General features: G+C 40.7%; 3 protein-coding genes across 3 annotated transcripts in view; 2 read left to right on the plus strand and 1 right to left on the minus strand.

Annotated features, from left to right (window-relative positions):
• Positions 1-994: 994 nt before the first annotated feature.
• On the plus strand, positions 995-26813 carry LOC149303297 (atlastin-2-like). The gene is made up of 16 exons (XM_089481425.1): positions 995-1096; positions 3088-3198; positions 4586-4728; positions 15142-15436; positions 17870-18001; positions 19309-19413; positions 19521-19571; positions 20448-20504; positions 21131-21223; positions 21770-21908; positions 22128-22255; positions 23211-23267; positions 23350-23421; positions 23704-24135; positions 26605-26619; positions 26706-26813. The coding sequence occupies exons 1-16, from the start codon at positions 995-997 to the stop codon at positions 26811-26813; spliced, it is 2040 nt and encodes a 679-aa protein (XP_089337551.1).
• Positions 26814-35985: 9172 nt separating this feature from the next.
• Positions 35986-39776, minus strand: LOC149303298 (eukaryotic initiation factor 4A-III). Its single transcript, XM_089481487.1, has 12 exons — positions 39596-39776; positions 38993-39065; positions 38607-38673; positions 38386-38448; positions 38162-38294; positions 37944-38024; positions 37643-37784; positions 37382-37520; positions 37156-37271; positions 36497-36604; positions 36266-36393; positions 35986-36009 (listed from the first exon to the last, which is right to left on the minus strand). Exons 1-12 carry the CDS (start codon positions 39774-39776, stop codon positions 35993-35995), a joined length of 1248 nt encoding a protein of 415 aa, XP_089337613.1. The 3' UTR covers positions 35986-35992.
• A 15407-nt stretch (positions 39777-55183) lies between these two features.
• The window catches only part of LOC149303299 (ninein-like protein), a 28847-nt gene continuing 11941 nt past the window's right edge, over positions 55184-72089 (plus strand). Inside the window, exons 1-16 of the mRNA XM_089481426.1 lie at positions 55184-55366; positions 56760-56856; positions 57591-57769; positions 59108-59171; positions 59645-59835; positions 60855-61001; positions 61257-61424; positions 62157-62293; positions 62643-62783; positions 63528-63702; positions 64471-64581; positions 65045-65131; positions 67237-67387; positions 67661-67744; positions 68950-69050; positions 69573-69919. Of these exons, the coding sequence (XP_089337552.1) occupies positions 55184-55366; positions 56760-56856; positions 57591-57769; positions 59108-59171; positions 59645-59835; positions 60855-61001; positions 61257-61424; positions 62157-62293; positions 62643-62783; positions 63528-63702; positions 64471-64581; positions 65045-65131; positions 67237-67387; positions 67661-67744; positions 68950-69050; positions 69573-69919 (2363 nt within the window). The remainder of the gene's footprint in view (positions 55367-56759; positions 56857-57590; positions 57770-59107; positions 59172-59644; positions 59836-60854; positions 61002-61256; positions 61425-62156; positions 62294-62642; positions 62784-63527; positions 63703-64470; positions 64582-65044; positions 65132-67236; positions 67388-67660; positions 67745-68949; positions 69051-69572; positions 69920-72089) is intronic.

Consider the following 72089-nt stretch of genomic DNA (forward strand, 5'->3'; position numbering starts at 1 on the left):
GTCATCAACATATCTGTTGAAACTGTAAAGGGACGCTCCCTAAAGCTGACACCCTGCTCCAGCATCCTGATATTCCTGGTATGAGGATTGTGTAGGCTATCCTCTCCTTGACCTGTATTTTAAACCACCTATATATATATATATATATATATATATATATCACATATTTTCTTAATTAGTTTTATGTGACAATAGCTTGTCTGCACAACCCAATCATATCCATTATTCAGGATCGCATAGACTTAGATGTCCTGCTTTACCACTGGTGGAACAGAATACATTCAATAGGAGCCAAACGCTCGTCGTCTGTTTGTATAGGTCACATTTCAACGACTCTTCCGTACAATGTCCTAAAGTAGTAATTATATTATAATAGTATTATTAAACGTATGTCAGATACACACGTGCTTTCTGTTTCATGTTTGTGGCACCATACCAGCTGTGATAAGCTCACCCCTCTCAATTAAGGGTTACATGTCTTCAGCTCTTGACTAATACTGACATGCTTTCTAAAACAGGGGTTAATAAGGGCCCCGGGAGAGTTAGCATGTACTGCATGGGCCTGCAGCATTTACTCTAGCTCAGGTACAGATTTTTTATTTTATGTGGTAGATTTGCTGCAGCAGCAGCACCTCACAGCACATAACACGATGCCCTTCAAATAAGGGCATATACTGTGTGTCCCAACACAGACGCCAACGCCATATTGTCAGCACCGCGCCACCTCTGACGGAGAGCTTCCAAGTCCCCGCGTTATGGAACAGCCGTTGCAGAAGGAACAATGGATGCCAACGGCCGGTATATCCGCCTGCAACACAACAGACCCTTACCGCTTTAGCTCATAGCGCCGTTGTCAAGGTTTGCTCATTTACGCATGCGCAGTCTTAAATGGCAAAATCACTGGTTCGAACTGAGGACCCGGGAGTTCTCTCCTAGTAGGACTGTCGTGACGTAAGGCGAGGGGGCGGGGCGACTTTCAAAACCAAGAGCCAAGATGGCGGAGAGAGGATCGCTGAGGGATCGGACGCGGCTTGAATCTAGGAGGAGCCGGGAAATGAATCACGTTGACGGCCCAGGTACGATTCCTCGGGAGGGGGTATAAAGCGAGCGAGAGGGGGGTTAGAGCCGGAACCGGCGGCAGGTAACGGGGGGGGAATAGATGTAGTGCCGGGCTTCTGTTCATGTGACGTTGCTCTTGACACTTCGCTCCTGCAGGCACTGAACGGGTTAAAGAGAATGCGCGGATTTCTGTCATTTGAAACGTTCTCTGGGTCCCCGGTTCTTTAAAAATACTCCCGCGCGCTCTCCGGACCGTTACCCCAGCACCCCCTTAATTACCACCCTTTCTCCCCCGCTACCCCTTACCCCCCCGCTACCCCTTACCACAACCCCCCCCCCTTCACACATACTCTTACATTACCCTATACCGTTCCCCTCGGGTTTACCGGCTGGGGCCGGTAACGGTTGGACACGTGACCCGTTTCGGTCTGACACCTGTATTTCCCGGCTCCCTCTCAGGGGCGTACGCTGTATACCAGAGGGTATGGAGGGTGGACTTGTGGTACGAGGGGGGCCATACCAGGAATATAAATCACCCTAACAGGCCGCCGTATATCCGCTGACATGTGTTCGGCCAGAATTGGCCCCGGAGTTCAGTGTTACCGGGAAATGGCCTGCTGACTGCAGCGAACAGCTGTCACGGAGCCCGGCGCTCCTCTGCAGCCTTTACTCGTCCGTTTGTGGAGCCTTTCCAAGGAGGTTGCTGATTACTGTGCCCGCCGAATGCCGCCTTTATACCTTTACTTCATTATCAGGGTGGCGATGAGGAATACACCGCAGGAAACATGGCAGCCGGCCTTGGAGTGATCGGTTGACCCTGTATGAATTCTGTCACCATGTGCATGGCCACTAATCTGTCTCAATAAACATTTGTTATTCTGAAACATCATTGTGGTCTCAAGATGTCTTCTATCGCAGTCGCAGGGACATCTGCCGTTGGGTCGGTTCTGTAGCAAGAACGCGCTGTTAAGTCATTAGCTCCCTTATACAGTCCTCGGCGTCTGTGATTAGAAGCCGGCATCGTCTGATGGGCTCTATGTATCTGGGCCTTTCCCCCCCCCCCCTCGGTATTCTCTGTATTTTTGGGTTTGTACTATCTGAGATTTCGTGTTCATAGACTTCGTGAAGCAGCATGTCATTTTAGTTGTGTTGCTGATGGCGCCAAGTCTCCTGGTGGAGGTGCCACATCCTACGTGTTAACTTCCAGAACTAATTTTAGACGCCAGCGCTGTGATAACGCTCTCGTCCTGTGCCGGCACCCATACAGGTGTAAGCAGATGCGCGGCAGCATTATACTGCGTTATAAGACGGTTCGTTCTATACATGCCTCAAGCGCGATCCTTAGCCTGCCAGATCTAATATGTTTTCATAATAAATTTGGGCTGCTGCATATTATCCATTTGTATGCGTTCTATCTCTGATATCTCCGATCTACTAGACAAACATCCTTATCATACAGCCTGTAATAAACAGTAGAATGCATCATCCAGCCGCTCTCATTAATGACTACATTAGCTCTGCCGTAAAGCGCCATCTCTGTGTGGTGGTGTAAACTATCGCATGACTGATGGCAATGGCAGCCTCCACGCCTGCAGTTACAGGAAGTTTCTTTGAATAAAAGGAGGTGAAGCCACATTCTGGCAATTCTCCCCTACGTTATTGTATGCGGCTTTGTGTTTTATACATTCGTTTTTTCTGTTAAACATAAATTTAAGGTTTTTCATTAAGTTGGGCCTGTTGCTTTAGGCAATTTTATGTCTAACAAAACAATTTTATTCACCTTTAAGTGCCTTTTACTGCCCTTTTGCTCTTTGCATCTGCTTTAAAGGGAAAACTGTATTGAACTTTGCACTGTGGGAATGTTTATCAATGAACGAGATGCTGATTGGTAAGAAGCGTAATAGACGAAGAATATTCATGAACTCGAAGCCAAAGGAATGCGTTCGCTTATGTTATCTCTGTATTATCACAAGGCTGCGTGTTGAGCTTCTATGGCAATGTGCTAAATGTGCCCTGTGTGATGCATAGTTAATGAGAGAAGACTTGAAAGGCTCGTGTATAATGCTGGTGCGCTTGCCGGGGCTGGTGCGCTTGCCGGGGCTGGTGCGCTTGCCGGGGCTGGTGCGCTTGCCGGGGCTGGTGCGCTTGCCGGGATTCCTAACATGCTTCATAGTTTGCTTGCTGTTTAAAGGTACCAGGAGGAAACCTTATTCTCGTAACCACATAAACCTTTTGTTTAGAAGATCCAGGCCGGCAGGTGTTTTCCTGACGTGTGGTTGGGCATCACCAAATAGCTTTATAGATATGTTCTGTCCATACAAATATATGGAAATCTTCTTTTGCGATATAACGGTATATTCTGTATGGAAGAGTACCTTAATAAAAAAAAAAACAACTGATCACTATAATTTAATGTGCATGTAAGATTTCTCATTAAGTCGTGTATTTATTTTGAAGTGTTTAGTTTTGCCTTTGATTATCTACTTGCAAAGGTCACAACTTGCATCAGCTGTTCCTGGTGCGAGATTTCTCTATTAACTTCATCTTCTAGTTAACTTTTTTTTTTATGCGATTAACACAGGGCTTGACAAATTTGTTGTGAATCTAGGTGCCAGCTAAAAAAGTTAGGAGCCAGGATTTTTTTTTAAACTAACAGTTGGTTAGGAGTGATCTGATCATCATCAGCCCGCTTACTAAACTCACAGCATTTGACCTGGAAGCACCCTGGACTTTCAGGTCAGTGCTGTTTTTTGGGGTTTTTTTGTTATATATATATATATATATATATATATATATATATATATATATTTTATTTATTTTTTTAACGCTTTCAATGCTGATGTTCCATTGGAGCACAGCATTGACTTATATTTAGTCACGAATGTGTTATACACAATTGTGGAATTGAAGGGGTTAATGCTGCACTGTCACTCTCATGGAGCGATCAGGCAGCAGGGGGGTGTTGGGGCTGGCGAATCCTCTCCCCCTGGCCCTGAAGCTGCCTCTGGCAGCTGGGACGCAATCTATAGACCAGCCATTGCTGGGGGAGTCTCTGATGACTGCTGTAGGCTTTTAAAATGATCTGTAAACCCTTTTCGATTGCTTGTAAGTGACAAGATTAGGCCACTGGCATTGATCACGCAATATCCAGGCACCGGTTGGTAATTGGTTATGTAATAAAAATTAAAAATGTATTTCCGTAAAACCTGGATACCCCCCCCCCACTCCATTATGAAGTGACTGTGCAGCATGGAGTGGTCAGGGCTGTCCGCACATTCATGGCCAAAGTTACCCTGCATTTAAGCCGTTAAGCCGCCTACGGCAGCTGAGATGTGATTTTGAAAAATGCACTCCTTTTGGGGACTCGTACTTCATCATAAAGGTCATAGTTACAGTGCTGTGAAAAAGCATTTGCCCCTTCCCGATTTTCTTTTTTTGCATATTTCTCACAGCTAATTTTAATGTTAGACTGAGATAACCGGAGTAAACATACTGTGCCGTTTTTAAATGGTGGTTTCATGTATAGAAGGAAAAAGCTATCCGACCCTACCTGGCCCTGTGTGAAAAAGTGATTGGTGGACTTTCCTACGAGCGGCTGGCCTACCGAAATTCCTCCGAGATCGCGCTGAGGACTCGTCTAGGAAGTCACAGAATAACCCAGACTGACGCGTAAAGAACTGCAGGCCTCTCTTGCCTCAGTTAAGGTCAGTGTTGACGATTCTTCAATAAGAAAGAGGCAAAAATGGCATCTCCTATGAGGTGCAAGGCCAAAGCCGATGCTGACCAAAAAGAACATAGACTTGTCTCACATTTCCCAACAACATCTTGATGACCCCTGAGAGTTTTGGGGTAATCTCTGCGCTGATGAGTATAAAGTAGCTTTTTTTGGAAGGCATGGGGGCCCTGTTACATCTGGCATAAAGCTAACATAGCATTCCAGAATAAGAACATCAGATAAACACAGTGCCGGTAGTGTGATGCTCCGGAGCTGCTTTAAGACCTGGATGATTTTGGTCCCAATTAATGGAATCGGGAATTTTATACCTGAAGGAGGATGTCTGGCCCTCAGTTTGTGACCTAAAGCTCAAGGGCAGTTGGACAAAGATCCGAATCACACACCATCTGAATGGCTCAAAGGAAACAAAATCAAGGTTTTGGCCTAGTCCTCACTTAAATCCAATTGAGACCCTGTGGCATCACCTTAAAAAGGCAGTTCATGTTAGAAAAACCTCAAATGGGGGTGAATTAAAACAGTTCTGCCTAGAAGAGGTGGCCGAAATTCTTTTTACAGTAATGTAAAAGACTCATTGCCAGTTATAGCAAACGTTTGATTGCAGTTGTTGCTGCTGAGGATGGATACAAAATTGCAAAACCAGGTTTGGGGGACAATGACTTTTTCACATGGGTGATATAGCTTTTACCATCAATAAATGGGGATCATTAAAGAGCCATGTTTTTGTGTTTACTCACCTTGTGTTTAACATTAGTTGGATGATCTGAAACATTTAAATAATAAATAAGCAAAAATAGAAGAAATTGGGAAAAGTACTTTTTACACAACTGTAGGGAGGAATTTAGTACATGGGTCATGATTTCGCCAGCTTTCCAGTCTGACTGGAATTAGTTTCCCACATGCTGATGATATGACTCGGATGCTTTCGATTACGTGTGTGTGTGTATATAATTATTTAAGTTGAATAAATGGGATGTAATCATTTCTAGAGAATGGAGACTTTTTTTTTTTTTTTGTCAGGATAGTTTATTGAGCTGGTACTAGATTTAACAGGAGAGGTCATCGTTTCTTTAAAGGGACAGTTTAATGTCCCAGGCAGCTTCAACAAACTGCTCTGCATGTTAACGTGCTCGGTGGTTTAATACGCCTTATTCAAAGGTTTAACACAGAAAAAAAACTTGAAGCAGCCAGTCGGTGGCTGGACAGATCTACTGTTGAAATAAATGAGATTTGATTTCAACATAAGGAACTATCCTTTCCATAAAGCTCAGTTCAAGGTCAAAGCTAGAATATATTGTCTAGTATGCATATCAAAATGAGGGCAGCGAAGTACATGATCATACGGGGAATCGGCTTCCTTCGTTTATTTAACACTACTGGATGCTTTTCTGATAGAGTAGAGTGTAAGCTATGTGGGCCAGGAATGCGGCGGTATCGCCTTGTGCCCAGCTGACGGGATTGGCTTTATTGTGCCGATGCCCCAAATTTACAGTCTCCCTTTTGTTTCCAGCTTTGCGTTCGCCATCTCTGGAGTAACTGAACGCTGCTCAACTCTGCAAGCCTGGCTCTCACGGCGGCTGCGGGCATCTAGTTCACTCTTCAGCCTTCTCCTTACTCGACTCTTTGAACTCCACGAAGCTGTGTTATTTCCATTCTCTTTACAGGGCTATAGGCTCGTGAAACAGTCCGTTTTATGTTTGTGTGGAAATCTGACTGATAAACATACTCCAGCCTTTCTCCAGTTGACATGGTTGGGTCTACTCACCATGGGGAGAGCAGACAGGAGAATTGTAGTGTTGCCTTACCTTGCTATTCATTATGAAGTTTCTCCAGTGTACAGGGCTGCGCTCGCCCCGTATTACACATAATTGAAGTAGTAAACATGGCCTCCTCTGGATGGGCAGAGTGGTTCTTCTCAGCTGTCGGAATCTGTTTCTGTGCTTCTTAGTGAAGTAATCTGTACGTTGAATGAAGAAAATGTGTTTTCTGTGCGAATAAAACAGATGGCAGATGTGTCCCCGTTCTTCCGGCTTCCCCGGCGGTCTTGGTCTCTGTCACACTGCAGTAGTTACGTTGCCGCTCCTTTGAAAGCATGTCACATCTCTAGTGCGTTTAGCATCACTTATTTATGATGTGTGTTTCTAACCCGGCGCGGCACAAACACACAGGATTATTTCTAGTATCTCACGAGGGGCCTGGATCTCGGCCAGACGGTTCATTCAACCATAACCACCTTTGGACAACCGGTCGTCTTGTATGCTTTACTGCTCGACGCGCTGTAACACAACAAGCCGCGTCTAACCAGAACCCGCTGAAATCCCCTGTGTATGATTTACACACAACCCGGGATAACACAGCTCTCTATTACCCCCAACAGCAGCCATTCATCATACCTCCCTTTAAAACAGGCCTGGACTGTGCCTTATTGTAAAAATGTTGTGTACAATGCAGTTTGTGAAGAAGTGTTCCGGGATTTGTGTTCTCCCTGCACATTTGTACGATAATCCGGTGATGTGTGCTCAGCTTTATAACCCAGCTATTTAAAACGGGTTAATAATGCACAGTGTTAAACGGCAAGCCATTTAAGAGCAGGCCTGCATTCGCTTATTAAGGAGAAGGGGGATCAGACCAAGGCATGAAAGAAGCTCTGAATGCAGATTTCTCGCAGGTGTCGGCTCGTCAGACGTATGTAACTGCCGGATTCATCTGCATTCCGACTAGTGATGATTAGGAACCGTTATGTAGCTTTTTGGGTTTTTTTTACATTTCTGCTTCTGCCCATTAACAACTTTAATGTCCAACGTTTGACGCATTGGTTTATTTCGAGATTGTTTCCTATCGGCGTTGCGTACTATAACGTCACTTTGGATTATTCCTTTGCATTGGAAACAAAGCTGTCAAATGCAAACAAAAGGTGCTGTGCAAGAAAAAAATCACGCAAAAGATCGTCGGCACTCAAGGATTCAACGCAGTGTTAGAGAAATGGCAAAGAGTGCAGTTAACCAGGCGCTGCCTGAATTCCGTGGCAATTTTTGGAATGTGGCAATAGGAGTAGTGTTTTCCAAAACATATTCTAAACTTCATACTCTTAACTTTTTTTCTCAGGTTTATTAGCTGGATTTTCTTCCATAATCCCCCATTGTGTGTAATCTGCTTGCATTTTAATCATCTTACATATTGGAGAACTTTGTACCATAGCCTGATCTGATTACAATCTTCTAGAAGGAGACTGTTTGTTTTAAAGGGGCATCCATCACCCATAAAAAGCAGCGTGGCCGTCAGAGGCTTCCCATGCGTGTTTCCAGGCTGATGGTGTGTTGGTGATTCCATTTCACTTTGAACGATACATATGCTTGAATATAGCGCATCCGGTCACATGAACCGTTATCTCCGATGGCATGAACAGGACTATTGGAGTGGAGATAAAAAATATCAACGTAAATTGCATTTCTGTAGTAATTCCTCAGACATTGCAGCGGTAAATGGAATATGCAGTAACTTTCCATAATTCATCTATTTTTTTTTTTATATTTTTTATCTACACTGTCCATGTACTGTTGAGGTTGTAAATAGTGTGTCGGTGCCTTAAGTGATTTTCTTCTCCCGGTTATGCGGAGAATTCCTTGGCTTTTATGATAAATCAACATCTGAACAAGGAATATTTCCAGGAAACGACAAAGTGCTTTCATGAAACGCAGGAAAAGGTTAAGCCTCCTAGGGATAAAAAGTGCATTCTGCAAATTCCTCTAGGTATTAACTATTTTATGTATTTTTTGCTTCATTTTTGATCTCCTTCCGACAACCTTTCCCCTTTTTGCCTCTAATTTAGAATGTCAAAGAAAAAATATTTGGTTATTGGAAGTAGGTAATTAGTATATAATATGGTGTAGTATTTTGGCACATACAAGAAAGTTTTTTGTGTTTTTTTTTATTATTGTATTCATTTATGATCTTTTGCTCAGGTCCACCCCTCTAAACACTGGGATGCTTATAGCCTGTCCCCTTACAATCCGGGAAGTTTGTTCAGCCATGATTTATTCACTGCTTTCATTATTCATTATTAAAGCTTTACGCTGGCAAATGTCTCCCAGTGAAGTGCTGAGCTAGCCATGTATAATGGATAGATCAATTGATGGGGAGACGGAAGAAATCTTAGTGATTTAACTATACATTGCACAGGGCCCGCCAAACTCTTCCTGCAGCAGACAATGGGGTCGTAGCCTCATAACGTATAGTCAGGGAGTTACGAGCAGAACTCTTGCAAGCTCTCTCTATAGTGAATAAGCCCCAGAGCCATCTACTTGGCCATCGCTAGGCTTGCACCATCATTGTCAAAGCAGTGGATTAGATATTTGTTTTTATTAAATAACTAAACATCTTGATGACCACAGTTAAGACGAAATCACAGCTTCTATTATTGTGTATTTTATTGTTGGACCAAATTAGTATACACCCAGCACCACTTAATGACAGATGGCAGTAAGACGATGGGGCTTGGGCGCTGTAGGCTCTGTGAGAAGATGGCGGAGAAAGAGACCCATCTAAACGTACGTTTTTACACTCGATTACGTGATCTGTCAGGGTATGGCGCGTACCACATATGGGCAATAATATTCCTAGTCCTGTTGGACCATTCATGTAATATTGAAGCATTCCTAGGAAGTCCTTCTAGCAGTTATGTCACGGGATCCACACATGTTCCTAGCACTCATGGGAGTATATGTATAGGGAACAAAGGAAGCAAGGATTTCTTACACGGCTCTCATCCTCGGAATGTATGTTAAAAGACCAAAGCCGACATCACCTGTACCAGCATGTCTTATGTTTATTTCTGGCCAGGTTAAGTCGGTATTTCCTCTATAATTCTGCCGTGGGATTTGGTGGGACTTCCTGAATGAAGTATATAATTCTCGGGTCATGCTAATCTTGTGCGTAGACTGTATGTGAGCCCCAAATCTCGTTGAGATACGAACGTCTCTACGGAACAGGTACCGCTGCATATTAATACCCCTCTGTATTGTTCGGCACTTTGGCACTATCATCCCATGAGGAATATCTGTTCTTTACTTGGGTAGCTTCATGGTAGTCGGAGGAATCTCTAAAAGCTATGATTAATCTGTTTTTGTGCCAGAGAGTTCATTATTCCAGTGTTCTCAAGAGCTGGAATCCTCTTTGTAAAAGGACACACTTTCCCTTCAGTCGATGGACCTTTTTAATTGTCAATCCTCTTTAAACAGCACCCCGGATCTATTGAATTAAATTCCACTGCAGGATTTTTGCCTTAATCCCCGTAGGCTCATTAATCCTCCTAATTGTAATACCTTGCTAGTTTTTTGTTCTTTGGCTTCACATCTCATTTCGCTTAGATCCTCTCCTTAAATATATCAGGCAATCTGACTTAAAGCTGCGTGGTTTGCTTTCTTGGATGATTACTTTGTCGTGTCTTGTTTTCGTTTGGTTACTTAACCCCTTAACGACCTTTGCCGGTTCAGGACCGTCATGGAAAAACGGTCACGTAATGACCTTTGACGGTCCCGAACCGTCAAAAAATTAAATAAGCTTAATAAGTGATCAACGATCACTTTCTTCGCTTAAACGGCGTTACTGTAATGCCTCGATGTCAAGGCATTCAGCAAGGCCGAGATCGGCATTGGGGGCCATGTCTGGCCCCTCCCCGAGGCGTCAACAGCCGCCATACATTGTATGGCGGCGGACGCCCGTTTTAAAAGCGTTTAGGAGGCGATCAACAATCGCCTCCTAAACTTAAATGGTGTCGCTGGAATGCCTCGATCAGGAGGCATCCAGCAACACCAAACCTTTACCTTTGGATGGACTCCGGAGAGCAGTCACAGCCGCAGCTACCGGTGATCTTCGCCATCAGCAAGATGGCGGCGGCCCGGGAAAAAAAACAATAAAGATGAAAGAGTTCGCTAGATGGTCTCCAGACCCTCTAGAGAACTATGGCTCCACTTGCAGGTACTGCATTCAACCATGCAAGTCAATGGAGCCCAGCTTTCTAATCACAATGTGATTAGTAAAATATTCAAAAAATAATAAAAAAAAAAAAAATGTGCTAACATTTAAAAATAATTATGCAGTGATGTCACTAGATGAACCATCCAGTACCAGCAAAATGTGTAAAAAAAAATATAAAAAAAAAAGTATTATTTTGAGCAAGTGCTAAAATTTCTCAAAAATCTCAACAAAAAGTTAAAATAAAAGCACTTCAAATACCCAAGGGGGGTCTAATATAAAAAAAAAATGGCTGATGGGGTAAATTGGAGTGGCAGAGCTCAAAGATAGGGCATAGGTACAGACTGACCAAAATGGAGAAAAAAAGCGCACTTCCCAAATGTGGCATTTTAAATCTCAAACAACACGACAAACCCATGCATGTCGGGTATCACTGCACTCAAGAGATGTTCCTGAACACACATTGGGGTGTTGTTTGACAGTGACATAAACCAGAACCTGTATATCTATAACTAAAATATCTCGCCTAAAATAAAACAAATTACTATTACAAAGTTTGACAAAGTGTAGTTGTATAATTGGTGCATGGAAAGGGTTAAAATAACAGCATTTGGAATACCCTGGGGTGTCTAGTTTTCAAAAATATATGGTTTGAATGGGTTAAATTGAGTTAACCGGCTTCAAAGATATTCCAAAGAGGAGATGGAGGCAGACTGACCAGATTTGTTAAAAAAGGTTTGGAAATCATAAAACGCTGCTTGTACTTATTGCCCTATAACTTACAAAAAACAGCAAAAAAACATAAAAACATTGGGTATTTCTAAACTCAGGACAAGTAGTAGAATCTATTTAGCTAGTTTTTTTACTTGCTTTTTTAGGTGAGCAAAAGATTTTTCAAATAACTCATAAAATGTGGGGTTTTTTTCAATTTGTCACCATGTTTTTTTTAATTTTTTTATAGTAAATAAGATGATACGATCAAAATAATGGTATCTGAAGAAAGTCCATCATGTCCTGAAAAAAAACAATATATAACTTATGTGGGTACACTACATGGGTGAGGAGAAAATTACAGCTGAACACAAGCACCACAAAAGTATTAAAACCGCCTCGGTCCCACAGGGTACAAAAAGAAAAAACGAGCCCAGTCCTTAAGGGGTTAAAGTGGAACTTTTGTACGTCTAGAAAATGTAGTACATTAAAAATAAAAGGTGTGTTAAAATGCCCTCGTGCACACTAGCAGTCATAAAAGGTAAATAAAAAGGTATAAAAGCAATACTATTTTACTGGATGAGCTGCTGCTGAGGATGCCAGTCATGTTGGCCCCGAAGCCTCCCGTGTTCATCATGGTTCCTGTAGAGATGCTGATGCCATCCTTCTGTTGTAGTGAGATATATTTCTGGGATTCACTTTACTGGGTATGACAGCTTCAATATGTCAGAAGAGGGGCGCATAACCATGTGGACAAAAAATAGTGCAAAACAGTAGTGTAATAAATTCAAACGTAAATTAAATGTGTTAAGTGCACTCACAAAAGTGACTTTGAAAAGAGGCTCATCAGAAAGAACTTTCTCCTTAAGGCCTGCAATATAGGTGAGAAACCACAGATGGTGAAGTCATTTCTTGCAAATGTTTAATAAAGAAAAAGCAGAACAACTTACAGACAAGTTGGCATAACGGCTGTGTTACGCATATAAACGATGGGAAGAAGAGACCAGAGAATTAAAAACGTCCGTACTGAAGAATTTGTGGGTTTCTTGCACAAATAAAACTTGATGATATTGCTTTCTATTATATGCGAGAAAATGTAATTAGCTATTCTAATTCAGGATGGTGAGGAGATGGATCTTTACTGTCTAACCTGACTTGTGATTTTAGGACTGCTTCGTGGGCCAGTATATAACTCCAGCGACCTTCTCAAGCTTTTAAAGGGCCACTCCAGCCATCATATGCACTTTAATGCATGTTCTAGCTCTGTCCCTTTGCAACTGCGTGGGAGAATTCTGCAGACCCCCCCCCCCCCCCCAAGAAAAATACTGGCCCTGTGTATATGCTACGCTATTGGGTGGTGTAACGTGTTTGTTCCTATGTGTTCACCATTGGATTAGCCAATCAGCGGCAAGCATTGTTGGACCACGGCTGTATGTTGAAATATATAAAAAATGCCAGGTGCGCTCACAAGTGTTGTGACAGCTGGATGGCGTCCCAGCAGAGGATATGGGGGTCTAAGGCAAGCGGGCAACTGGGGCCCATTCATTTTGTTGATCTTTCCAATGATGCAACCCGTTTTTACCTGGCCGGTTGCATTAAGGTTTATCAGGCCACCTTATCACCTGGTGTCTGATGGTGTAAGTTTCCTATGAACTTTTACCTGTGGGATTATGTGTATCCCGCTGGCCTGTAAGCTGCACATTAGTTTTACTAGGCAAAGCATGTGGCCGTGCGCTATATACCAGGGCATCTGCAGTAAGAAAAAGACCCGGGTTCCTCCTATGGATTGCAGTTGAAATGGGAAACGTGTGCCTGGACTGCATCGCCTATGGCTGCAAATCCGCACTCTTCCAAATCAGAGGTGAGTTCTGCGCTGCCTCCGAAAACCCAAAGCGTTAGCCTGGCCTGGACCAAATGTTCTCAATCAAGCTGAACGTCGGGAGTATTTTTACCTCTGCTGTACATGTCTGCGTTCATAAGGCTGTGCAACATTATATATATATATATATATATATATATATATTTTTAGATTTTCTTGCTGTTCTCAAATCGGCATGTTTGTGTCTAAAGTATTAGTTTAGAAAATGTTACCTTTGAGGAATTCTCTTCCGTTAGATTACATGTTGTAGATCATTTACAATTACAGTAACGGCAGACTGGATCCTATGCGGCTGTCCAGTAAGATTAATGATCTGGTGCTTTAGCTGCTTCTTCTTACAATTCCTTGGTGTTTTCCTGACACTGGAATTGGGTTAGCAGCACTTGCAGGGAAATTGCTCTCTTCTACAGCTCCCAGTTATAATCAAATTGACTGTTTGCATATTGCCGTAGCGGCGTATCCTCCTCGGAATGCAAAGTCTTCGGCGTAGCCGGGGCTATTTTGGGCTCAGCGATAGAAATAGTAATGCTGCTTGTAAGGAGTAGCCCCAGAAGTGCCTGCGATCATCTCGGATCCTGCCCGTAGGAATGCATATTTTTATAAATGTATTTAGATGGCTGGCTGTATGAACGTATACTGAATTTATTAGGCCTCCAGTCTGTAAGCTGTATTCACCAGGACTTACACCGTGCATGAAAAAAGATTAAGCACTCTGGGTATTTTAATGTGCGTTCTTTGAAAGGTTTGCAGAAAAGCTTGTCCTAGACGGATGCTGCAGCTTCTGCCGAAGATGAGCGTTTCTTCAATAATAAACATTCGAAGGCAGCGGCAGCAGCAGCAGCGTGTAAATGTAAAGGGATGCCAGCGCTGTCTGTCTCATGCGTTAACGTGCCTCTGGGCTGGAGTTACTTTAGGGAAATCTGAGGCTTAAACTCCAACAAACAATTGAGCAAAACTTGTTTATGGCGTTCATAGTCTGCTGGTGACCATCCACAGCCGTGGCCGGGGTTATGTATTTAAAATAACGGCCTCTTACTGGCTTCAGCTGTAACTGTTTCATCAAGTATACATTGTCCAGGTCTGTAACTCTTTGTATAGCTGTTTACACATTAAAGTACATCTCTTACTTAAGGCATTTTGGGGTTAGTGTCACAATTTTCCCTTCCCAGGTAGATTTTAGTTTATTAGTTTAATGATGGTCCCCTCTCAATCGGGGAGGAATATATAGTGGCTTGTTGCTTATGGGCGCAGGGGCAGCACTTTAAGCCGGCTTCTCCTCTGCTTTCTGAGCAGCATAACTTACTATATCGGTCTCGAGACCCGCTCACAGGCAGAGTTGGCCGTGTTTATTTCAAGGCCGCCTAGTCTATTTATACAGCGATGTGCTTTGTTTGCGTGTTTGAGGCCGGTTAATGGTTTACGTTGGTGTTCGGAGTGGGAAATTGTGCATCTTTACACACAGCCTCTGAGTGAAATTCTGCCCCGCGCATGTTCGGTAGCGCTGCCCGTCATTTGTTATTCCTTATAAACGATATTAAACTTCTCCTCGGCTTTGTGCCGTCTGGCTTCTCAATTCCCACAAGAGCCGAAGGTGGTGAGATCAGCGTTTTATTTTATCCCTGGCGAGGGACGTGTATTGCCTGCGGGGTCACGGGCTCTACGTTATTTTACCGGTTACGTTATCCGATTACCGACAGGCGACGTACGTGTTGACATAAGAGAACATTGTAACTGGAAACGGGTGGCACCGTGATGCTGGCCGGGGTGTAATATTTGTTAATATTAGATGTCTGTCCGTGTGCCTTCTTCTGATGTCTTCTACTATTGTTCTAGATGAAGACCACGTGGAAGAGATCCAGCTTAACGGTGATGCCGAAGTCGTGGACAAGCCCCGTCCGATACAGATAGTCCTCGCTCACGAGGATGACCATAACTTTGAGCTGGATGAGAAGGCCCTGGAGAGCATTCTGATGCAGGAGCACATACGCGATCTGAATGTTGTCGTTGTTTCTGTGGCTGGCGCTTTTCGGAAAGGCAAATCTTTTCTGCTTGATTTCATGCTGCGATTCATGTATAGCCAGGTAAGCGTGACTTTTATTTCTTTATTTCCTTCGCTCTCCTGTCTTGGTCATAGCTATGAATGAAGTAGTGATGTTGATCGTCTGTCTTCTTCATTCATTCTACGGCTTCTCTGCATATTGAAGTTTGCCCTTAGAGTTCTCTTTTTAACAAATCTTCCGGGCTTCACGCAAACCATTTGTAGACTCTGGGCATGCGTACTTCTTAAATATGTAGAGTTGCCTAATGTGGCTTCTTCAAAAGAAACCAGATGGCCCCCCAAAGTTTTGAGAAGTCGGCTTGTGTTTTAGAAGATCGCTTCATTCATTGGCACCTGGCCTCGGCTGATTGGCTAAGACATAATGCGACGTAATGTGCGCATCCGCAACATCTACAAACGTACTGGCGCTTTAAGCATTATGTATATTCTCTATCAGCTTTTCACCTTCCGCTCTATACACAAGGTGTTAACTCTTTCAGTGCCAACCATTTATGTGGGGGGCTGCCATCTTCTTAGCACCAGACACCCCGACCCAAAAGGTCATCGACAGTATAATAAAACAAGAAAAAAGTCAACCACAAACCCAATCCCTGCTTCTAGGCAGCAGCTTGTCTATGAATCGTTGGCTTTCTATCATGGTAGCCTATGGTTGACTAGCATGCAGGAACAAATGGCTTCTAACAGTTAAAGCCGTCAAAAGCAGATACACCAGAGGGGCAAAAGGTTTAACCTAAGTTTGTTTGTTTAGCAATTGTGGAGATATAAAAATGTTTTTTTAATGTATTTTGTTACCGTTGTATGATGCACACTCTGTGAATAGCTTAACATGTCCTGGATAAGCAACATTATGTTTCCCAAGGCAAAATCAACACCTTTTTTTCTTCTTCTCTAAGCTTGTTACCAAAATCTAACAATTTATGTCCGACCTACTGGTACTCAAAGGGTTTAACGTTGGACTTAAGGTGGCATTTAACCACATCTGCATTTTAGCTCTGCGGAGTCTTGGACTATGGCTCGTGTCTCGTTTCCTCCTGCCGAGGACCCCATACGGCTCTTGAACCGAGGAGAAAACTGCATATTTGGGAACTTCTCCAACCTTTCCATTCTATAATAATCATATCTTGTAGTAAAAGTAGCATAGTCTCATCTATCGTACCGTTCCATATAATAGAGCTTGATTGGCAGGACATCAGATGCTTCACTTGGTGCAGTTCGATAAGTTAAGATAAAGTCATTTTAATGTTTTGCCGTTATTGAACCGTTTGTATTAAAGTTCATTTCAGGAGACGGGTATTCTAGCGCTGCTGTTGTCTTGATGTTGCAATACAGAGGCGTATGGGCAGTAGTCCTACCGCTATAAAATACTTAGGGAATTATTTATGATCTTTGTCTTGCTTTCTTCATCGACCAATTTATTTTAAGAAGGAAGGGGGGGGGGGGGGCAAAGTGCAAGGACGGTTATGGTTTTATTTCCTTTTTACATCTCTGCTATTGTAGAAGCATATGCACCGCTCATAGAAACAGTATTTGAAGGCAGATAACAACTGTCTGCCTTTTTTGCTGATGTAAGGTCTTTGGTCGGGTTCCATAGTCAGGATAGCGTTATGTATCCTATGCACATTCAAATTTACTCACTGTATTCGCCTCCACCACTTCTGCTGGGAGACTGATACATTTATCGACTACTCTCTCTGTAAAGTAGAACGTCTTCACATTACCTCTAAGACTCTGACCCTCTAGTTTTAAACTATGATCTCTTGTTCTCTTGTCAGCAACTTGGTGAACTTAAGCTGGATTATGTCCCTTTTGTCACCGGTCTGTACACTTAAACCAATGTAGTGGTTACAGTTTCCAGTAACTGTGTGTAATATGTATTGGGAGTCCACCTTATTTTACGACAGCATTATTATTTCTTATGAAGCTGTAAGGAGACGGATACTGGTGTAACTGGACCAAACCCCTCTGTCTTCAGTGTTACGTTCCCCACTTTTATTAAGTGCTGCAGGGCGCTGACAGCCCATGAGGTTTAACATGCTGTCTGATGAAGACGGGTCATCTAAAGTCACATGACTGTGCATTAGTGTAAGTGTGCTGGGCCATATGTCGTCACATGACCCGTTTCCAAGCACATGCTTCTTTTCAGGTGGCTGATAAAGCTTGGGGGCCCCCACCATAAGTCTTGCAATGAGGACCTGGCTTTTCTGTTCTACTAGAGAAGGGAGAGAAGCTGGTATGGTAATGCTGGTTGTGCCACATAAAGCACAGTCCTCTGCTTACACGAGGTGGGCTCTTAATACTGAAAACATTAAACTCGGCCGTAGACAATACTGACAATAGCGTTAAGAGAAACCAAAGAAGAGGGTTCTGCTCTTGCAAGCTTACAATCTTTTCTAAACGATAAATTCTTTATGTGCTCATCTCGGAGTGATCGGTCTCTTTACTTTTCTCCCCCCAGAAATCAAGTTGGATAGGTGGGGACTGCGAGCCGTTAACTGGCTTCACGTGGCGAGGAGGATGTGAGCGAGAAACCACAGGCATACAGATCTGGAGTGAAGTGTTTGTTATTGACAAACCTGATGGATCCAAGGTAAAGAGAAGGTGAAAAAGACCACACATCTTAGACTTCGGGGGCATTAGTGTCCTATCATTCCAAGTGTACAGCTAGCGCCATATGATGGACATCTCTGCCGGTTCGCCGGCTTGGTGGTGGTCACTGACCAATATATATATTTAAGTTCCTGTACATGGTATGAACAGTCTGCATTTCTCTATTTTTTCCAAAATACACTCCAGGCTCACTGGATGTCTTAGTTACCCAATATTACTCTTTCCTGGTGTCCACAGGGGCCAGATTTTTATTTCCAAATTTTTTATTTTTCTCGTGATTTGAGATGGCAGCATGACTCTTGCAAGTAGTTATGAGGAAACCGTATGTTTCGAAAGAGGGGGAGAAGCTAACCAATAGAAATGTATCCGTGTGTCTGACCCTCTTCTATCGGCAGACCCACGGCTGCCATAACTTATCTGCCTTTCTCCTTTAAAAAAAAAAAAAAAAAAAATACTGCGACCTTCAGGGTCACATCAAGGGCACTTGGCTTAAATATCAGAAAGCTGTAGAGCTGCCAGAAGTTGGCTTTGCACAAGACTGCCACGTTGTGGACAGCATGGTAACCAATCCAGGAATTTCAAGAGATCTACACAATGCTTCCATGCCCTTTCATTGCCTTAACCCTGTCATTTTAAAAGGGGTAAACTTCATTTGGTGAATCCTTGTTATGATCGTAACAACATGACTTCGGACAGCAAGCATATCTTCCATTATGTTTATTCATGATGCCTGAAATGTGTTCTTAGAATAAAAACAAATATCTACACACAACTAAAAGGGCCTCTTTTAATTGTCCAAACACAATAGATACCCAATGCAGGTTATATAGTGAACTCCAGACCCTTTTTCTGTCCGTACACCAGTAGCGCGGACTATTTATTGTCTCGTGGCTTTTCCTCCTGCCGCTTATTACGCTTAACTGCTGCCTCTTTATTTCTTTACCTGCGGCAGTGATTATTTTATAGAATGGTTATACTTCTTGTGAAAATAAAGCCTCAAGGTAAATTAACAAGGAGATAGCTTGTGATAATTGCCTGTTTAATTAAAGAGTGTTTGGAAAATTACAAAAAAACGTTACTTTCATTTTACCTGTAGATTTAAAGTTGTGCCGTTGACCCCAATTCAGCTAGAAAAAATCTGCTGGTCTTTAGTCCCCATACCACATCCTAAAGCATAAACAGAAACTTAGTTTGATGAGCGCCTGTTCTGCACATGTTCTGTGGAATTGACACCATAAATCTATCCTCGCTTACGCTCTGTAACGATCTGCTTCTGGCTTTTTGCAGGTTGCCGTCATCCTCATGGACACTCAGGGAGCTTTTGATAGCCAGTCGACAATCAAAGACTGCGCGACCGTGTTCGCTTTGAGCACGATGACCAGCTCTGTTCAGGTTAGTTATAGCAGACAATGCTTGGACTCTGTTTGCTGGAGCAATACCTTATTTATGGTTATGTTTTGTTTCAGTCCATTATTTTATATTCTTTGTTTGGCTTATAGGTTTATAATTTATCCCAGAACGTTCAAGAGGATGATCTCCAGCATTTGCAGGTAAGCAGCATGTCCTCGTGGAATTGCAGGCCTTACTTGTGCACGCCATTATCATGGACTTCTCGTCAGATTATACGTTTGTTTTTGTTTTTTTAACATTTTATTATGAATTGGACTTTTATAAAAGTTTTTGATGTTTCAATAGACTGTAGTGTGAATGCATAAAAAAATATCAACAGAAAAATAGCAAAAAGGTACATAACAAGAGAGACCGTTCGATACTGCCCACCAGCGCCCATAGATCTTCCTCTAACGCGTGTAGACTGCTGCGATGCGTGAGATTCTGAAGGGACTCTCCAAAAAAATACATTTTAAAAGATGGGGGAGAGAAGGGAAGTGGTGAAAAAGGGACAGGAAAAGAAAGGGAGAGGAACCGATACAACATTTTATAGTTATATATAGTTGTTATATACCATCCTCTGCCTCTGCTGACTTCTGGTGCATTCGTTGACTGGAGATGTGGCAATATAATAGCAAAGTGATTTTAGATAGATATTGCAATTTTCAGTGTTTTAATAAAAGATAATAATTAGCACACATCTCATCTCTATACCTCCATAGTAGTTTTTTGGGGTGTGTTTTCTTTCTTTTATTGCTATAATGGGAACCATATTATGAAAGGTTAATATTGGGATGACTTTAGCAAAAGAAAATATCTTAGAGGTATTAGAAAAACACTTCTATAAGGTGTCCTTTGTTAATAGCAGTTGATTTAAATGACTGGGTCTAAATCAAAGGACGGTATAAATATTAAATGCAGCGCCTGTCACTTCGCTTTGAAGTTATATCTGGTTGCGGCGGATCTCGCTTGGCTTCATGTTGAGAGATTTGCATCGTCTGATCTCTTGAGTGCTGCTAATTGTTTGCTTTTCGTAGCTTTTTACAGAGTACGGACGTCTTGCAATGGAGGAAATTTACAAAAAGCCCTTTCAGGTAAAGCACCGAATACAAGTGATTGGAAATGTTTTTAATACCTTGACTGTCACAGGACACTCTATCTTCTAGAACAGGGGTTCTCAAACTGCGGCCCTCCAGCTGCTGCAGGACTACATCTCCCATACTCCTCAGCCAGACCCTTAGCTGAAGGAGCATTATGGGAGATGTAGTCCTGCAGCAGCTGGAGGGCCGCAGTTTGAGAACCCCTGTTCTAGAACAAGCGCCAATGCATTTTGAAGTGATGTTTGTAGTCCGAGCAGGTTGATTACATAGATCTTGGAAACAAGAATTTGCTCTACGATACAAATCTTCATACTCCATCTCTTCCCTTGAAATAGTCTAATCAGGTATTTCATTCCTACCACCTGCCCTTTTGGGGGATCTTTTTGCACCATATTAAAACCTATTCTATTAAAATGAAAGTAGCTACTTTTTTTCCCTTTCTTTCTATAGTCTGCATTTTTTGCTGATAAACACGTGCATTTATGTATGACATCAGTAGCAGTAGGGCTTCAACCTGTCCTCTCTCGTTACTAATTTAGAGCAGTGAGAGGCAAATTAGTTTCCAGTGATCTTATTCCAGTTTAACCTGACACTGTGTTGGCTTTTGCTTTTCTTTATAGACACTCATGTTTTTAATTAGAGATTGGAGCTATCCCTATGAACATCGCTACGGGTTGGAAGGTGGCAAAAAGTTCCTGGAGAAGAGGCTACAGGTAAAGTCATGGTATAGGTCATAGATTAGGCAATAATCGTTTCTCTAGCTGAATATGGTCTATTAATAAAATGCCACAAGCCAAGCATTGTCAAGTCAGTAATATACCATTCTGCCTCACCCATCGAGTGAACCACTAATGGAAAGTAAACATTGAGTAGCAACTAGTAGGATCAACTAAATTTAAATGATGGCTGTGCACAGATGCAAATAGGAGTGATGGCCGTGCTCAGATGCAAATAGGAGTGATGGCCTGGTAATGGAAGTACACTTGTAGCTGCCATACGAGTTTATGGTAACGCATATTTAAATTTCCATAGCTGCGCTTGATAATATGTCCGAGATGAAACGCAGATTTAAGTACTCTTGCCCAAAACATTCTATATAAATCCTTGCTGTTTTGTGCCTCTGTGTAAAACTAAAAACATGAAGACTGGAGATGACTCCCACTTTTCTAAAAACTATGGGCGATTTGCTCATGTTCATATCGCTTGTACTACGTTTTGTGAAACAATGCCGATTCACATTCAAATTATTTATCGAACAGGTGAAACAGAACCAGCATGAAGAATTGCAGAATGTCAGGAAGCATATACACTCGTGTTTTACAAATATCGGCTGTTTCCTCTTGCCACATCCCGGTCTTAAAGTTGCCACCAACCCATACTTTGATGGGCGATTAGCTGGTGAGTGTTCTGTTTGACGTCCCGTAACACATTTATAGAGTTTACCCTTGCAGGCGACTTGGTGAAATCTGACTGCTGTCTGTTACCCCAAAAGAAAGCATAACATGTTTGTGTTTGAGATGTTTTTTTCCCAATATTTGTTCTTATAGAATGCATCCAGTAGCTATTTGGTTTTTTTTTTCTACGTCAATTTGATTAGAAATATGTTTTCTTAATCAGACATAGATGATGAATTCAAAAATGAACTACAAAAGCTGGTCCCGTTACTGCTAGCCCCAGAGAACCTGGTCGAAAAAGAAATAAGCGGCTCCAAGGTGAATTGTCGAAGTCTGCTGGAGTATTTTAAGGTAAGGCGTTCTGTGTCGCAGTAGGCTTCCCGGACATTAATTAGGTCAGACGAATGTTCAGCGTTGCCATTATCTAGAGGTGCATTGCAGCTGGATTTTGTCCTGTTATTTCTAGTTATTTGTGTCTGTATGGATACCAACTTGGGCCGCTCCTCGGTTCATATTTCCCTGTATACAATCATGTGTTACTGCGTTCCCAGCACGTGTTCCTTATTGCCTATTTCATGGGGTCTGTTCGCTAATGGGAGATTTCAGAAGAGTTGACAGGTTCCTCCAGCCGTAAGTATCGAGCTGGCCCTGCCTAATGTATCATTTCATGTGAATGGAGACTTCAAAGAAACGTCACTGATTGAACCGTGCGTATGCGAGGGCCGTAGCTGAAACTGACTGCGAGTGAGTCTTCGTTATGTGAAACGAAGTCAAGGAGCTGGAACATAACTTCTCTGTAATCTCTCTTTGGTGAATAAACCCCAATTTTTCTTGCATGTGCTTCCTGCGGTTTTTATGAAGCAATTCTCGCTTCCAGAGGAGCTTGATGTGTACGCCCAGCAATTTTTCCTGTTAGTTTTGTTCTCGCTTGTGGGGAAATCTATGGAATAAATTCATTCGCATCAAAACGGATAAAAATGAATAAAAACTCATAACTTTTATTACGTCCTGAGCCCTGCGTGTTTCTGAGACCGTTGGCGTGGGGGACTTTGGATAGGTCAGACTGCATGAAAAATACACTTTAAGCCATTGTATTGGATCCACGTTTTAGTGTCGGCTCTGGAAAGCTGCTCCTTAATGACAAGAAGACAAGAGGGGAAGAGCTTGTGTTTGTAATTCGGTCAAAGCTGCTTTTTATGTGACATATGATTCAGCCCATTGATTGCTCGTTACAGGGCTGCCCATATCATTAAAGAAGAATGTCGTACGGTGTAGAGTAATCCTAACGTCCTTTATCATTTACTAGGCTTACATCAAAATCTATCAAGGAGAAGAGTTGCCCCATCCTAAATCCATGCTCCAGGTATTTACCGACATAGTTATTCTTTCATAAAGCATTGCTATCACAATGACTAACAATGGTTACTTTTCTTATTGATTTCTAGGCGACCGCAGAAGCAAACAACTTGGCGGCTGTAGCTGGAGCAAAAGACATGTACAGCAAAAGCATGGAGCAGGTGTGTTTCTTCTCAGCCGTATACCATACTGTGAGCTAACACCGATTTGCACCGGAGATTTAGATACATTTGTATGGATGCCGTATTTAGCCTTAATGTCACCAAAATGAAGGAGGGAAAGGTGTTTTGTCGAATTGCCTGTTTTTTTGGGGGGGGTTAATAGTTGGTGAATGAATAGTTGTGTTTTTTTTCTTTATTCTTAAATAACCAAGCAAGTTCTTTCATGTTTTGTGAAGCTTCCAATGGCTGCGGAATTACGCACATTTTTGTATCTTTCTTTAGCTTTGTGGAGGTGATAAGCCATACATCGCACCCTCAGACCTTGAAAAGAAACACTTGGATGTGAAAGAAGGCTGTATAAAGCAGTTCCGCTCGGTGAAGAAGATGGGAGGAGAGGAGTTCTGCCGACGGTATCAGGACCAGTTGGAGGCCGAGATAGATGAAACCTATGCAAACTTCATGAAGCACAACGATGGCAAAAATATCTTCTACGCTGCCCGTACCCCCGCCACGCTGTTTGCTGTAATGTTCGCAATGTACATTATCTCAGGGCTGACTGGTTTCATTGGGCTGAACTCTATAGCAACCATTTGCAACTTGGCCATGGGATTAGCATTACTGTCTTTCTGCACCTGGGCCTATGTGAAGTACTCTGGAGAGTTTCGAGAATTGGGAACGTTAATAGATCAAATCGCAGAGATAATATGGGAACAGGTTAGTAACGCTCCTTTTCTGTGTTTTTTCTTCACTTTCAAAATTTAAGGCTGTGTGGTTAGTCGTCTCCTCTTCAATTTGTTGCGTTGGTTATTCTATAATCCGATTTTAAAAGGGCAACTTGGTGTTATTGCATAAACGCTGATAAAAATGGGTTCCTCCTCACATGGATCAACTGGTAGGTATTTGGGAGATGCTGAAATTCCTTCCTATCCATGTTTTCTAGCAACATGTGGCGTGATTGGGAAGTGTCTGTTTAATTAAGATGTGCCGAATTCAGTGCATTACATATGGGGTGTTTAACATTCTGTGTTGAATATAGACTTTTTTCTGTTTTCTTTCTGTAATGGTTTGGAATATCGGAATCATGTTTTTGGCCATCGTGGTCTTTAAGTGAAAGCGGTGTTTAGTAACCTGGACGTTTATAGGTATGAAGCGTAATGCACTTTTAAAACGGTGAAGTGAATTTATAGAGATCTCTCTGTAATAGTCAGTAATAACAAATCTTCTTTTCCGGGCATCAATGAGGCAAAGTGTACTTCATCCACTTTCTGCTCTGTAGAGCTCCTATTGAAATTGGCTGAAGGTGACATTTGGATGGTAACGTTACTGAACATATGTGCATCTAGATATTTCGGTAGGCTGCCAGGGGGAGCAGTTGGAGCCAATACAAAATGGGCTCCAATATACATAATTATTTTTAACTCGGGATCAGACTCTCTCATTAATCATAACATCCAAGAGGGGATTTGTACAGCATAATCTGTACCATGTCTGATCCATTTAGTCTCCTCCAGAACCAACGAATCCCCTTTCGTTGGATAAAACCTCTGATGTATTACTACAACCAATGAGCTGCTCAGAGCCTTTTACCAAGATTAGGGTATCGTTTTTTTGTCTGCAGTATTTAAGTCACTCATGATCATTTTCCACGTTTCCGTGTGTGATCCGCAGTCCTATTGTAGCATAAGTTTATTTTTTTTATAAGTAGTGCTTTTTATGGTAATACTGGCTGCATTGCAATTGATACAAAGCGTTCCATTACATTTGAGAAATCCTATAAATTAATTATCGACCTTTAGTGGCAGTGTTTTGGGTTTTTTTGTTTTTTATTCAGTTTCTCTTGTTAGGAAAACTTTTTGCACAAAGAGGCCTGATAAATTTTTTTACAGATATCGGGGTTCATAGACTATATTCCATGATAAAATGTACGGTCTTGGTTTTATCTCCAGTGTTGACATTGCGGTTTGTTAATTTCTAGTTGTAGAATCCATCCCCTGCCATATGTTTTGTCCATATGTGTTAAACACGACCACAAAGGTATTAGGACACCTGACCATTATACCAACAGGGACTTTTATGACATTGCATTCTACATGCATGGACATTAATATGAAGTTGGTTTCCACAAGATTTCTGTGGGAATTTTTGCCCATTCAGCCGGTAGAGCATTTGTTGATGATGTTGGATGAGAAGGACTGGTTCACAATCTCCATTCCAGTTCATCCCAAAGGTGTTTGAGGTTGAGGTCAGGGCTGTGTGCAGACCAGTCCAGTTCTTCCACACCAAACTCATCCAACCATGTCTTTATGGATCTTGGTTTGTGAACTGGGGCACAGTCATGCTGGAATATGAGGGCTTTCTTCAGACTGTTCCCACAAAGTTAGAAGCAAACATTTTGTCTGAAACAGCTTTATATGCTGTAGAATGAAGTTTTCCCTTCACTGAAAGTAAGGGGCCCAACCCCTGAAAATCAGCCCTGGACCAGTATCCCTCCTCCACCAAGCTTTACTGTTGGCACAATGCATTCAGGCAGGCAACTCCTGGCATCTGCCAAACCCAGACTCGCCCATCAGACTGCCAAACAGAAGCACGATTCGTCACACCACTTCATCCGACGCTTGGCATTGTACTTGGTGATGTGAGGCTTGCATGCACCTTCTCGGCCATGGAAACCCATTCCATGAAGCGCCTGGTGCACAGTTTTTGTGCTGAAACAAATGCCAGTGGAAGTTTGGAACTGTTCAGCTATGGAATCAGCAGCGCGTTGGCGACTTTTACGTACCGTGTTCCTCAGCACTCTGTGACCCCACTCAGTGAGTTGCTGCTGTTTCTAAGCTTTCCACGCTTGAACTCATCGAGCTCTTCAGAATGACCTGCCCCCCCCCCCCCCCCCGCAAACATTTGTAAATGCAGACTACGGGGCTAGGTGCTTGATTTTATATACCTGAGACAGTGGGTCAGATTGAAACACCTGAGTTAAGTAGTTAAGAGGTGTCCCAATACTTTTGTCCATGTATTGTATATAGTATTGAATTTGCTGATTTTGGTGTCTAGTTCTCAAAACTCATTCATTGCAATTGCAAGAAACTTGGGTATAGCCACTGCCTATATAAACACCCGTAATCATTCCTCTTCCCAGAACCTTATTTAATCTCATATTTTTTTTCTCCCTATTTTGCTGCACAGAGGAATCCCAGGAAGGTGAGGTTTCCAGAAATAACATAACCTCTCTGACATAGCGTTTTCTTTGTGACACCTTGTACCTAACAAACCACTCCATGTTATAGGTGATTTCCAAACTCTACGGAGCTTGTAAACGTCGGCTGCCTCGCCGGGCTGTCCCCTCAACGCAGAAACGCAGAATGTCGTCAAACAATAACAAGAAGAAAAAATAAAGCAGTATTTTTACCTTTGGTTTTCCCTTAAGTGGCTGTTTATACAACTAGGCTGATATATTTGAACTGCACATCCGGTCCTTACAGTACATTCAATCCCTTCTGTAATAAGGGTGGAAAAAAGTGGAAATTTCATTCATTCACCTTTTTTTGTTTATTCCATGTTCATTTATTAATCTGCTCACTTTGGGCCCCTTTCATGACTACTTTTCCTGTTTCTTTTGCATGTTTCCATCCTTCAGCTGCTGAAGCCAATGAGCGACACCTTGATGGAGGATAACATAAGGCAAACGGTGACAAACTCCATCAAGGCCGGTCTTACAGAGCAAGTGAGTCAAGCTGCCCGGCAAAAGACAGACTGACAGTTCATCTCTCCAGCCGCAGCCTTTCCTGTCCCACGGCTTGTTTGTATAATGGGAACTCTGTAGAAATACATTGAAAACACACACAAATAAACCAAAGTTTACAATTATAACTGTAGTATAACCTGACTTGTCCAAGTGCTGCCACTGGTATTTTATCACCACCCCCCCCCCAGGATAAGCTACCCTATAAGCTTGCTGTAAGACTGTTAAGGAAAGCTCATAGCCCTCTTGTGCCAGAACAACTTGCCTCTAGCACGAAGAGGTTTCATTACTGCTCACATGTGCCATTTTTTTTTTTTCTTTTCTGTAATCACCTTCATAAAACTTTTAGTGACATGTTTTCCAACACTAAATCAAATGATCTCCTTTTAATAGAATGATTTTTTTATATATATATTTAGTATTGGTATCCAAATAGCATCTATGATAGCGGACAATGAAATCTAGCTGTTGGGTACTAAGAAATCTACAGGCTGATTCACTGCCTTTTTGTTTCTTTGTTACACGTTCCCATTCCTCGTACAATCTGCCGAGGTTTTCATGAAAGCATATAATGGCCTTTTTAATCCATGAACCTGCCATACTGTAGGTGCATATCAGTGGGGGCTGATATATATATATATATATTTCTTTTCTGTTTAGCGTTTATGTACATACAATATGCCGTTAATTTTATTGGGGCGGGGGGGGGGGGGGTCAGGTGGAGGGTGCCAGTCCATCCAGAAGCAAAGCCTACAGCTATTAGCAGCTCAGATCATCTGTACAGCATTAGTTATTTTCTATACAAGATCAGATAGGGCATGTATATGACATATAAATAATATAAATACCACTTTTGTAAGACGTTTTTGTAGTCCATGCCAAATCCTGGTTCTGTGGTAGGCTAAGTGTGAAATCCCTGCGCAGGGGGTGTTTGTGGCTCATGTAAATGTGTGAATGCTTAAACCAGTCTGAAGTTTTGATATATTTGTGATATTTACCTGCCTTGAACACTGCTGTCTCACCCCGGTGGGTGGAAAAAGAAACAATGAGCATTTTTGTTGTGAATCTTTGTCCTGTTAAAAAACAAACAAACAAAAAAAATGGTTTCCTGTAATTTATTTTCAGTATAATTAAAATCTGTTGTATATATGACACAAGCCGTGGTGTTTTTCTTCTTCGTCTTCAATCTCTGCTGCATTTTGATGAAGATTTTGTGCCTGGAACACTGTATCCACTTTTTTTTGACGCCACATAAATTGTGTATTGATTGTATCCCTCTGGCTTTTTAGCTGAACACACTAATAAACAGAGTGCCTCGGCCATCTCGTCAACCTGCAGCGGAGAACTTACAGGATGGTGCACAGCCAACACTCACCGCAGCCAAGGTCCACCCGTAGCATGCACATGGGGTACAATAAGGCAGTTTTAAAAATGGCTTTGTGCATTATAGGTTTTATTCTCGTCGTAATCCCTCTCCTCCTCCGAATCTTGGCTGGTCATCCCCAAATGGGTTGCAAGAAGATCAACATGGTTTCCAGGATGTTTCCAGTGCTTCAAAGTAGATTTTGCCCATGCTTTGCACATAGAATAAGAGGGGACTTTGCTAGTGGCTTTTGGTAGTCAAAACTAATTTTGCCATTTCTATTTACACTTTCATTAACTATTACTAAACGTGATACTAATTTTGGATAGCTGGAGACCATCATGCGTAGGCCAAGATGGAAATTCCCACCAAATGTTTTATTACTAGTGTCAGATTAAAAGTCGCTTTTCTTTTTTATTTAAAAGACCGTTCTGGTTTTAGCATAATGTTTTCCAGCAGCTGCATGTTAGTCATTTGTATGTTCTGGTTCTGGTATTGTAGACAAACACCCTGACTCCTTATCATACTGCCTGTGATCAACAATAGTACGCCTCAGGCAGAATCAGCTCCGTGTGCCGTTTGCGCTGAACTGATGACAATGGCAGCCTCCAGGTTTTCAGTTAGAAGAAGTTTATTGGAACAAAATAAGATAAAACCAGATTTTTGCCAACTAAACTCCATCACCATATTTTATGCTGAAGGAGAAAATATTTTTTTTCATGGGACTTCCCCTTTAAGGCCAAGAAATAGTCCTGCATGGAAACCTAAAGCACTGTCCGCGAAGATGTAAGGTTACATACACTTTAAGGATTGCTATTCAAGGAGCTGGTGCTTCATTATCAACAAAAAGAAGTGGAAGGGTGACCAAGAAGTGCTCGGTAGCAACACCAAAATCTCAAACGGGATGCCACCCGTTCCTTCTCCCCTCATGTTGAAACCTGGCGGGAGGCACCCACAATAATGCTATGAACAGGAACACTGAAGTCTTCAAGGAGAGATGTGGGCCAGAAGGCACTACTGGGGTGGAACCGTTTGGGATCTGGCCTCACTGTGGCATTTCCAGCGATCCTACAAGAAAAACATACGGTATGTTGTCTGTGTTTCTTAGGCGTACTGTGAAAGTTAAAAAAAAAAAAAAAAAAAAGTTGCTGTTCCTTCCATATTAAATCAGAACATCACAGGTAGGGGGAGTAGAGCAGCATGAGAATGTGGGCTCCCCAGGCCACCTTACATCAGTGGCGTCTCCAGCTTTCATATTTAGGGGGGGCAATTATAAAACACTACATATACACTATATATATGTATATATTTATATATATGCATTAGACATACATAATATGTAGTTATCTATTGATTGAAATATGATTTCAAAATAATAGCTGAACTGGCAGTTATTTTTTATTATTTAATATTAGACCCTGCTGCCGATATATATATAAATATTATACCCTGCTGCCAAAATATATAAATATTAGATAAATATTTGCCCCTGCTGCCTATATATATATATATATATATATATATATATTAGACCTTGTTGCCAATATATTTTATAGTGAAAAAATTGGACCCTACCCAAGCATTTCCTTGGGTCCTGCTCCACGCTACCTAGCATGCAATCACTCCCTCCGCTACCACACAAAAAAAAAAATATATTTGCCACGCTGACTGCAGATCAGAGGAAGACTGTGAGAGCCAGTGCAGTCTACCCTCCTGACTGCATCGTGACATTGAGAGGTCATCTCCCCCGTAATCATCCCCAGAGTCCCTTTGTCCCCTCATTCACTAAACCATACCTCTCTTTTACTTACTCCCTGTAGTTCAGGTATAGATCAAATAAACAACACATAGAAACAGCATGTGCAACCGAATAAGACATAAAAACCCTGTATTTGCAGGTATACATTAATAATGTATGGAAACATAGCATTGCAGGTATAAATCAACAGAACACCCAGCATTGCAGATATACATCAAGTGGAAATCACATGTAAACTTAGCACTGAAGGTATAGATCAAATAAACAACACATGGAAACAGCATTGCAGGTATTGATCAACTGAATAAGACATAGAAATCCTGTATTTGCAGGTAAACATAAATAACTTATGGGAACATGGCATAGCAGATATGGATCTACAGTGTTATGTGTTATATGGATAACACAAAAACCCAGCTTTGCAGGTATAGATCAATTGGAATTCACATATAAACTCAGCATTAAAGGTATAGCTAAAACCCCCTCAATTACAGACATAGATCACAGGTTGCACACCCCAAAGCCAGCCCTGGCATCCACACTTCCCACATAGAACCTGACCAGCACCCAAATTACACACACATAGGACGTGCCATCTTTGTCCCCAAACAGCCCAGAATGAGTCAACATTGTCCCCAAACAGCCGAGCATACGCCATCTTTGTCCCATAAACACACTACCTGTGCCATCTTTGTCCCAAAAACACCCTGCCTGTACCATCTTGGTCCCCAATGCTTAAACACCCTGCTTATACCATCTTTGCCTTTTTGACAAATTAATTATACACCTGTGATTCACACAAACACTTTTACAGTCACTCACTAATTCACTTTCATTCACGCAATCATTTATTCTTTCACTCTTTCACACAAATTATTTACACATTCATTAATGCATTCTCACAAATCAATTACTTCTCTCACTCATTCACACAATTCATCCACACATTAATACTCTCACTCATTCACACAATTCATCCACACATTAATTCATTTATTCTCTCTCATTCACACAATGCATCTACACATTAATCCATTCACTCTCTCTCACATTCTGACTCTTTATTTCAATATTCTTGCTACCCTCCTTTCTAACTATCTACCCCCGCTCTCCCTTCTCCCTATCTACCCCTTCTCGCTCCCTTCTGCCCTATCTACCCCTTCTCACTCCCTTCTGCCCTATCTACCCCTTCTCCCTCCCTTCTGCCCTATGAACCCCTTCTCACTCCCTTCTAGGGCTGCAACTAACAATTATTTTCATAATCGATTAGTTGGACTGTATTTGCAGCATGCTCACACTGTTTGGTAGGCCTCATATTATACATTTGTATTATTTGAGCCTGAGACTAGCTTAGCGCACCGACATTTTTTCTTTTCCCTGTTTGCACATATTTGAGGTTGTTGGCTCCTCATCAGTCTGGTTGCAGCTTGCTGTCCAGGGGTTAAATGGGAGGAGGTTTAATTGTACCTCCCCCAACACATTAATAAGGTTTTGGTAGCAGTATACACTGCTTTGTGTGCCCACTATGTAGGAGGTGAGAGTAGGATCTCACCCTATTGAGAGTGTGCCTTGACGTGGCGGGTGAGCTTAATTATGCTTTGGCCAATTCATATAACCAAAACCTCTCATTTATATTATGTTTATATATTTGTTGCCAACTTTATTAGGGTGAGAAGCGCAGACAGTATTTTGTTTTTTGTATACATTGTACAGCCAACACACTGTATTTGCAGCATGCTCACACTGTTTGGTAGGCCTCATATTATACATTTGTATTATTTGAGCCTGAGACTAGCTTAGCGCACCGACATTTTTTCTTTTCCCTGTTTGCACATATTTGAGGTTGTTGGCTCCTCCTCAGTCTGGTTGCAGCTTGCTGTCCAGGGGTTAAATGGGAGGAGGTTTAATTGTACCTCCCCCAACACATTAATAAGGTTTTGGTAGCAGTATAAACTGCTTTGTGTGCCCACTATGTAGGAGGTGAGAGTAGGATCTCACCCTATTGAGAGTGTGCCTTGACGTGGCGGGTGAGCTTAATTATGCTTTGGCCAATTCATATAACCAAAACCTCTCATTTATATTATGTTTATATATTTGTTGCCAACTTTATTAGGGTGAGAAGCGCAGACAGTATTTTGTTTTTCGATTTATTTTTTCGATTAATCAGATACAAAAATGTAAATTTTTCATTTACCGTATTTGCTCGATTATAAGACGAGGTTTTTTCCAGAGCAAATGCTCTGAAAAATACCCCTCGTCTTATAATCAGGGTCGTCTTATAATCAGACCTCAAATAGGTCTGATTATGAGACTAAGATCCAGATCCCCCGCAGCGATGCAGGGGACCTGGATCCTCCTGTGTTATGCCCCCCCCCCAACTTACCAATGCTTCTGAGTCCCCGGTGCTTAGTCCGGGCTGCGTGTAGAGCTCTACACGATACAATCGCGTAGAGCTCTACACGCTTCCCGGACTAAGCACCAGGGACTCAGAAGCATCGGTAAGTTGGAGGGGGGGGGCATAACACAGGAGGATGCAGGTGCTTCTGAGTCCCCGGTGCTTAGTCCGGGCAGCGTGTAGAGCTCTACGCGATTCGCGTGGAGCGCTACATGCTGCCCGGACTAAGCACCGGGGGCTCAGATGCAGGGGACCTGGATCCTCCTGTGTTATGCGCCCCCCCAACTCAGAAGCACCGGTAAGTTTGGAGGAGGGAGGGGGAGTGTTAAATAGGGGGTGTAAGGCATTTCTGGAGGCAGAGTGCCCTGTGAAATGCCTTTTAACCCCTTTAATGCCACTCTGCCTCCTGAAATGCCTTTTACCTCACTATATGCCACTCTGCCCCATAATATGCCTTTTAACCCCCTAAATGCCAGAGTGGCATATAGGGGTATAAGGCATTTCTGGAGGCAGAGTGGCACATAGGGGGTCAAAAGGCATATCATGGGGCACAGTGGCACATAGAGGGTTAAAAGGCGTATCATGGGGCACAGTGGCATTTAGAGGGTTAAAAGGCATATCATGGGGCACAGTGGCATATATGGGGTATAAGGCATTTCTGGAGCAGAGTGGCAAGCCTGGGGGCAGATGTGCATAACTGGGGGGGCAGGTTGAAAAAAAAAAAAAAAAAAAAAAAAAAAAAAAGGAAATAAAAAAAATATTTTTCTCAATCATAGCTTTTATTAACAAACAATTGTTCACATAGTTTACATGAACTAACATTTACTGGTAAAACTTTTTTTCTATAGGGTCGTCTTATATTCAGGCTTTTTCTTTTTTCATAAGTTAATATTCAGATTTTGGGGGGTCGTCTTATAATCAGGGTCATCTTATAATCGAGCAAATACAGTATTTAAAACAATTAAAGCAACGTAGGATGTTAAAAAACGGCAGAATAAAAAAACTTTGTTTTTATTTCCCAACCTGCCCCCCAGTTATGCACATTTGAGCCCAGGCTTGCCACACTACCTCCCAGATGTCACATACCCCCACTTATGCCACACTGTCTCCCAGATCTGCCACACTGCCTCCCCGACATGCCACTCCACCCTCCCCACATATGCCTTATATACCCTATATGCCTTATACCCCAAGATATGTCACTCCGTCCACCCCAGGTATGCTGTATACCCCCCTGATATGACATAGTGCACTCAGATTTTCAGACTCGTTCACAGACACAATACTTTTATAAATAAATACATTAATAATCTTCACTGCACCCAGGATTTAGATTCCCCTCAGTTTGCCCCCCTTTACCTCTAACTGCACCTTAAGTTAGCCTTATTAAATTAATTAAATTAACCCTCAGTCCTCAGCATTAAATAAATCCCGAAGCCCCCATCAACCACAACAGCCCCTAAATTAACCCTAAAGACCCCATCAACCATAACTGCCCTTAAATTAAGCCTAAACACCCCATCAACCACAACTGCCCCTAAATTAACCCTGAAGACCCCATCAACCACAACTGCCCCTAAATTAACCCTAAACACCCCATCAACCACAACTGCTCCTAAATTAACCCTAAACACCCCATCAACCACAACTGCCCCTAAATTAATCCTAAACACCCCATCAACCACAACTGCCCCTAAATTAACCCTTAAGACCCCATCAACTACAACTGCCCCAAATTAACCCTAAACACACCATTAACCATAACTGCCTCTAAATTAACCCAACACCCCACTAACTATAACTGCCCCTAAATTAACCCCCACCTCCCCTAACTTTCAGCAGCCCAAATATTGATTCTATACTCAGTTAAACGAGCTCCTGAGCCACGTGGACGCTATAGGAAATGGGCGGGGCGAATCGGCAGTTTCTTTCTCCCTATCCCTCCCTGCAATCACTGCTGATTGACTGCAAGGAGGGACAGGGAGAAAGAAAGGGGCGGAGTCAATCGGCAGTGACTGTAAGTAGTAACTGCTGTGAGTCACAGATTATAAAATGAGGGGTATTTTTTTGAAAAAACCCTCATTTTATAATAGATAATCTATTCAACTAATCGATAATGAAATTCATTGGCAACGATTTTCATTATCGATTTTATCAATTAGCTGTTGCAGCCCTACTCCCTTCTGCCCTATTTACATCTTCTCACTCCTTTCTGTCCTATCTACCCTCTCACCCCCCCTTTGAAGTTCACTTACTGCCGGCACCGCGACCAAGACAGAAGCCTCCCAGAGGAGAGTGAGAGGTGCCGTGGCATATCTGGGAGGTAATGTGGCCAATAATCGTTAATTGCAGCCCTAAACTAGATTTGTAATCTTCGCCATTAGTATATTGGATCTGATGGTATGTTTTCATCTCTCCATAACATGGAGGATGGGATTATCTGTAGAGCAGGCAGATTATTGTAACTCTAAGGGCTGTTTATGAACAATATAACACCCAAGGTTAAGGAATATTGTAAATTTTTAATAATCAAAACAGCAATGCATAAAATTCCATGTGGTGCTGATGCATTTTACAGTCCAAGTTGTTTCTTCATGGCTAAATGGTATTTTGCAAATTTGTCAATCAAAAAAAATCAACTTCATCTGAATTTAAAGAAATTTCATGGGGGGGGGTTGGTATACACTTGTCTTCTTGAACTTCATACAATGCTGTTCACAGTGATTACGTTTAGCATTGATAAACCCGTTTTTCTCATTTTGCACCAATAAAACGTCCTTTAGCTGGAAACCACCATTGTTATGTGGCTTTCCCTGCTGAAACATCACACCGGAATGATTCCTTATGGCGATGCTAACCAAGCTGTTCCTCCATTGACTGTCTTTACACAATGAACAATCACTTCAGTAGTTCTGAAGTCCAGTAAACTCCGATACAAAAACAGGGTCTTAATCCCCGAAAGACTCTAAAGACCAAATACTCTGCATGTGGTAAAATTCTAGAAATCCCAAAACAATTACTTAGTTTTGGAGAAAGTATAAATATGATGGCAGATAATGCCTTAATACGACGCCCACATTATGCAAAATACATTTTATGACATTACAACAGTTGTGGTTTTTTCTTTTTATTGGAAAAGGGGAGGGTGTCACCAAAAGTATTTACAGTGGTTACCAATTGTATGTATGCTGAATCTAGTAACAGTTAAATAATTAAAACTTGCTCTGCTATTGAAACCAGTCCCAAAATAAAACGCTGAGTCGTGAAATCTTCACTTTGCAGTTCCTTTCCTTAAACGGCATTCTATCCATTTCTTCAAATCAAATCAGCAACTATAAAGAAAGACGGAAATTCAGAACATTTCTTCAAGCATGCAAAGAATAACAATACAAATAGAATCTCTAAACTGATGGCACTTCAACTAGTGTAGTATGTGGTCAGGATGACACCTAACACTCAATGTACGGTTAAAAACAGACAAAAGTTATGACCAACGATTTCAATTAATGACATTATACAATGAAGATATGTACCATAAAACCATGCTGGCCCAGGACAGCCCCCTCCATAGTCCAAAGCTATACATACCGTTCATGGGCATTTCATCAATCTGGGTAGAGTAGTACTGCTCAATATCTCTCAGGATACGAATGTCATCATTTTTCACAAAGTTAATGGCAACACCTTTCCTTCCATATCGACCTGAACGACCAATTCTGCCAGAATAAAATAGTATCGGTTCAAGTCACTGTTTTCCAAGCCCTTACACATTTTTTAAATGCAATAGTAAAACCACATAACAGAGGCTCAGCTACATACCTGTGAATATACAATTCTCTGTTGTTTGGTAGGTCATAGTTGATGATCAGAGATACCTGAGGAACATCCAAACCTCTTGCCCATACATCAGTTGAAATAAGTACTCGGCTGCAAAGAACAATTAAATGTTATAAATATAAAATAAGCAAATCTTTGTACTGCACAAACAAAAGTGCATATTATGTGACGATGAAAGGAGGCATTAGTATCCACAAACTGCCAGGTGTCAGAATGCTTTATAAATGGGCTTCTTTTGCAAGAAGCGCTAGTTGGCAGCATTAGACATGAGTCTAAGACTAGTATTGGCTTACACAGGCCATTATTTACTATTAAGTGTACTAACAATTATGAGATCATTAGATATTAATGATCATTCCTGTACAGATCTTTTCAAATATAATTGGAAGTGAAGCAACACTAAAGTGGCAATTGTATATTTCATAGAAAGTCAACTTCATATAATCTGACAATAAGTAAAATATACAAGTGAAGATGTATTCCAAGATTCAATTACAAAACTTCCCAAGATACTCGTGAGCACACAAAATCACAGATAATTTAATTTTATATGAAGAAATAAATGTGCAATATAATTGGGCAAGGGACCGAAAACGGTATAAATACAATACAGCGCTTCAGTGAATTACACCGCCACATACCTGGCTCCGGATCGGAACTCTTTCATAATGGACTCTCTCTCCTTCTGAGGCATGTCACCATGCATTGAAGACACCGTAAAGTTGGCCTCTCTCATTTTCTCTGTCAACCAGTCAACCTAGAAATTAGAAAAAAGCCAAGGTAAAGGAGAATTAGGGACCCTGTACCTAGAATACTGCAATAGGTGCGGCAGCAGTAAAGGCTATGCAATGCACACGGATGAGATACCTTTCTTTTGGTGTTGCAGAAGATGACCGCTTGTGTAATTGTCAGTGTGTCATATAAGTCGCACAAGGTATCAAACTTCCATTCTTCTCTCTCCACAGCCACAAAAAATTGCTTAATTCCTTCCAATGTCAACTCATCACTATGGAAGAAATGCATTTAGAAGTCATAAGTCTGAATGAAGACTGTGCAAATGCCATCAGCTTCATTGAGGACAACAAAAAACTAAAAGATTAGGGAAGAGAAAAACATCAATGAGCTCACCGTTTCACCAGGATACGGATGGGATCAGTCATGAATTTATTTGTCATTTCCAGGATCTCATGTGGCAGGGTAGCACTGATCAGGCAAACTTGGGTGGCAGGTGGCAGATATCTGTACACATCATAAATTTGCTCTTTAAATCCTAAAAAAGGAAAAACAGGCATGTACGGATGAAACCTAGTGCATATTTGTGTGTATGATATACATATGCACTCTATCTACAAACAAGAACAGTCTGATTTCCAAGGAGGATATATTTATGCAATTGTGTGAAATTAGAATTATTGCATTAGGTATATACCTTTATTAAGCATCTCATCTGCTTCATCCAAAACGAGCATCTTAATGGCACGCGTCCTCAAACTTCTGCGCCGGATCATATCTACACAGAGGGAAGTAAAAATGCAAAATTACTGAACTTCTAAAAACCCTGAGCAAATTATATGAAATATCCCAGAGTGATTCACTAAACGTATGAAAAACAAAACCCCCTGCTTATACAGCTTTAGACATGCTTACCAAAGACGCGGCCAGGTGTTCCAGCAACAACATGCTGACCATAATCCAGTTTGCGAATATCTTCTCCTACATTGGTCCCCCCAATACACGCGTGGCACTGCACATTCATGTAGTCACCCAAGGCAAGGAGAACCTGCAACAAAACAGGGAAATGATAAAATGAAGGCAATCTCGAGGTATAAGAGGCTATATAACAGGAATGCAGATCATCAATAAACTCATACCTTCTGAATCTGGCCTGCCAATTCTCTGGTTGGAGCCAAAATTAAAGCTTGTGTTTCACGAACCTAGAGAAAAGGGGACGGAAAAGTAAACGTTAAAAAGGCATTGAACTACAGCAGAAGATTTCGATTATGAAAACACAAAAATGGATTTGAAATAAATGTCACATCCACATGTGCTGCTTTCTTAGTGTAGTACCGGGTGGGGTGAGAGCAAAAGTTACCTGAATGTCCAAACATTGAAGAACAGACACACAAAATGTTGCCGTTTTGCCAGTACCAGACTGTGACCTGTAATAGAGATAGAACAAAAGATGGTTAGCATTAGAAAAATATGAAAAGCCTGTTTTTCTTAAGGCAGTTTCAGGCAGTTTCGAACCCATTGGTTAAAGAGATTTTATGTCCCAGCAGCCTCCACAGAAATAATAGCACTTAGGCTAAACTTAACCTAAATACTTAAGATCCTCTAACAAAGACAGCTACTGCTTAGTGAATGATTTAATAAGTTAAAAAAAGGTTTATATATTGCAAATGTCACAGAAATTAACAAGTTAAAATTGCCAATTTATGTTATGGTAAAGAGATCAGTAAATGAAACAGCGGTACTTACTGTGCAATCACATCTCTCCCTTTAATGATCTGCTTAATTGCTCTCTGCTGAATGGCGGAAGGCTTTTCAAACCCTATAAAAAAAAATCTGCGTTACACAAAGTATAGACAAAACAGAAAAGATTAACTTGCAATGACTGTTTCTGGAGTTACAAAGCGGTTCTCGTAGGTTTGGGGAACCCATCTGTACATGAAAAAGGCCGGCCAGCTCCACGGAATTAGTGAACTATCCAGTTTGTTAAACGAAACTAACCAAATCTAATGTTTTCTGTATTCCTCTAGTTTAATCAACATCTGCCTCGATAGCCACGCATTCTCTAAAAATTGAAGCTTTCTGGACACACTGCGGTACGAGGAGATGAGCGCTGGATTTAACCCTACACATAACTTGGACACAACTCCAATCATGTTCAGTCAACAACGTGGATGGCTGAGAGTGATATGAGCTGCCATCGCCTAACAGCACATCCCGATCCCTAGACAACCTCTTCAGCTGTTGGTCTCTGGCTGCACCTAGGCCCGCGCCTTTTCCCTGCCACGGAGGCCCCGCCGTTGTTGAAAACCCGGCTGCCGGACAGAGGCCGCTTCTTCCGGCCTAACTCACCATAAGCGTATATGCCTCTGAGCAGATCCTCCCTGAGCCCCATCGTGTCGAAAGTGGGGGTCACATCCACCTCCTCGCTGGTCTCGAACTCCACTTTGGTCATGTCTTCTTCACGCATTAGGCGCTTACGGTTAGACCCGGTAGACAACCCCGCGGGGCCAACAGCTGCTGCGGCCGCCATTTTACTTCCACCCGGTGCAAACGGACTCGAAGACGAGAATACGCGCCACACGCCGAACCAGCTTGCTACCCAGAAGCCACTGCAAAGCGGAAGCTGTAACGTCGCATGATGCCATTACGCACGACGTACGACGGAGGGGGTGGGGCTAATGTGCCACGTCACTCTGGGCTGTTTTAGAGTCGAATGAAAACAAAAACTTTCCTCCAGATAAACCGTTTCCTCGTAGAAACTCTGAGCTTTCAGGGCGGAGAACATTGGGAAATATACATTATTTATTATTATTATTATTCTTCAGTTGGGAAGCCATGCTAGAAAATAAATGAATATCCCTTTCACTTATGAGGAATATAAATTGACTGTTTTAGTGGTGTTTGTGAGCTTGTCTTTTATGCCAATGAATGTCCTAAAACCGATTTCTCTGGGAATTCATTAATTCCACACAGATGTTTCTATGTTTCTAACTCTTTACAAACAGTAAGCAGCAAAGAGGCATTTTAACTGAAAACATTAAAGATCATAAAGAGTTAATACATACCCTTGAACCTCACCAATCATACTTCACCGTAATGTTTACATTTGCTCTAAGCAGAGGAGGGCTTGGCCGGGTTTTAGCCAAAGCAAAGTGGTTTCATCGGCCTCTTGCAGCCCACCCTGCACACTTTACACGCTCACACATACATACACACACATTCTACAAACACGTGTAAACTAACACACACTGAAAAGCACATTTACACATCTACGCTCATGCTAATACACAAACACCAACATGCACACTTGCACATAATAGTCATACTAACACTCACCTTTACACATACCCACTCATGCTAGCACACCTTTACACATACACACTCATGCTAACACAGGCACTTACAAATATAAACTCATGCTAACGCATATACACTTATGCTAACACATACACGTGAGAAGTCTTCAATACCTAAAGAATTCATGCACGCATGGAGTTCCTGCAATATAGACCCCCACGTGTTAAAAATATAATTTTTGTGTCTTTGTGTTTCAAAAACTGGGGTATACTATGGTGGGGTTCAAATGTGCCATAATTATGCGTTTGTTATTTATGTTCTTTATTGTTTTCAATTAGTGAAGAAACTAAAAGCACAATACACAACTTCTCTGTCTAGAAATCCAGACTTTTCTTCACCCAATCGCAGAGTTATTCCTTTGACCAAGAAAAACTTGATTGTGATCCCTTGTGATCATCCAAAGAGACAGCAACCACTAACTAAACTAAACTATGACTGTGGCCTGCCATAGCTACTGAACTCCGATTTTACTCCGATTGACTACTCACAAAAATACATTAACCAACAGTTATCAGTTATGTTTTTTGTAATACTTGGTTTCAGGGCCAGGTTTCGGTTTTGTGTGGCCTAAGTGTTCACATGGGAAGCCACGAGGAGGTGGCCACCATAAGGACACTATGACTGAGTGGCACCATCTAACATAATTGTAGATGGAATAGAAAATGTGTGCCAACAATATTAGTGTCCGCCTATTATCATGTATGCGTTTCCTCAAGCTTTTCAGTGTCTGTCCAGTACATGTCACAGAATTTGCTACTTCCCCTGGAATTCTTTTAAAAAAAGATAGATGTAGCTGCATTTTTAGCCAAAGTGGTAGAAAGATTTGTTAAAGAACATAAATTTTAAGAACCTAAGAGATCTCTTCTTTAGATTCTTATAAAGTTGTAGACTTGTATCATGATAGGCATGAAAGAAAATGAGCAAGTTTGGTAGAGATGATACTTTTTTTGGGTATAAGTTAAGTATTATTTGCGATCATTTGAGATGATATAGATCTCTTCTTCAGCCATGGTTATATAGAAAGGATCACTTAAATTTGCAATCTCTCATTTGGCCACTAGAGGGACTCTCCACACAGCTGAGCCATCCTATTCACTTTAATGCAAATGATAGTTGTGCGGTCCCTTTAAGTTTACCTGCTGCCCCCTTGCAAATGCATGAGGATTATGCAGTATCCTCCATATGCATTTGCCCCTTGCCCACCCCCAGCTATCTTCCATGCAGGATATTTGATCACGTTGCCAGGCTTATAGTATACTGACTGCCAGTCAGTTCTGCTGAATCAGCAAATATGCCAGGGGGTCCGCATGCGCGGAGAGCACGCTCATTGATGTAATTTGGAGTGCTTTTATGTCACTGATAGCTGCAGAATCCCCCATTTGCATATATATATATATATATATATATATATAAAACATATATATATATATGTACATGTGTATGTGTATCGATCTGTGATCAATTAATGAAGGTCTACATGCACTGCAGTTTTTCTTCTGTTAGGATCTCCCTATTAATATCCTCGGCATGTCTTCTGGAAGTTTACGGTTAAAATAATAGGGTATTCTCAACAGTATCAACCTAGTTGACCTCTCACAGTTTGTCTTTGTTTACGAAACAATAAAGTGAAACTCATGTGGACAAGCTAGAATGACTTGGTGGAAGTGCAGAGATAACAGTACGATAACACATTTAAGGATAGTTTTACTTATAAGGCATCAACAGGTAATCAAAGTGCATTAAGTATGCAGATATATATATGTAAGCTCGTTGAGCAGGGCCCTCCTCACCTGTTGTCTCTGTAAGTCAAATTGTTATGTTACATACTACTTGTGTCCTGTCCACCCATTGTACAGCGCTACGGAATTCGATGGCGCTATATAAAACAATAAATAATAATAATATATTTGTCATATAGGTTACGAGGTCGATGCCCTATGGAACTCAAGGAAATGACCAATTCCTGGTGTTTAGGATAGCCATTGCACAGAGTGACAGGATATCCTCACATAGTGACAAAATAGTTAAACCTGGACTGTGATAGGGGAAGGGCTTGAAGACAAATGTCAGCAGCACAGACATGACAGATCCAAGCTTGGGTTTCATTTAAAATGTAAGTTTCCCCAAATCCTACATTTTACATCGCTGGCTTCCTGCTGACTGATCGCGTGCGAGCGCCGGTGCACTTTCGTACAAGGAATGTCAGATCGCGTGATCAGGCATTCCCTTCTGGTAGGTGTCACAGCTTACACCCACCAAAAATTCACTTGAGGACAGGAGAGCCTTAGCAGGCTCTTTCTAGACCCTGATGGGCTCTCCCATTGCTCCCCCTGCTGGCTGGTTGCAAATATGTGATCAGCACAGACAGATCAGGAAAAGGAAAGGGAGAAAAATAGTTTCTCCCCCCTTCAAAAAATGAAGGGAAAAAAAGGAAATATGAATAAAGTAAAATTGATAGGGAGTCCAATAATGCCAGCATGACATCACTAATCTGAGTATAGCACAAGGAAAAATGCGGGGAAAAAAAGGAAAATAATAAAATAAGGAAAGTTTAGGTTGGCAAAAATGTGATTTTAGTATAGTTTTTTAAAATCTAATATCGCTATTAATTAGTATGTTTTAAGTATTTCTATGATTTTAAAAAAAAGGGCTTTACTTCCCCTGAACAAAATATTGTATAATTTGTGGGGTTCATAAAATATGGAAAAGGGGAATCACGCTTTAAAAAACATATAATAAAAATGACAAGATGATGGTCTTTAGGTTATAACAGGGACAGCTTTGGCAGAAGATGATGAATGTATTTTCATTTATAGACATTATTAGAACTTGCAGGGCAGGGTACACTGTTACCCCGCAAACTTTCCCAGATGATACATATGAGGGTCATCAGGGGAGTAAAGAGTCACAGAGAGGGGATTTAGGGATAAACGAGTGACTGTCTCTCCTAAAAAGGGACACTTGGCAGGTATGCGAGCCGATTACGTTGCACCGAAGATGACTGTCGTGGTGTGTAGCAGCGGTGCCGTTACGTGGATCGGGGATTTTGTGACAGCGGCGCGGACGGTGGGGTCCCGATCGAGATAATAACGGATCGCGGCTGTGACTGCTGCGGGGAAAGCGCTCCATCCCGACTCCCGAGCTCATCGTTAAGTCGCCCAATCCGGAAGAGGAGGGCAGGGTGTCAGGTAACACGAGGATCGGGATAGGTGGGGTGGGGTGCTTGCGGGAGGATGGAGAGTAGGAGGAGATGGTAACAAAGCCTTCTCCAGCCTCGCTTTAGGAGAGCTCAGCCTCCCCCTCTCCAGATCCCTCTGTAGATCCCTCTCCCTCTCCGGAGGATCCAGGAGGAGCTGAGCTTTTCCATCTCACAGTCACAGAAGTCTAACCTCCACCCTGGGGTGCTGTCCTGTGTCAGGATGAAGGTGTGCTTGCAGGTCACTTCCCACCTCTAGGACAGGTAATCCACCACTTGCTTTGGCCGATGTGCTGCTCCTGATCTCCTCCACTTTGATCCTCATTACTAGGCATAACTTCTTAAGTTTGTTATTTCCACCTAAGCAGCTCTAGCTTGTCCCTTGTACCCAGGAGAAGGCACGGTGATCAGCGCTGTGTGACCCGCTGGTGTCATCGCCCGTCTTGTGTTACTTTGTAAAACACACAATGATGCTGACACGTTGAGACCTTATCCTTAGCTTTTTGTGAATGCTTGCTTAGGTCGTATATTGCTGTAAAAAATGCGAGCGGATAACAGATCGCGGTGTTTATTAATATATATTAACGATGAGTTCCTAGGCTTACAGGTGGTTGCGTTGTGTGGACGTATTAACCCTTTCCGTGCTAAATGAGTACATTCTGACCTGCAACAAACCTACTTGTTTCTGTTTCAGTGCGTCCTCACGTTAAGTTTTTTGGTTTTTTTTAACCTTTATTCTCTATATACAGACGGCAAGGAAAATGAAATAAGAATTGTGTTAATTCTGCAGATTCCTTTACTGGCTTGTAATGGAAATGCCGGGGAGGAAAGGGTCTAGAGCTTTCGTTTTTCAGGAATCCCACAGATTGAATTATTTAAGAGGTTTCCTCGTCACGTCCTTCTTACAAAGTACCATTTATTATGCTTGCCTTGAAATGGGTAATGACATTCGGCAATCACCCAATGTTTATCTTTTCCTAGAGCCGAGCAAAAGGCACAATTCCTGACTTTAACTGAGTTAAAAGGCTGCTTTTTGTTGGATTTGTATAAGAAATGGGACACGTCGTCTGCTTAACTAAACTATACCAGTCGTGCCGTCCGTATAAAAATAAAACAAAATGCAAGGTCTTTTAAGGTTTATGTAGGCAGCTTATTACTATCAAATGAAATAAAGAAATATATAGTCTAGTCCAGGAGGGCTGTGGGGTTATTTGTGTTTGTTCTAATCACGCTACAAAGTGCAGGTTGTTTCAGAAGGCAGATTGCTTTTACTATCCTTTGTTTTAAGATAGGGACTGCTTATGGTATATTGAAATTGTGAGCAAACATGAGTGCTTGTGTATGACCGTCAAAGGGTTAACGTGCCAAGAGAGTTACACATGGGATGCCGTGATGTAAAGACATCCCAAGCTGGTAATAAAGACATCTTCACAATAGCTTGGCGTACCCCTGAGTGTGAGGAATAGGTCATTCGCATTATATGTCCCCTTGCTTTAGTGATATTTACGGGCATACATTATGATGAACAGTGACTCCCATCACTCCGAGCCAGCCTAACGCCGCCGTTGGTTCAGTTTCAGTATTGTGTGATTATCACAACAGAGGCGAACAAATAGACTGACTTGTATGCACATTGAACGTTTGTGCACCCAGTTTACCAAACCAGTGTGCATGTTCTTCTTCCAATTATTATTATTTATTGTTTTTTATAGCACCATCATATTCCGCAGTGCTGTACCATTAGCCTTAATATTAGAGTTGCCATCATATGTTACTGTTTTGTTTTGATGATGGGCATCAATTGTGTGTTTTTGTGCTTGTGTATCGAACCTAATTCTTGCACCAAGTTATACATTCTCAATAGACCCCACAGAACCACTTTCAGGTAGTAGAGGCAGTGAAAGGTGTATGGGATGTGGTCAGACCCCTGAAATCACATAAGCCTTGAGCAGGGTCACTGGTCCCAGGCACGGGCATCATATGGTGGGTCCTTGGATTGTGACATTGTGTTACCGCACTTAAAAGGTTCGATGTGTGTTGATATACGTTTACTTTTGTATGACCTGGCGCAATACTATGGGTTTGTACCGGACCGCATATGTTTTGGTGATGGTCTTGAGCCCAGTCTGTGGCAATTATCCCTTTTATATATTAAACCAAAACACTCCCAAATATTGGTGTATTTACTGTTACTGGACTTAACGTCTGGTACAGACAGCAATGAGTGGCTGTGCTTTGGCATGATGATATTTCTATAAAATCTTCTTGCTTAGGATGAAAGTCTCTTAAAGTTTCCACAGTCTGTAGTCTGAGCGCAGCATTTCCCAACCGTCCTCCATCTGTGTTTTGTTAAATCCATAAATATATATGCTATATACACATTCCTTTGGTTCAGTACAAATGTGTTGCTGGCAGTCGGCCGGAAAGAAAATCCGAGTTTGTTCCTGCCAAGTCCTGCGTGTGAGTTCAGCCCTTTATAGTAGGACAGAAGAAAGGTATCATGGGGTGGAAAGACAAAGGCCAAGTGGGGGAGAGGAAAGAAAACTGAAAATGTTGAAAGGAGGAAAAAAAACAAAAAACCCAAAAGTAAATCCTAAATGTTTCTCCTGGCCTTTCCAAACGTTTGGTTAAATTCGCCTTTTTTAGATCCAGTTTATATAATTACATGATAAGAACTGGTGCAGAACCTATAGAGGGACCTTTAGCTTTACTGCCTTAGTGTGAATTTATGATGAAAATAATGTCTGCTGGAGCAAAACAGACATCAGTGAGACACAGTGACAGGTCAAGCATGTACCATCATTTTTGATAGCGCAAGCTTCAATTCTTCTTTTGAAGGTCACTTTAGGGACCCCCCCCTACATCTAATGCTGACGTTGTATACAAGTTACAATGATTTCAGCCATGGCATATGATGTTCTAGGCCTCAAAATACAATTTTAACCTATGTTACTAGTCTAACAGGTTTTCAGATGATTCTACTCAATGTAGCGTTAATTGTTGCTTATGACTGCCAACATCGCTTTATGTTTTGCTTTTTCCCCTTAACACGTGGTACGTTGATACATGGAGATTTCTTTGAGAATCTTTTTTCCATGCCCCAGGGCTTCTGAGTTATGAGATTTCTTCCCGTTGATGTGTAGTCATTAAACCAAGAGTTTGTGAGAGAGGTGAATGTTCCAATTTGTCTCCTTCACTATAGATCATGAATGGACAAGTCCTACCATGTGTCTCCTGTTATACATTTTCAGTGAAGCATGGCTATCTCTTACATGGAAGAACATTTGTAGAACAAATTTCAAAGTGATCTTTCTCCACCGCTCTTAGGGTACCTGGTCCCCAAAACGTAATGCGGTCATCTCTGTGTAACCTGAGCACTCCTCAGACATGACTCATATGGTAGTGCTGGGATTTATTATGATGCTAAATCGTTGAAGGTGGCCAGATGGCACCAGATTACTCATCCTTAGACCGGCTAGGTTATTAAATCTCCTTTTCCATTTGTGGAAACCGTCCTGAGCTCTAGAATTATGGAGGTGGGTTTGGTAATAATGATCCCAGCTGGCTATAGATAACTAGGAGGATCTCAGAGTATACAGACCACTTATCCTTGTTAGATGGCCTGTGAAATGATGCAGAGGACAACTCGAAAGCTAACAACACTTTGTGATGCATAGTACCTACTGTTGGATCATTAAAATTAATTTTACGCCACATTCTTTAAAATGTATACCGTTAGAACTGTTGTTTTTTTCTTATTTCTGTGTGTGGAAATGTATATAGTTTATTTACGTGGCCTGCTTTAATTTGCAGTAAAGGGTTTTTGATGAAACTGCAATATGGCAAATGATCCAGCGAAGGGTTTGGAGATATAAACGTTGCGTGTACAAAGGGATCAGCTTCTCTTTGTCTTATTGACCATTAGAGGTTAATGTTTTAATTGCTTCAAGGAACAATACTCGCTTGCCATCAAGTAAAATCAGGTGGATTGTATTTCCATGGCAACCACCGACCAATTTATTTGGTTTACGATTTGCTTTGTTGGAGGGCATATTTTGACCCTTTTGTATGTGGCTGACCAACAATTGACATTCAACTTTGTTCACGTTTTTAAATGAGAAGTTCTTGCAGTTGGTGTATGTTTGAGATTTCATTTGTTCCGGAAAAGTCTGTGAACAATTTCAGCCCCCTCCCCCCCTGTAAGTTATTCACTGTGGCTGTTCTGGGTTGATGATAAACTTATTACTTAGTTTAAAACACTCACAGGGGGTTTATTCACTAAAAGGAGAGGAGTTATGGTTTTAACTCTCCTACTTTACTATATATTATGAAGAGAATAAAATTTCTCCAGTGTGAACGAATGAACTGGCCTTATCTAGAGCTGAATTCTTAGGAGAAGAAATCTCATTGATTTAACTGTACAGTTTACAGGACCAGCCAAGTTCCTCCGTAAGCTCACTGTGGTTGGACCTTCATAGTGAATACCGTGGTATTCCTGACTACTCTCCCTTTAGTGAATATTCCCCATTATCTGAACTAGAAACTAACTGCTGGTTAGTTAATTCAATCTAGAAGCCGCTCGGTATGATGTTTGATATCACATGATGGCCTACAATGGCAGCCCCCAGGTCTGCATAGACAGTGGGCTTGTTGAAAGAAAATGAGAGAAATCCAGGTTTTTGTGAGAGAGCCTTTATGAAGGCACCTCCAGACAAATGAGGGACAGCGGCCTAGGCTGTCCATACGGCAGGGCTGGCGTTGCTGGTACAGTATACTGTATACTAGTTGATATATTTCAGTATTGCAGCATAGTAAGGAATGACCCTGACATCGAATGGCCGTGAAGATTACTAGCGTCCCTATCTTTATTATATATGTGAGTTTATGCTAGCGGACCCGAGCAGTCACTTTGATAAGATCACACAAGCACATCACATTTGGTCAGCCTACTGTGTTTTGTGCTTCTGGCGCATTGTAAAGCTTTGCTATAAATCAACACAAAATACAAACAAAAGAATACGGAATACTAGAAAACAAAGAAATCACAATGCGATTAGAACAGAAATCTGGGATGAAAAACAATTTCAATTTATTTCAAATTACTTTGCAATTAGTGATTGTACACGGCCATTTGGTTTTTTAATAAACTTTATATTTTTAATACCCTGTGTATATGTATCAGTTTTATCTCTCAGGGTAACATGATCATTTATAAAAAAAAAAAGCGCTTAAATGAATTAAATACATTAAATCAACAATTATAACAAGTGACTAAAATGCTACTAATAACATCCCACTAGTGTACTCAAACATCCAAAAGTGTAGCAAGACAATATGAAATCAATTTCAAAAAGTAAGTGAACCCTCTGGAATGACCTGGTTTTCTGCATTAATTGTTGATAAAATGGGATCTGATCTACTGTACATCTAAGTCACAATTATAACCAAGCACAATGTGCGTAACTAATAACACACAAACAGTAATGATCTTTCATGGGTTTATTATTATTATCTTTTATTTATATAGCACCAACAATTTACGCAGCGCTTAATACAATACATATATACAAGACGAGAATTGACAGACTAAGACAAACAGATACATTTGGTGGAGAGAGCCCGGCTCGCAAGCTTACAATCTAGAGGGAATGGGGTGACAAACATAAGGCACAGAGAAAGGGTGAGAGGTATTGTGGGGTTGTATCAGTGACAGGGAAATTCTAGCAGCTAAGATGGCTTCCCTGAAGAAGTGAGATTTGAGACGTTTCTTGAATGTTGGGAGGGAGGGTGAAGGCTGAAGGTTCGGTGGAAGCAGATTCCAGGGATATGCGGCAACCCGAGTGAAATCTTGTAGATGGAAAAAGGAAGAGGTTTATTGAACACACGCATTAAAAATTCACAATGCTGGTGGAAAAAATAAGTGAACCTTTGGATTTAATAACCGGCTGAACTTTATTTTGCACCAATAACCTCAAACAAGCACTTCTGGTAGCTGTGAATCAGACCTGCACAACGTTCGGGAGGGATGTCTGGTGTGAATGGCTCACAAGGTCATTCAGCAGCATATCTATTGGGTTAACGTCTGGGCTCTGACTGGGACGCTCCAAAAGGCGGATTTTTTTTTTTAAACCATTCTGTAGGTTTACTCTGATGTTTAGGGTCATTGTCCTGCTGAATTACTCCACTTCTACTGTGCTTTAGCTGACTGGCAGCCACCCTGACATTATCCCGTATTATACCTTGATAAACCAGGGGATTCATGGTGGAGGGAGCATCATGATTTGGGGCTGCTTTGCTGTCAAAGGGCCTGGACAGCAAAGCAGCCCCAAGTCACGATTCTCCCTCCACTATACTTCGCGATCGGGAGATATCGGGAGATATGTTTCCATGTTCGTATGCGGTACTCTTTTCACACCATACGTAGTGCTGCATGTTTGGCCCAATTCATCCTTAGTTTCATCAGCCAAGAAACATTTTCATAGTAGTGTTGTGAAGTGTCTTTCTTTGGCAAACTACAGGCGAACAGTAATGTTAAATTGGAGAGCAGTGTTTTCCTCCGGGTTGTCCTGCCATGGACTCCATGCCTGTTAAATGTTTTGCATGTGGTAGACTCATGAACAGAGATGTTAACCAGTTCCAAGTATTCCCTCAAGCCTTTAGCTGTTACTCTAGGGTTCTTTTTTTACCTCATTGAGCATTCTGCGTTAGAGTCATCTTGGCTGGGTTCCCGCTTCTTCTGGGGAGAGTAACCACAGTACTAAATTGCATCTGTTTATAAACTATTTGTCTAACTGTGCACTAATAAATATGTAAACTATTTAATATTGTTTGTAACCACTTCCAGCTTTTGCAGTGTATGCAAAATAAATAAAATTCTTGGTTGTAGGTCTTCTGAGGTTTCTTTTTTTGTGAGGCATGGTTCACACCAGCAGATGCTTCTTGAGAATAGCAAACTGAAAATATTTTAGCAGAAGTTTTTTGTTTATATATAGCTCTGTCTATCTACAGTATGTATATGTTTTCTGTTACTCATTCAATAATACTGTTGTGCTACACGTTTTTGAGTGTTTGTAACATAATTACACAAGTAGGGAGGAAAAAAGTATAATTCCAGTCTAGGTTGCAAGCTAGGCTCTCCTTAACTAATGTATCGGTTTGTCTTAGTCCATCAAGTCTAGTGTTGTCAGACCCTTTGAATGTATGTTCTATAAGAAGCGCTGCGTCCCTTGTTGGTGCTTTATAAATATAAACGAAAAGACCATTTTAAGCACATTTAATATGTGTGGGTTCTTTTAAAGAAATATGAATCCTACTTACTGGAGGACAAATATTGTCTTTGTCCAATTCTTGGATGACATGGAATATTAAACCTGTTGTAAATGAATAACGTTGTATAAAGGGTGCTTTAAATACCAGCGATCTACCACATATTTTCCTTGGGCACCTTGCACAATCTCGTAGATGATTTCTCCATGGCCACTGACATTGGTAAATAGATCACAGATGAAACAAAATATCTGCCTACGTTGCCTATGACAATGTATTACATTCCTGACCTAGAACAAGAACGTTAAAGGTGTGACTTGTAAGAGGAGATGTATACAAAATTCTCGTAACCAGGATCAAGATATATACACCTAATACCAATGAATCGGAGAAATAGACCAGTCCATTCTCTCTATCTCAAATTTGACGCTGGTAAACGTACGACCGGGGATTTTATATTTGAAATGCATATTTTCTCGATATTCTTCCGTGAACGCTTTTATATGAAGGTGTTCATGTACCCTTAATATTCTTTTACAAATAACATTGGATAACCATCTTGACATATAAGAGCCTTGTTATTTCTATCCACGTTTTTGGGCAAGTTAAAGCCTGTATCTCATCTGGGCTGCAGCCAGGGTGTTTTCATTTAATAAACAGCGTAGTAGCGGACGTTGTGCTAACGGTAAATGATTACCTTTTTCCATGTGGTTGCATAATCGAGATTGTATAGATGTTAATAGAGCAATATTGGCGCTAAATAAGACAGCAAACACATCCCTTTCTATCTTTTTGTCCCATGCTCCCGTTTACATTGTGCAGATACATGTTTCTGTAGAGATTTTCTACAGGTGAACACAATTCTTAAACCTTGATGTTAGCAAAGTAACAGCCTCCTAAATGCATGGTGTACGGTGAAATACCATTAGGCATCCACAATGCTGTACGACGACATCTCGAGTCTCTGAATAATCCTTTATATCATTCTATGGAGTGAACAGTTCCGTTCTGTACCTAGAGTGTACTGGCTTATCTATTTAACTGTTTCATTGCGATGAGTTAACACAATTCAATAAAGTGCATCTTGTTAAAAATGGGCACAAAGCCGTCATATGCATGGGGAATTCTGCAGAATCTCCATGATGCCTTCGCCTCTTTCGGATTTGCCCATCCACATCTAGCGCATGTGAGCTCTTCTCATGGGCAGCCAGCGTCGGCTCACACCCGTTCACAGAGACCTCCAGTGCACATGCGGCCCCTAACTGTCTGCCGAAAGTGGTTTAAATAATGCATATTAAAGTACTGATATGAATTGTTCACTGGTAGGGGTGCATGGGACTACCGTCTCTTTGAGGATTATGTTGTGTTACCGTTAACATACCATAAAGCAGTTTTGTGCATTGTTTTTAGGGTAAATCAATGTTTATTGAGAGTTTCATTTTTTGTGAAATGAGGTAGGAGGGGAAGGATACAGAAATCAAAATGAGAGGGGGGGAGAGGAACAGACACGAGTCGTCACATCATGCTTTGTGCATTGTTTTTAATCTCTTTAGCTGAGATAATGATGTAGCCCAGCTTGTAAGTGACATTCTCTTTTCCGATATCTCATCTTTTAATACCCAAAAGGAAAACAAGTTCTATAACAGGTTGGTGGAAATCTTTTACTACAAGTATATATGAAGGAAATCCATCTTATAACATGTTAAAAATAGCAAAGCAAAGTATAGGCGTTTGTGCCAACCTTTACTTGCTTTTTAACATTGTTGTTGGTTGTCCATTGTGTTTTGGTCTTACTGATCGGCGACTGGTTCTCATTAATAGAACTTTGATGATCATTATAGATATATAAGTACGGCGATACAAAAATATAGGTGGTAATGACACAGGTATTATTCTTTGGGAACAGATCTGTATCACAGGAAGAATCCTACAATCAGCTTTAAGAAGTTGACCGAAGAGTGTCATTAATAAAACGAGCAGCTGCTCGGAACCTTAAAATCCTCCATAAAAGAGGATTTACAATGAGGGATAAAAGAATTGGAAAAAGGAGCATATTTTCTGGTTACATATTTAAAGGATCATTGTTGATGATTAGCATGAATGTATGTACTGTAAAAAGGGCCACATAAGTGGTTGGCCGTACATAAGTTAAATATAGTAGTGATGACATGGCCAGAGGTTTTTGTTAATTTTGTTACTTTACGTGTGGTTGTGTGTATTGATTGGCATGTGCTAATATACTTTAAGCCAACCTCCCAGCCCCCGCTCTGCGATCCCTGGACAAGCTTACCATTACTTTAAGTCTGTGGTTGAATCTAGAATAGGCAGTGTCCAAAAAAAAATGCTGACGCAAGCATTCAAGGCATAAAAGTTAAAGCAAGCAGCATTAACATGAAACGAATCCCGTTACTTCATGTTTTCATATGAAATATAATTCATAGACAGCCAGAACAAAAAATTTTAAGGCATCTTCGAGACTTCAGATTAAAAACTAAACAAAAAAAAAAACCTGTTGACAGAAGGTGATTTAAAAAAACCTGGATTTGGATAGTTTTACCCAGATTAGCCTCATGGTTCACAAAGTAGAATGTCTACATTAAATGATAGTTATTGTGTTACAGTATCATTTAAAGCGGACATTTCACTATTTGTAATATTCTAAGTAATTATTGAAAATAGTTTTCTTTGTTACAAAGTTTATAACAAGTAAAGATGTTAAGAAACAAGGTAACCTAGACTAGAGTGTGTTTGTTCCCACATATACTGTACAGCAAATAGAAGACAGGGATGACCCATGTAACGAGGGATTTAATTGCTGTACAGTATACCCTCGTTACATGGGTCATCCCTATCTTCTGAGGGTGGACTTTGCAAGGAACCGCAGGGTAGTGTTTCTGGCTGAAAGAGAACTGGAGCCACGGGGGTCAATATATTTAGGAATGCCTTTACATCGAGGTCAGCTGTGAGTTGAGTAGGGCCGGTGGTAACATCCCAGGTACCTACCTGAATCATGGAAGCGCTGGGCAGTGGCATATTCTTCCTTGGTAAACAGGTCCAAATTGGTGGCATTCCCTGGAACACAATACCTGCCCCATTAGGACCAAAATCCCTGTGTCCATTTTTCCTCCGCTACATGACTAGTTTTAAAAAATATGTTGAGTAATGGTATTCAAGTTAATGTGCCGCAGACCTCATTGTAATTATGGGAATTGTGGGTAACATAATTGACTTCGGCAAAGGTCATAAAAATGTTGATCAGGCAGTTACGATGTGGTCACATCTATACTGAGGAGTATTATGTTACATGTAGTTAGAATGCTTTAAATTCTGATGAACATTTTAAAAATATTTTCTGCAAAAAGTTGTGGATTTGCAAAACACTATAAGCGGTGGCCTACAACCTTTAATAATTGTTTACACGTTTACAAGAATCAGACGGCAGATAAGAACCTCTGCACCCATCTAGTTTGCCCAATTGTTGCCATTGTAAAGACTCAGACCTTAATCAGTCCTTAGTCTGGGCTTCCTTCATGTAAGCCTCTACTCTACCACTTCCGTTAAAAGGCCTCTGACTCTAACTTTTATTCTGGAAACCATTTACTATTTTAGTAGACTGCTTCTGAAACGCCTTCAAAATGTCAATATCCTTTTTTGAGATGGGGTCTCTAGAACTGTCGACGATTCTCTAGGTGAGGTCTGACCAGAGATCTGTAAAGTATTCTGTATTGAAAAAAGATAATATAATCATAGCAACGAAGACCGTTTCCCAGTCAGCAATTATTTCTGGATGAGCTGCTCAGTGAAATGGTATGAGTCGGTGCACACTCGAGGAAAAAAGACTAAGACAAAGTAAAAGAAGTTTGAGTTGCCTTGGGCTGGTTCATGAAACCTGGAGAAGTGCGAGTCAGCACAGCAAGCTACGATATGGTCATGAGGCGTTGGTACAAATGGTCCTATATGTCTGATGACCCGTTCTATGTTTCTGCGAAGCTAAGGTCTGTGAATATAGACTTGATATATTCAAAAGAAGCTGCTTCTGACATATATGTTTAAATTAAGGAACATACGCTGTTTATTGTGCTTTTGCGCGTTACAGGTACACTGCAGTTTGCTATGGGATGGACCAGGAAGAGGAGAACAAATGTGTATCCCAGCTTCAAGAGGTATTTAACAGCTGTGACACCACAGGAACTGGGTACTTGGACAAAGAAGAGCTGACCGAACTGTGCCACAAACTACACCTAGACGCACACTTACCCCTGCTCCTCCAGACTCTCCTGGGAAATGATGTCTTTGCAAGGGTAAGATACTCAATGCTATATCTGATTGCGGAGACATGAATAGGGATGGCTTTACCATAGAAGAAGCCAAGCAGCTGCAAAGAATGGGTGAAGTATCAACTTCAAATTTAATGCCCTCCAGACATTGGCTCCAGAAGTGAATTCAAGTCATTATGTTGTGTTCCGCCATACAAGAAGTGCTGTACATTCCTCTAAGGTACAATCCAAATGTAGTCAGGATGACCACAATAAAGCCATGATAAAAGTTATATTTTCCAACGGAATTAAAATTGATAATATTGTGCCTTTTGAATGAATGCTACTTAGGGTAAGGTTAAAGGTATTCTACTCAAAATCTCACGGACAACTGAGTTTTTGGAAATATTAAACACGCTTAATGATCCATGTTGGATAGATCACAGTTTTTATGAAGTCTTTGTAACAAATGGCATCATGTTATTTCCATTTAATGTATAAAGTAGGTGTCTGCGTTCTTTCTTGTGATGTGGTCTCACAACAATGAATTGCATTTAAGTGTTTCTCTTTTGTCCGCCGCTGCCCTGAGAAGGCAAACATTTCTTTATCACGGTAAAACAAACACATGGTTTGTGCAAGAAAAACATTACACAATGTGTGTATCTTGATTTCCTTATACAAACACAATGGTGTATTGTGTGGTTAGATTGTTGTCAGACGTGCTTACGTTCTGTATATAGTTACCATGAATATTCAGTGATTGTGGAGACTAAAACAGACCTCAAATTCAACTTAGAACAGTAAAGAATGATCATTTCCAGCTTCATAAAGTCAATTATCATAGAAACGATCTGCACTCAAGGGTTTTATTAATGAAAAGTTGAGTTGTATCGGCTACCAATGATACAAGTTATGATACCCTTTTCTACAGAGGAAGGAAAATATATATATATAATAAACGGCTATTTGGCAGACAATGATTTTCATTTTAACAGTTGTCCTTGGAGATGATTTATTATATTACTTAATGAAATCAATTACTATATGAATCTACAATATATACTTTCTCGGATGGAAAGTTGGACAGCACATGGGGGTGAAGCTTATCATAAATGTGTCTCTAGTCTGTAGGGCAATACACAATACAGCAAAAAAAAAAGCTTTTTCAAGATGTAGAATGTAGTCTTTTTCATTGTAACGTTAAGAAGAACGTTTCTTTAATATTCTGTGTTCTTCTTGGATCACTAGTTGCATACCTTTCCATTACATCTCACTTGTCGCCACTTATGCTACACAACTTCCATGGAGGTGTTTTGATATCCTATGTGAATAACACATTGACCTTGATGTTTGTGGATTATTACAAGGAGTATCGCGTAAACTGAAAGACAGGGGTATTTTTGTGTTCTGATCTGTTTCTGTGTTCTTATTTATGTAGGTCAATTTTGATGAGTTTAAGGAAGGCTTTGTGGCTGTCCTGTCTTCTACAATTGACATCAGCATTTCAGAAGATGAAAGTAGTTACATGGAACCAGGTGAGATTGATACACTTGTATGGGAGCTCCTATTTCTAAACGAAGCACAGGCTGATGAGCAGATCAAATAAGGAATATTATGTCTTTATAATGGGCCATAACTTAAATTGAAGCCTAGACGTTATATTTTCATATTGAAGGCAGAAGGTATGGGAGCAATAGATTCAGGTACCCCAAAAAGCATAAAAACAGTGTGTTAATCAGGAACAATCAGCATTAATACCAATAGATCTGATATATCAAGGCCTTTTCTGATAACTTATCAAGTAAAAGGTAACTGCTACTATTACCCAATGCCAATGGAATAGCGTTGATCTTATGAAGGTAACAGTGCAATGTGATGAGATTTCAACTGTTTAGCTACAGAGAATTTATCCACACAGAGCAATTCTTCTGGGAAACTTTAAAAGTGGACTTATCACCATAGCAACCAGTGAAATACTCCAATCAGCAGCGGCACTCTGATATGGTGAAAAGACTACTTTTATAATTTTGCAACAGAATTTCTCTTTACAAATTCGTAGAGTTTTTAAGAATCAATGATTTGCCGCAAACAGGACAGGAATTCTAGACAATGTTGCTTAAGCTCTGATCGAGGCTGTCTGGGCTCAAGGTGATGTATCCGCAAATCCAGGCCTGGAGATCGCCATCATTGCTCTTCTGGTTATAATGTTTACATTTTGAATTATGTCCATTTTGTATTTGATATGTATGATTTTACTTTATTTCATCAGTTATTCCAGATGAAGTGAAACCAAAGTTTGTTAAAGGTTCTAAGAGGTATGGTCGACGCACACAACCGGAACGCGAGGCTGCCGAAAACGAGACCAATAAGTATATAAAGGAGCAGAACCATGTGAAAAGCAAGAGGAAAAGTCAGCTGAGGAGGTCATCATCCCTGGAGAGCGTGGAGGTAGGAATGAGTTACCAACCAAGCATCCCAAACGGCTCAGTCACACCGTAAATTATATTTTAAACCCTCTTTGCCTGGGGTTGTGATTCATACAGTCCTTTGAGTGCAATGCCCTGATAAGGGATACATTTACTGTAGGTCTTTGCTTTCTTTTCTTAATAAATGCAGATTGAGAACATTTTGAACCTTGCTTGTTCCATGGTCCTGTCTTACGTTATGCTTATCCATGCTTAAGGGTGCTCCAGCACCATATTCATGTTAAACATATTTCGAGGAAAATGTTGCTCTCATTTTGGAGCAATTTAATGTAGAATAGAATTTTGTCTTTTCTGCCAATGAATCTATTTGTACAACTGAACAAAGGGATCCATCCATGGATATTACTGGTAACCTTCTGCAGCTATACCTTCTACCCCCTTGGTCAGCGTCCTTGGTATTTTGTTTTGGGAGAAGACAATCTGTGACTTCTTAATACAGCTATTACCCGCGCCCACACGGGCCACTCTGTGTGTCGGTGGGTACACGGCCATCGTGCTGCTTTGCATTGTTGTTTTTTGCTAATTTGTTTTGTTGTGACTACACCCATCCTTGATGGTGGTTTCAATTTGAAAGACAAGGTTAAACTATACCAACTAGATAGATGGGTTTTCAGGTTTAAATATAAACAACATAACATAATAATGAGATATTGTAATATATTATAAAATATAATATAAATAGAGGTGTATTCAGATCATATTGGGCGATTAGCTTCTTTGCACACTTCAATGGGTCAGTTAGGGAGATGAAACGCTGTTACCCCGCACCACGTGTCTGCTTTAGGGACAGAGTGCTAGGAGACAACGTTATGTTCTTGGGCTCAGAACACAAGACAATTGGCATGAGGTAGGACCTGGGGGGTCTTTGAGGAATTGGCCTCCATAAATACAGCACTACATCTGATGAAGTTCCTGTCTTGTGTGCTGTTTGACTGCATCACCCATCATCCTTGGCCTGCTTGAATATAACCGTTTATGTGTCTGTGCCTCTTTCCTCTTTGAAATGTGCGTCACTGAATGTGTTAATACTAAGGCAGCCATGCAGTTTTAATTCCCTTGTTAATATTTCACCGAAGCTGGGTGGCGATGAAACCCTTTGGAATGTATTACCAGTTGGGCCTTTTAGGAGTCGGATGAGATGAAACTGCAGACTGAAAAAGTATTTCTGTGTTTGCTTTGGCTGTAAGTCCGTCTGGGAGTTTATAATACATTCTTAAACTGTAGCGTGGATTCCCCCCTCCGTGTCTGGAATTTTCATGGTTCTGTTTAATTTAAAATCTGTTTGTGCTATATTTTACAGAGCCTGAAATCTGATGAAGAAGCTGGGATAGCCAAAGAATCACAGAATGACTTTGAAGGTCAAGGTAAGAGTGAGTGAGTATGTATGTATGTATGTATGTGTATATATATATAATATATATATATAAATATAGCAAATGCATGTTTCACAGAAAAGAAAATACTTTCTTGTTTCAATACTAAATATCTGTTTTAATTTTGTTTATTTATACATCAGTAACAATAGTATGTTGCATTATTATGCTACCGGTTCAGGAAAGGGATTGAAATGATTGTGATTTATAAATCCTAAATTACCAAACTTGTATTTTTCCTAAATAAGAAATATTAAAACATTAAGTTGTATCATTTGTTTCATCTGCAATTAATCTGGAGAGACTAAGGCTTAGAAGGGGTAGCCACCTAGTAATTATTATTTTGTTAGTTTTGTTTTCAGAAAATGCGTTTTTGTCGATTCTTCCTAATTCTCTGTTTAAAAAAAAGTTTCGAGGAAGTACGATAATTTTTTCTGATCCTCAGTCCTTTTTTTATGTCTTAGGTCAGCTGGGGGTGTGGGACTCGGAGTTCCTTGTCCATTCTGGGAGACATACGAATAGGTGCTTTGAAATGACAGAACACCAGGTACGGGGAATCTGGGAGCAGCTTGGCGTTGGCCACAATGGTTACCTCAACCAGCTGGAGCTTGCAACCGTGTGTAAGAACATTGGACTCGAAGACCTCACTAAGGAGGTAGGGAAAGTTTCACAAGATGCAATCATAACAAGGTGCCAGAGGGGTTTTCAGAGTTAACGGAGTTGCAACTCACCTACTTGGTCATGTATTGTAAATGGACTACCCTGGAAGGTTCCTGCAAGGAGAGCTGAGCTGACCCTGACTAAAGCATAGCTTATTTAGTGAGGTGACATGCAAGAAATTTCACAGATTTAACAATGCATTATATGAGGCCAGGAACTCTGCATAGCAAAATCAGCAACCACAGATTGGAGCTGTCCTCCAAGCTCACTTACAGACCCCTGCCGAAGTGAATAAAGGTCAAAAGGATGAGCATGCTGTGCTGTCGTAGGACCAACGTAACCTAGTGGTTTGTGTCTAAATTATAATTTTTCACGTAACCTGCTCAGATATGTATGTTTTTATATGGTGTGTGTGTATAGATTTAGATTCTTCATTGTCAACTTGGGTAGGCTTTTGCTGAGTGGGTTTTCTTGGTACAAGGTCTATTGAAAGGGGAAATATGGAGTGCATCCTAATTTAACCCATAAACAATACATTTTCCTAATCCAATTTTGACCCTTACATTTTTAGTATTTGCTACTGTGGCTACCATTTGGTTTATTCGTTTGGGGTATTTCCATCCTCTTGTTGCATTCTGTATACGGTCTGTATATATAGGGAAAAGAAAAAATGTCGGTGCGCTATGCTAGTCTCAGGCTCAAATAATACAAATGTATAACACAAGGCCTACCAAACAGGTGTAAGCATGCTGCAAAAACAGTGTATTGGCTGTACAATGTATACAAAAAACCAACCAAAACTGTCTGCGCTTCTTACCCTAATAAAGTTGGCAACAAATATACAAACATAATATAAATCAGAGGTTTTGGTTATATGAATTGGCCAAAGCATAATTAAGCTCAGAGTGTGTCAAGGCACACTCTTATATATATGTATATATAGACTGTATAATTTTGTATTCTGTGATGAGATTCTTGATCTATAATGTATCCTAATGGGAACTCTCTCAACAGGACATTGAAGACTTGTTCAACAAGCTAGACCAGGATGGGGATGGAAAAGTTAGCTTTGAGGAGTTCCATTTGGGCTTGTGCAGCCATGCTCCCCTGCCTATCTCCTCCACACCCCTGAGGCAAAAACGACCATGGACATTTTGTCAGGTAAGCTGTGAAAACTATCTAAGTCTAGAAAAATATGCCTATACATATTGGATGTCATGTGTTGGCTACTAAACGTGCTTAAAGCTATGGTGGGGGGTAAAAAAACCATAAAAGATTATCTTGTTAAATATTTGTAATCATATTGACCCTCTAAAGAAAATGTTGAAATACGATCTCAACATGTTCATGGATGTCACTAAGTAAAATCACAAACTGGATCTCTGATAACTAATCTGTACATTGGTTTCGTCACAGCCTACAGAAGATGGTAGTCGCAGGACAGCCACACCATCTCTGCTGTCCAATATTGGAGGCGTCCATCTTTTCTCCAGTATTGATGATGGAACTGGGTTTGGAAATCCTGAGCAGATTGTTATCATCTGGGAGGAAGAAGGAATAGAAGACAGTAAAGATATTTTAATGGTGGGAGCTTGTTTCTAAGTGACTATTGTTAAAGATTAGTAGGAAATATTAGGAAACAAAGAAAATGGATTCTTGCTGAATGTACTAGAGTTTCATAAGAAATAACCGCATAATTAATCAATTTGTTAAGAATGCAACAATCTGTAATAGATCAGATAAAATTTTTTGTTCAAAACAAAAAATAAGCCACATCAGTATATATGTATGTAAACTATTAATGGATACAACAGCGCATTGATATACCTAAAGCTTAATTGTTAGCCCCCTAGTGGTTTTGCACTACTAGACTGCATATACTGACAACGCAGCCAAAAGGAAACTTTTCATAAAGAAAGCTTTTTTGTGTGAAGAGTGATCTTGCAATCGAGATTTTAAGAGAAGGAGATGCTGAGTGATTAAATAATTATTGATAATCAAACACTTTATTACCTTATTATACCTGGCTTTATCGAATGCATGAAATATGAATATAAACCAGAGTCACTCAAGGCTATGGCAATCTTATCAGATATTCTACGGAAAGTAATTCCAGTCTGCAAAATCATGCATTTAATAAAAAATACATTCGGCTGTATTTCACCATAGGTTTTCTACCAACTTCATAACCAGTTTGCTAAAGTGGAATCAATTATTTAAGTACATTCTAAGAACATGTTCTGTGATATCTCTGTATTATGTTTGAGTGCTATCAGATCCATCCATACTCAACCTCCAACATGTTCCCTGTTTTAGAGCCTTGATTTTAATCTGGAAGAGCAAGTCAACCTTCTGGACCTCACAACTGCCTTGGACAATGAGTTAATTGCCACAAAAAACCCAATCCACCTGGCAGCCCTGGCATCTTATAAGCATGAGCTACAGTACCAACAGTAAGAAATACTCTGAAATACTTGACATATGTTATTTGAAGGTTTGCTGATTGGGAATTTAGTAACCAGACATCAATGTTTGGCAAGAAAAATGCAGAGTTATCTCTCGAACTCTGTTACTTTTTGGATTTCATTTTTATACCATATCAGGGCCAGAGTCCTCAATACCCTTAGAACCTATGCGTCGAAATCTAACTATATTTTCAGTGTTACTCTTTGTTTTGCATCACTATGTTTTTAAAACCATAGCCAGCCAACTATGCGAGTATAGCTTTAAATTTATACAGCATTTTGGTAATCCTCGGGATTAGTTAACGTGTGAACAATATTCTCCTCTGTGCGTGTGTAGTGGCCAGATTGATCAAGTGACCAAAGAGCGAGACAAAATTAAGCAGGACCTGGAGAAGGCAGAGAAGCGGAACCTGCAGCTGGCAGAGGAGGTGGACGATCACAACAGCGTCATGGAACAGCTGAATGAAAGCAAAATCAGGTAAGCCGGCCGCATACCTCCCAAGTATCCCTTTTTGGGACCAACAAAAATCCCTTTCCTTCTCTCTCTTCTGGGCTAGAGTGTTAGCTGACTACAAGTGTATCACAGTGTGTATACAAACAGAATTAAGGGTTTTGGTAGATGGACATGAGTAACTAAAATGGAGTTCTTCTAAATGTGTTACTTGATTAAATCATTACCAATCACTAGCTCACAAAAGTCACATTCTTTCATCCAAATTACCTTAACTACACCACTAAAATCAACCATCAAAATGTTGGTAGGAATGCAGCTGGTTATCACTTACCCAGTTTATTCCCCTAACCCAATTTACTAATATAAACACCGCTTTTATTGCAGTGTCAATTCAGATACCATTCAAAAAGCAACAACATTGTTGTGAAATAAAGAAGTTGAGCTCCTATGTATTTTCCGTTCAGATGTTGATTGAAGAAACAGAAATGAGGCTCATGCATTTTAACCTTATGTTTAGGATCTTATGTTTAATTATAAATTATTCTTATATTTATGGTAGATATTATTACCGCAATGCATTAATGTTGGTTAGTAACATGTAAAAATAGGCATTTTCTAGTAAATAATTTTATATTTGTTTTCTAAGATTGATATAAACTGCTATGAAAGCTGACTACATTTGGCGTTTCTTTTCAATAGGACATTGCCAATTAATAATATTTTTGGCTGTCCTGTATAATGGCTTTCACTTATTTCTGCTGGTTTTAGAGACCTGGAGCAGGAATACAGACAGAAACTAACAACGATTCGTTCCGAGCTGGAGAAAGAGAGAGATCAGGTCCTCCAGAACACCGACCAGGAAATGACCAAGATGGAGGCTGACTTGGCCAAATATCAGACGGAGGAGGCCTTTCTGAGAGATAACCTGAACTTGTCAATAAAGGTAAAAACATTGGTTTCTCATTAAAACTCTGTTATCTCCTGCATGTGTGCACAGCTCAGGTAATTGAAGGATTAAATTACCCTACAAACAACCAAATCAGAACAAAAGCCAAATCAAACGGGAAGCTGTCCCCATCACATTTTTTATCTTAACTAATTAATACCTACAGTTTGTGCTTTTTATTTGTTTGTCAATCAGTGTACTTGTTTGAAGATATTTAGCTTAAAAAGCTCAGTTCATCAAGATTAGATTGTTGTCAACATATAGCAGAATCAGTACTCGCTAATCAGTATCCTGAAGTTCTCTCTTTTATACTCACCCAAGTAAATGAATTCATTAAAATACCTCTAGTTTGTGCTTTATTTGTCAATCAATGTAATTGTTTGGGAGATTGGGAACTAATGAGTGGTTGCCATCAGAGGAAGTCTGTGGCAATACCAGCATTACCTGATCAATTTCCCTTCTTCACATTCTCCCATTCGCCTCATCCCCACCCAAAAGGTGCCTGATCAATCATAAAAAATCAAAAACTTAAGAATAGGCTAGAGATAGCACAATAGGGAGGAATAATTGTGCAGATCCTGGATACTGGGAGTCAAGATGCCTTTTCCAATGGAAATCTCAGCCACAGATAGACAACATGGCCCGCAATGAGAGTCAGGAGAGTGGGAAAATCCCTGCTGACATATAATAACCAATCCTCCTATAAATTAATACTTACTGTATGACCATATCGGAGAAATCATTTTTTTTCATGTTAAATTTCAGGAGAATAGCAGATTACAAAAGGAAATGAATGAAGTTGTCGGAAAACTATCCGAGTCTGAGAGCCAGGTAGTACAGCTACAGGCCACGGTAGACCACATTCAAAAAGAAAAGGTAAGGCTTTAAGGTCATTGAATCTCTATATTGTCTTTCTGTTTGTTTTATACAGAGACATACATATAGTTTACAAAAGCCCATATTTACTAAGCCCAGTAAGCTCAGAAACAATGCGTTCATCTGATCTTAGATAAAAACCCATCTTACACTGAGCAGTAGCATTGCCAGCTAGTCTTTCCTGAAGGCAGCATCAGTATGGTGGTAGAGTGATTGGGTACTTTACTAAATTATGCCTAAATAGATCTTAAAAGGATTTAGTTTTTACTCTTCATTTAAGACTCGCACAACATAATGCAGCAGTCGCCACAAGAATCTGATTATTCCTTTTGTTTTAAATATTGATTGAAACCTGCTTATATCATTTCTATGTATAATATTTAGGTTGGCACTAAATCGGTCAATATCTTGTTAATGTTGCACTGTAATTTATTCACTTTCCATTTATATGATTTTATTTTAGGGAGTGGCATATTCTCATGGTCCAGATCTGTTGATTCAGGAGGAGAGATTTGCAGAGATTATCAAGGAATATGAAGTCCAGTGCAGAGTGAGTGTTGATAGATCAAAGACTTTGGTAAATGTAACGAGTCTATCATGCACTGAATATTTTTCTTTATAGGGTGTTTTCAAATCCGATTTATATTTTCAACTTAGAAAATTGCCTGCACATAAGATACATTTGGCAAATCTAGTGTGCGTATATATTCCTAATGTAAAAATCCGACCTGATTCGGCCTTTGGGCTTGTGTTTGGGAGAACATATGCCTATCCCATGTTAAGATTCCCTTACTGTAGTCGCCACTTCTGAACCTCCTCTGTGAAATTAGCCTCTGGCTGTCACGCGCATGGTAGGTGGAGACACAGATATCCGGAACGCAGATAAGGGTTCGAGGTCAGACAAGCCAAGGTCAGGATGCCAGAGAGCAGGAATGTCGTAAGGCTAGCCACTGTCAGGGTACTAGAAATCGGGAATATCAAATAAACAAGCCGGATCAGCAACAGGAAATCCAGAAACGCGTACTAAGGAATTGGCCCTGTAGGATATAGGCACGACCATCAGAAGGCAAAGTCCAAGGGTTTTTGAAGGTTTAAGTAGGGCAGGAATGTTTTGGCGCCTAATTTGAATTTGGCGCCAATTTTCAAATTTCACATCCGTCCCGCAGCCATCTTGAATGTGGCGTGCACGTAACCTCCCTTTATAAGGCGAGGTAATTTCCGCCGACGCCACTAGAGGGCGTGTAGAGGGAGGCGGTTCAACGGAGGAGCTGGGCCTGCCTCTTGCCTGCAGTTGCTGCGGCTGCTGCATAGTGGCGGGAGATCTCCCCATCCTCTGTATTACTAAGATGTCTGATCATCATCATCATCATGAACAGGTTTTGCCTGATAAATGTTGCTTTAAAAGTGTCTACATATGCAGACTCACTCTGTATTTACCAGAAAATATTTAATAATAAATAAGTGAAAATAAGTTAATTATTTAATGTACCTGTTTATTCATACACATTGTTCCTTCTTTTAACCTGTTAAAATTGTACCCGCCTCTGGATCGGATTGCTAATTAAAAATGTTTTAGAGAGTAAAGGTGAGCTTGAGTTACTTCCATTTTGCACATACCTTTTCATGCATAAAGTCTCGTAATCTGCAGAATGTCTGGAAAATTCTGATAGCTGAAGTTATCTTAATTTAATGTTCTCAATTTAAGTTATGAACATGTTTTTTTTTCATCTTTCCTGTACATTTTAAAGAACCTGAACAGCATGTTGTTCTTGCTGCATGCTATTTTGCAACACACATTATAACAGTTGCTGGACATTGCGTGATGCCTAAAACGGTTGTTTCCAAAGGCTTTGTGTGTAGGTACATGTGTGTGTTGTGTTCATACCTTTCCTTTTTGTTTTTAAACTTTAGTCTTTTAGTCAAAGTTGTTGCCTTTCATTGCCCAACACAGATAAAGGTGTTAAGTCCCTTAAGGTTTCAGGTCCTCTGCAGTCTCAGCCAGGGGAATACCTAGAACATTTGGCACTTGGGGCAGATCCTTTATGTGGCACCCCCCCTCACATTTCAGAATGCACTGAGTCAGACATTGATGATGGTACAGAATAACTCCCATCACTATATTTCCCTAAACCAGACATTGATGTGGTAGGCCTCTGCCCCCTTATTAACCTGCCTGTCCCATTTCTCCTCTTATACACTTATACATTCACCAGATGAATTCACCTGCTTCAGATGTCTATTCTGCAGATTCCATCTAAGGTCCCCAAAGCTTTTGTAATTTTTACCTCATTTTTGGTTATGGGCCAAATGAAAATCCAGCCGCTATCTGCGCACTGCGGATCGGGTTAGTGTGTGGCGCTGACAGCTACCGGCCCACCAAGCATTTGCCTGGTGTGCCAGATGGCCAGTCTGGGCCTGTTTTCTGCCCACATGATTTTTATTATTTTACTCCATTTATGAACACTTCTGCCAGACTAATATTATCCCGCTGCTTTTCATCTGCTGCATGCCCCACCTCTGGCTCAACCTACCTTCCAGAATGAAGCCCCTCACCCGTATAAAACATTTCTGCCCTTTATCTTGCAGTTGCAAATATTGATGATGTCAATACATGATCTTCGTTTCTTTAGACTCTTTTTGGTCTTGTTACCATAGGAACTGCGTGATCGTAACGACGAACTCCTAATTCAGCTGGAAACGCTGCGCTCACAGTACAGCGAAACTAAATATTCACGTCTTTTGGCCAAAATGAAGGATAACAAACTCCTGCATCATAAGGCAAAAGAGAAAATCAATCTCAACAATGGTAATTTTTTAATGGTTTTTTAAGCAAATAACTTTGCAAACTTGAGAGGTCAAACTATTTTATGGACACGCCAAAATAATATTGTGTAATATTGTGTAATGTTTTTCTACTTTTTTATCTATGATTGTGTGTCTAATGCATGGTGGATTCATAGAATAAAAAACTAAAGACAAAATGTTATTTTTTTATACATTTGCTTCCAATTTGGAAATTTCCATGGTAATTTTATATTCTACATACTGTAATGTAGTTTGAACATGCATTTGCTTGCAGGTTCTCCTGGAAAAAAGTCCCTGTCTACCAAACTAAGGAGAAGTTTATCAGCTGCCGGGGTAAATGGTAAGCTAGCCTTTACACTGTCCTGGGTCATTTATTTGCCACATTTTTTGTGTGTATTTATTATCAGCTGCGTACATTATTGTGAGCAAACGTCATTACTTTTTCTAATTTTATAGTGTTGTGTAATTGTAACAATGATTACAAGTCAGACCATTGCAGCTGCTGAAATAGTACAATCTCTGCACCAAAATGTTATGAAGTACAGTACCCACACATGGTCAACTAAAGCAAATATATGTCTTGAGTCATGAAAATAGACTCTCTATAGAGTTGTAGAAATCGACAAGAAGATTCTGACCAATTTTTTTTTTAATTTGTTTTTGGTCCCTTCGTTTTCGGACAACAAATTTTTGTTTTTGCCCTATCAGTTTGGACAAAAGTGGGAGGGTTTTTTACATTGCAAAATGAAATTCGTTGTCACTCTCCCTCATTCACTCTTTCATGCTGTAATTATTTGTTTCCCTATCTCCTCCACTTCCGTGTCCCTGCTGCCCAGCTCCGCTTCTTCTCTTGCATCTTCTTGTTCTTCTGTCTTTTCTCTTTGTTTGCTGCTCCAAAAATTCTTCTTTCTTTGTCCACTTCTTCGTGAACAACTGGACATGGCCTCCTGGTTGATGTCCGCAAAAGGGTGGAGCCTCCATGCACACCCCCTTCCTAGATTGGCAGTACAATAATACAGACAGGAGCAGATGGGCCCTCTCCCCTGTTCTGGCAATTAGGGGAGGTGTGTTCCCAGAGGCCCAGCCTTTTTGTGGAAGTTCACTGGGTGGCCATGTCCAGTAGTCCATGGAGAAGCAGATAAAGAAAGACTTTTTGGACCAGCGGACAAAGAAAAAGAAAGAAGACCAATAAGATCCAAGAGAAGAAGCAGAGCTGATTTCCAAGGAGACAGGGACATGGAAGCGGTCGGCAGAAGATGCAGGGAGACATTCAGAGAGAGCATGAATGAAAACGGAGAACATGAGTGAGAATGTGAGAGCGTTAGAGAGTGAATTTGGGTGGCAAAAACAACAAAACTTTGCCTTGTCTTCGTTTTTTTGGATGTCCCGACTCCTTTTCAGAGATTCACACCTATTGACGAAATTGGCAAATTTCGTTAAATTTGTACAAATCTGAATGCACGACTCTAAAACTCTGGTTAAGTGTAGTGTATCCTGTATTTTGTACATGGAGTAGGTTTAACGTATGCATTCTTTTTTCCCTATGAATAGTGACTGTTGAATCTGAGTCTAGTCTAATGAATATGGAAACAGAACTGACAAAGCACCAGCTAAAAGAACAACAGCAAGAAATCCAGGATCTCAAAATCCAACTGGAAACCAAGGTAAGGGACCCTGGAAGAAATGGGTTCTGAAAGAAGAACAGTTATGGCCAACTGTACAGGCTTCCTAGTGTGGTTGACCAATCTCTAAAGCTTTGGCAGGTAAAGGGAGTGGTGAGAGCTAAATTAGTGTGTTTTAGGGTTTTGTTTGTTGGTTTTCTAGAAAGTCACTTTAACAAATATGGGTGATGGTTATATTTAAGGGTCTTCCTTCGGTAACCTCTATGCACAAGTTTAAAGGCTTGTGTCCACAAGAAATCCTATTGTAATGCAGTAATTCTCATAGATTAGTAAGTAGCACAGGACCCTTTGACACACTGTACTTTTCAGGTAACGTTCAAGTAACATTTGCACCAGAAACTGGACTGGCTTGTTTTTCTATCCTACAGGTTAAAAATGCATTGTTCATTGTGAAGCTGCATGGGACCCTAGACTGTTCCTTTATTGTTAGATGAGTCATGTTCTAAAAAAAAAATAAAAAAATCTTTACACAAAATACTTCACTGACACAGTGTTATTTTTTAGGTCAATTATTATGAGAGGGAGGTTGCATTGATGAAATCTAATTTTGAGAAAGAGAGAAGGGACACTGAACAGAGCTTCAAGATAGAGATCAGTGAGCTGGAGGAACAGAAGGCTGACCTTGAGGAACTAAATGCAAAATACCAGGAGGTCATCGATGGCATGAAAGAGCAGCTCCAAAAATCTGCTCACACCCAGGACATGGAGAAGAGGTTTGAAAAAGAGAGAGCGGAAATGGAACAGTATTACGCCAAAGAAATCTCTACACTGGGCAAAAGGCTCACCAGTGAGAAAGAGCAACTAGAGGAAGAGCTAAAGAGAGCCCACCAGCATGAACTACAGGCAATGAGGTCTGATATCACCTATTTACTTTATGGTATTTTAGATTAGAGACGCAATGTGCCATATGTCCGCATCTTGATTTCTCCGACCTCTCTTGCACGTTTGCAGTGACTCCTTTGCAGGTTTGACTTGCTGTCTAGTGACAAGAAACTGCTTTTGCTGAAAAAGTGCGTCTTGGGCTCTTTTCCCAGAATTCCACATATTGCAGCAGGACTGCAATCTAATGCATGTGTATCACTAAACCTCACTCACAGGGGGGGAGGCTGCTTTGGGGAGTAACGCATGGCAACCAACGCGGTGTCTCCACTACTTACTGTTTTAATACCTGCCTCTTTTTTCAGCCTGCCTTTAATATGATTTCAAATATCACTCAAATTGCACTTTTTATGTGTGTTAGTGGCTTCGGCCCATGCGTTTTTTATATCACCCGTCACCTAACCTAAACACTGTGCTATGAGATTTTGTTCTTTGTTCGTCTTTTCAGCCAGTCCTGTATTAATGGGTTATGGGAACTAACCGCTGGTTTTAAGAAGCATTTTTTCAGCTTCATTGTGAATGATTTTGGTTATATTTTTGCTTATATAAACTGATTTCCCCCCTCAATTATATGCACAATCTGATTTGTTATTAAAGCAATTTAAGGTTGTTGAACTGCAATGTGCTTTGCTGCTGCTTCCTTTGACTCAAGGGTCTTGATGGAATGTTCCGAATTCTTGGATATTTGGACGGTGCCAACCTGGTTAAACTCTGGACCTCCACAGTGGGATTTCAGGATAATACTAAGCATGTGATTAAATATGTAAACTCTAGTGTCGGGGCATGATGTCCAAATTACGATCTCAGACCTGAGCTGTGAATCAGAGGTTGTCTATATCCAGTCCTTGTCTATATATCCATAATATTGATCGTGCATAAAGTATTGATGCACAAATATCCTGAACTTCTGTCTGTAATAAGGTCCTTGAGGGCAGAGTTGGACACCGCTGTCCTAAACCTTACTGTGCATGGCTGCAACTAAGCTAATACCAATCACATCTTCTCACATCTAATGCTGGAGCCAGTTCTGCTCTGTGTTGTCTGTTCTAATGCCTTGAACTTTGTGTGTCTGATGTTGTTCCAGGGTCACTATTTACTATGATATTCCATAGGAGTGGATTATTCCATTAAGTGTAAATTAAATTGGGATCCTAAGTCTAGCTCATGTCCACTCACGAACAGTCTGGCTTTTGTCTTTGATGCCCTCTATCATGATAATTGTGTACTATAGAGAAGGCTGACACCAAAGCCATGGTTTCTCCTGTAAATGTGTAACAGTATCAACATTCTTTGCCTTTTGAAGTCCTTGTCTCACCACAGTCAATATCTTTTGCATTGTTACTTGTAAACTCGTTACAAGCTGTGTTATTGTTCGGGGCATGTGATGTTAGTTAAAATGCCTTATCAATGATTATATAACTGTATGTGGGATCTATTCACTAAAGGTAGAGTTGGCAGGAGAATTGTGGTTTTAACCCCTTCACGTCAAGGCTTGTTATGAATGCCCAACATTCAGAGATTCCGAAGAACTGAGCTGGCCAGGCATACTGCATAATTTAATAAGTGTAGAGAAATAGGGGTTCTTAAGGCTCAGTTAAATAATGATAGAACTGTGCGTTGCATAGGGTGGACAAACTATTCCTGCAGCTGAAGCTCTTTGGGATTGGAACTTTATAATATATAGGGAAGTCAGGGGGTTTGAACCATATATTTCCTACAAACTCTCCCTTTAGTGAATAAACCTTCTTCCAACACTTCATACATCCACCAGTGATAAATGTTTTCATCCAAAAGATTTTTATGAAACTCCACGTTAACATGTATGACTTATATATTTTATTCAGCTAAAAGGGGGATTTCACAATATTTTTATGGTTTGCAGTAAAAAGAAACCTTACTGGGTTAATTTAGCAAAATCTTAACAATGGAAATTCTTTTATGGAATTTTTTTTATTTTATGGGAAGTGATTTCAGGATTTTTTCCTGGAAGGTATGCAGAAGAGTTCTTGCATATTATTCAGCCATGTATTTTTTAATGTGTGGTTTGCTTTGGATCCATTGGCAAGTCACTACAAATTAATGTTTTTGAAGAATCTCAGGGTGAACCCTTTCATAGTCCCCAGATACAGTCATATGACATGT

Source organism: Sceloporus occidentalis, unplaced genomic scaffold (genome assembly GCF_023333645.1).
Source record: "Sceloporus occidentalis isolate IW3139 unplaced genomic scaffold, rSceOcc1.0.p SCAF_15, whole genome shotgun sequence".
NCBI classification, from domain to species: Eukaryota; Metazoa; Chordata; class Lepidosauria; order Squamata; family Phrynosomatidae; genus Sceloporus; species Sceloporus occidentalis.

Bases quoted from the DNA above. Each gene is read 5' to 3' on its own strand.
- LOC149303298 (XM_089481487.1), bottom strand. From the start codon at position 39,776: ATGGCGGCCGCAGCAGCTGTTGGCCCCGCGGGGTTGTCTACCGGGTCT. The intron at 37,521-37,642 runs GTGAGCTCATTG...TTTCTTCCATAG, and splicing joins ATCCGTATCCTGGTGAAACG to TGATGAGTTGACATTGGAAG. The intron at 37,272-37,381 runs GTATCTCATCCG...TCTAATTTCTAG, and splicing joins TCTGCAACACCAAAAGAAAG to GTTGACTGGTTGACAGAGAA.
- LOC149303297 (XM_089481425.1), top strand. From the start codon at position 995: ATGGCGGAGAGAGGATCGCTGAGGGATCGGACGCGGCTTGAATCTAGG. The intron at 15,437-17,869 runs GTAAGCGTGACT...TTCTCCCCCCAG, and splicing joins TGCGATTCATGTATAGCCAG to AAATCAAGTTGGATAGGTGG. The intron at 22,256-23,210 runs GTAAGGCGTTCT...ATCATTTACTAG, and splicing joins GTCTGCTGGAGTATTTTAAG to GCTTACATCAAAATCTATCA.